This window comes from Melitaea cinxia, chromosome 18, assembly GCF_905220565.1.
Source record: "Melitaea cinxia chromosome 18, ilMelCinx1.1, whole genome shotgun sequence".
NCBI classification, from domain to species: domain Eukaryota; kingdom Metazoa; phylum Arthropoda; class Insecta; order Lepidoptera; family Nymphalidae; genus Melitaea; species Melitaea cinxia.
The window spans coordinates 10,156,309-10,228,397 of record NC_059411.1 but is presented as its reverse complement, the minus strand read 5'-3'; the positions used below and the strand labels follow the sequence as shown (position 1 = coordinate 10,228,397).

General features: G+C 31.6%; 1 long non-coding RNA gene across 1 annotated transcript; it reads left to right on the top strand.

Annotated features, from left to right (window-relative positions):
* The first annotated feature begins 20,820 nt into the window (after positions 1-20,820).
* Positions 20,821-44,030, top strand: LOC123662002. Its single transcript, XR_006744424.1, has 3 exons — positions 20,821-20,832; positions 23,584-23,587; positions 43,949-44,030. It is a non-coding gene; the product is annotated as an uncharacterized LOC123662002 (long non-coding RNA).
* The last annotated feature ends 28,059 nt before the right edge of the window (positions 44,031-72,089 follow it).

The window sequence follows — 72,089 nt, the reverse complement described above, 5'->3', positions numbered from 1 at the left end:
TTAATAGTTACTCATATAATAAGTTATGAAAATAATATAAGTAAGTTTTTAAGTTACATCAAACTTAAGTACAGAAAACTTTACTGGGCTCGTTTATTACATTAGTTAAATAACATACCACATATTTACAAAATATAATTATGAGCCTACGAAATTTAATTTTATATAAAAAACAATCGATATTTTAACCCAAGACTTAAATTTAAATATCCATGAATCGATTCGAACTCAAAACAGCTTGGTACAAGTGTACAAATTTGAATTTACTCTCTAAAAGTACATATACTCGTACCTAAGATAAGTAGCAAAATTTCTTCAATTTTTATTCAGGGTCATATGCAATATTAGCAAGCCTCTATAGCGCATTAAATCAAGTTGTAAAAGTTCCAATTTGGTTTCGAGAATTTCGGATATGATGACGTCACACGGTGACAGCAGATGAAGCAATTAATTAAACATGTACCTAAGATTGTTTACGTAGGCGTATCTCGCATGGAGCTCATAACGTATTAATTGAAATATTATTAATTGTATCCCCCGAACCTGGTAATAATTTAACTATAAGCTTCGCACGCGTTTCTTTATGTAAGAAAACATTTTGTGATTTGGTGTTTTCTTGTTATCTAAGAGTTCTAGTTTATTACGTTTTAATGATTATCTTAACTTCATATATTTTCTAATTTATACTTAATTAATCAATAGTATTTGTATAAATTATCAATGCTTTATTGGATACAAAAGTTTCAATATATGTTCCTTATGTAAACATTTAATTTATAATTGCAAGGTTTTTAAGGTTCCTGAAATAATCGAAAACTTTTTGAACCTTATTAGAAACCAATAACAAAATGAAATAGATTTTAACGCCGTGTAATACAATAACACAAACATTTATCAGAAATTCATTTAGTCGTGGTAAAGAGAACTTTGTCAAGCATATTAAGATATACGTACGCGTGTGATCAATTAGAGTAAAAGGGATAATGAATTATGTATAATATAATTAACTACTGTAATCATGCTCTACCATTAACAATGGAGTAGGATAGTCCTTTATAAATCTTGTTTTTCTTTGTATATTTTTATTGTGTACGAAAAATCAATACTAATGATAATAGAAGTCTCTGTAACGTTATACATAAAAGGTATAATTTAAAAGCATTCTTTGTTAAGATATGATTAATTATATAACATTAATATATTTTATATATTTGGTATTTGTACTAAAATTGCTATATATGTATGTTTATGTGTATGTTTGTGGTGTATGAGGCAGTTAAGTTTACCAAGTGAATAGAATGAGTACATAGGTTAGGAGTAGCATGCGTTCAAATTCAAGATAGCATCGTTGATTTACTGACTTTCAAAATCAACTTAACAGAATATCTTATTCTTGGGGGTACATTGTAAGAAACTGAAAAACCATTATTTGACAGAGATTCTGATATTCTTTTAATATATAAAATTCTCGTGTCATGGTGTTAAACATTGAACTCCTCCGAAACGGCTTGACCGATTTTAATATAATTTTGTGGGCATATCGGGTAGGTCTGAGAATTAGCCAACATCTATTTTTCATACCCCTAAGTTATAAGGGGGAGGGAATTAAGCGGGTTAATAACATATATGGCAAAACAACGTTTGCGGGGTCAGCTAGTAATTAAATAAAGTTGTCAAACCGCAGGGAAAACGTGTGACAAATGTACTAGGTTCAAACCCTTCCTTTTAAACAATGCCCTTGCCCGGTACCTACTGATATTTGCTGGCTGATCATTTCTTATGGTTTTCACATTACATGATTACGTATTTATAGTCAATAAATGTTGTTTTCATTAAAGTTAAACTCAGACAACTAGAATTAATTAATCAAGTATACGATGTTGCTATGTAACAATTTATTAACATTATATTTACAGAAAATATATGTTCGTCTTCTGTAATGAATTAATTATATTGTAACTTTGTGTTGTACTATAATACTAATTTTTTTTTTTTAAGACTAGGTCGGCATACAAGCGCACGGCCTCAAGCGTAATGTTGAGATACTTACGGCCCAACTGGGGCTGTTCCAGATTTTTAACAGGATTATTTATTTTCTATATTTTTTTACTGAAGTAAATAAGCTAAATTATAAATTAAACTTAATTAGTTTTCTGATCTGATATCAGTCATAGTGCAACATTAGCGGAGGTTTGACTAATTTGCTAATTACTTAAATATTAGGATACCAAACATATACATACATATGTATCTACATACTTTCATTGTTGCTTTTATTTCGCAAATAATAATCCAATCCATGTTAGACGAAATTATTGGCAATAGTAATAATTCCGCTTAAGCACCAAGTATTTCTACTTTCTTACTATAATGTTTAAATGCTCTGGTATAAATTGTGACTAAAGAACAAATAAACTTACCTTGGTTATTATTCATCCTTACAAAAAAGTCGTTTTAAGAAACTTCTCCTTATTTTAAGTCGATTATTAACTTTAAAAAATTTTAATAACAGCTATCTAGTAAAAAAAAAACAGTCGATATATAAACAAAAAAAGTCAGTAAAACTAAGTAATCCTATTCGATTACTTTTATAGATGTCGGCACTTTTAATTTATATGACGAAATGTTCATTTTACATTTTATTACTAGATACTTAAACGACTAGTCATTTTGTTATTACCTTTATGTTTAAAGCGCATGTTTTAAAGCTTTTGCACTTCGATATTATCGGCAATACTTCGCTTCGTAGGTTTTTATAGTTTTATATTCTTCGCTCTTAGCGTTACACTGATGAAAATATCTTCGACAGAAGTGAGATGGAGTTTTACTCAATTAATTTTTGAATTATCAACGACTTTGTAATTAAAATTTTACAACGTAATGGTGATAACATAATAATTTGTTGAGGTAAGTTTAATTTCATTTATAATAAGTTTCGCTTTAACCACTATATATTATATTATCACGTATCAGTATCACGGAGTATATTCTCATGGTTTCTTCTAAGCATTCACAAACAAGACTAACCCTCAAACAAGAAGTACACTTCTGTTCCACAAAAGTGATTGACAAAATATGGCACAAACTAGAAAACACGTGCTGTGTAATATTAGGAACTGAAAAATATCAACAAAAACCTGGTTCATATCTCTCATTTACATATAAATAACATCTCGTATGTTCTCGTAAATTGTCCAGGTTTTCGAGAAATATTCGTTTACATAATATTACGTTATTTGTGGGATTAACTTTCCCGATTTTGATTAGTAGACACCGTGTCCATAGCCCAAACTGGACTCCCCATGGACTCTTTGTATCCTCTGTCCTTATTCTCTTCCTTTTTATATATCGACATGCTGAGACTAACTAAAAAATTGCAGACGATAAAGCTCTCCATCGCGATTCACATAATGACCAGCGACTTTTATCCACAACCAAGATACGAAGGGTTATGTTAAAAAACATGGATAATCTAAAATACAAATGGAAAAAATACATTCAATTTCCATGCTGCAAGCTAGCTATGTGCATAATTAGTGGTTTTCCATTACTTATATCGTACTCTTTACAATAACAATTTTTCAAAAAAAAAAAAAAAAGCAATAAACATAATAATAAACGCTTCACACTCAACGGCCCCTAGTAGGATTTTCTCCTGTGTTGGGGGTCCGGAAACACACACAATACAAAAGCACAAATGTCCAGAACACGACAAACATATATGTGGCCAATACAAATTTTTGTAGTGAGCGGGGATTGAACCCGCGACCGCCAGCACAACAGTCAGTGATGTGACCGCTGCGCTAACGCGTCGTCATATCGCGGTAAGTCAGTGACTTTGAGTATTTAAGAACTTATTACGTTTTTTTTTTGTATTTTCGATTGACGAATTTTGTCAAACGATCCCCAGAGTGTGAAACATCCCTTTTTCAATTATCCTTTTGGGTAGAACGAACCTGGTACCTGGATCTCGTACTTGATAACAAAATAGCATTCTACCCTCACGTACACGCAATGATATGCAAGGGGTGTAAAATTGTCTCCCTAAAAGTATTCGTCATATAACTAAAAATGTAGTATACTTCGTTACAATAAAAATCCGTAACTAAGTGTAGTTTTTTTCATTTTTATTAAATGCAGGTATAGATTATAATTATTATGTACAAAAAACTAAAGCCAACTCACTAAACTTTCGTCTTTTCCATTAAATTTTCATTTTACCCTATTTTAAATAATGAGACTAGTTGTATCAAATAAAATTTAAAATGCCACACATAATTGTGTTTGCTCGCAAACGAAAAAAAAACCGACTTCAATTACATCGACAAGAAATACAACGTAGATCGACGAAAAAATAGTCAAGCAATTACGCGTTATTAAAGATTACTCAAAAAGTAGTTATCAGATCTCGATAAAATTTATATGTGACCACATGATAAACATCAGCTTTCGATTAAATTAAAAATTATCAAAATCGGTACACCCAGTAAAAAGTTATTACGGATTTTCGAGAGTTTCCCTCGATTCCTCTGGGATCCCATCATCAGATCCTAGTTTCCTTATCACGGTACCAAACTAGGGATATCCCCTTTCCAACAAAAAAAGAATTATCAAAATCGGTATATCCAGTAGAAAGTTATGCGGTATAATACAACGTAGGTCGACGAAAAAAGCGTCAAGTAAAAACACATTATTAGATATAACTCGAAAAGTAGTTGTTAGATCTCAAATAAATTTAAATGGGACCAATTGGCACACACCACCTTTCGATTAAAACAAAATTTGTCGAAATCGGTCCACACGGGCAAAAGTTCTGATGTAACATACATAAAAAAAAAAAAAAAAAAAAAAAAAAAAAAAAAAAATACAGTCGAATTGAGAACCTCCTCCTTTTTTGGAAGTCGGTTAAAAATTTTAATATATTGACAAAAAAAACCTTTTTACAGTTTTACGAACTATAATTTGTACTTTAAAAATGATATTCCCGTTTTTTTTTTTTTAATAAATAAACAGAAATACTATCAAATTCATTAAAAAAAATATTTCACCATCAGAAAACTGGATTTTCTAAGAGTAGCATGAAATCCGACCGACACGGTCAGTCGGAGACGCAGGTTCGAACCCCGCTGGAGCGGTCAATTTTTGATATGATATTCATAAAATGTTTAGGTACCAAAACCAAAAATTTCAATTTAAAATCACACAAACATGAATGAAAAATGAAGCTTTATTTAAAACCGATATATTTAAAATGTCTACATGTACAGTGTACACCCACACCACATATGCTAATAACGCTTACTCATTATTTTAAAGTACCTGGATGACCGAAATTAGCTCGGTTTTTTGTGGTAAATCATGTTTTTTGGAAATTTTATTAAGTTTAGTATTAAATACGGATTACTTACTGATGAAATTTGCATAATATTTTTCTACCTTATTGACATAATATTAAAAAAAATATGGTTATTGGTTATTAAAAAAAAAAAAAACACGAGTGCAATTAGACAAAAAAAAATGGATTTTTTTTAATTGATCTGGAATCATGAGGATTTGAACCGGGGTCTTATCGTTTTGGGACCGGCCGGTTTCTCATCTGAGCTATTATAACCACCGATTTTTCACCCCCAAAATCCCCAGCATCCTAAATTTAATGAAAATTCTTGGAGCCGTTTCCGAGATTCACATTATCTATAAATAATCTAACATCTATCAAGAATTGCTCGTGCATAGGCTCGTTTAACTAGATAATATTAAATTTTGGAAGCATTCAATGCTTTTTAGCATAAATTATTTTATTACAATGTCCTGTAATAGACAAGCGTACCACATGATGGTAAGTAGTTATCGTGGCCTATAAAGACATCTGCAATATCAGATATATCACAAGCGTTTTGCCAAGCCTACCCCGACCCTCGTCAGGAGCTCTGGCCGACTTACTATTATTACTTATTATTTTGCTGTGATCTTCTGTAAAGTTGAGTTACTGACAAACTGCTCCAGGTTTTGAGCAGGACAGTGGCGTTGCCTGGATTTTTGCCGTCCGGGGCCCGTCTCAAAAGTATATTTTATAGTGTATGTGGTAATTTTTTGTGTCCAGATATTATGAGTATTAAGTTGGTACATTGGACAGTACTGAAATATTGTCATTTTTTCTGGAAGTATAAGATTTATTTATTTATTTCTGTAAGACCAAAAATATAGGCTAAATTTTTCCGGTCCTTTAAAATTCACCGCCCTTTGCTCCATATCATATCATAAATCCACCACTTCTAGGACTACTTCTTGTAGTGTTTCACAGTTAGCTTAATTATTCATTATTAGATTTAGTAGATCATTGGTTAACAATCCGATTTATTTAAAAAGATTACAATATAAAACAATTCAGTATTAGTCAACTTGCCTGTAAATACCGTTCATAATATAAAGATTATTTATTAGCAGTTTCAAAATGAAAATGAAATGCATGCAAAAATCTGACCGTTTTTACTACAATTCTAACAAAATGTATAGCATATTGTCGATATGGTGATAAAGATTAATTTGAATACGCTGTGCGTGTTGATGGTAGATTGTATTAAAGTCTTAACTAATTACTACTAGTGACGTAGAATTGCTACTGCACTTCGACGGCTCTCAACTTCTTCTCGCCTTTCCCTTCATTCTCGGCAAGGTAGAATTTTTTATATTAATTACCATGACAGTCATTTTCATTTTGTCAGAAAAAAATAATTCACAATATGAAAAGACGTAAATGTACCAAACGTATTTGTACCAAATAGTATCGCGAAAGAAAAAAAGACTTAAGACTTAACTTTCAAAACGACCACTGGATAGTTAGAACTATAGCAATTTAAGTAGGTATAACTAAGTAAATCTGTACTTCCAAGTTGCTTTACAAAGTTCCACACATAAAAAGAACCTTAATTGTGGTCAGAATGTCTGGTAAAAAATAAAAATAATGTCGGTACTTGGACTCGATGGTAATTGTTATTCGAGTTCACATTAGGAAAATGTAAGGTCGACTCGGGACCATAAAAGTTATGGGCTTTGTAAAAAGGTATGTTTATGTTTTTCGTTATAGCCATAATAAATAATTAGCAATACAGAGAAGATTCTGTTGTAGACCTGTAATGGGAAACAATATACTACAGAATTTTTGAGACAGCATTGTTTTACCGGGTATGGGTATTTGCGGTTATTAGTTGTTAATAAGATAATACAATACACACCACATAATACGAGCAATAATGAAGGGTAATTAAGGGTTTTCCTAATTACATTAATAAATGAATGGTACAGACTGACGCCTTGTAGCTAATTATTATAATTGTAGCTCATTTTATTTAATTAAGCTTCAATGAAAGCTTTTTACCGTCGCGCTACGTTTTAATCTTTTTCTAAATTTAAAATTTAACTTAAGAAACAATTTTATAGTATTAGCAAAAGTAAGGCCATTTTAGACTACACACGCTTTCTTATCTCTCTAACTACATAAGGAAACGGAAAAATGGATTAAGCTTCACTCCTTCTCCTAAACGGGGAAAGAGGCCTATGCTCAACAGTAGGGTGTTACATGCTGAAACATTTACTATTTAAATAAATTATTTTTCATCTCGAAAATTGTGACAATTTAAAGCTGAATAAACAACAACTTTTGATGCACCTTACCCTTAAAAGGTTGTGTCTAATCGAAAAAAAAGTCTTTAATTTGTAGGTTAGTACGAATACATTAAAAACAGGTAAATTAGTATAGAACGCACATTGGCCTCACGCAATAGCCACTAAACATTGCTACATAGTTCCAGACGGTAGCTTTCATAAATTTTGAATGAACCGGACGCACACATTTGACGCTAGTAGCCCATGTGCGCCTACATGGACATACAGTTTGTAACGCGTTAGTTTTCGTTAGAACGTTGTTCAGACCGGACTTGCTTCGATTTTTCATAAAAAGATGTTACTATAAAAATATATTAAATAGTTTACCAAAATACGCACAAATCAAATTATTAATTTACTGTATGAAAACATAATCTTGTATATTAAGGTAAACATGTAAACTGAAAATTAGATGGTCTCATTTTATCGGTTTTGCAGGTTTTGTATTTTGTATTTATTTATATTTGGAGTTTGTATTGTTTTATCTGCGTAAAGTATTAAAAAAAGTTAAGAAAATTAAAAAAAGAAAATAATGTCCCATATAAATTTCAATTAATATAAGTTTCTCGAGAATTATACAGTATAAAATTAGCTTACCGTTTTCATGATCAATTTATATGATTTTATTTTGATTCTCATTATTCAAATATGATACAAATTTTTTGTCATGCCTACTTTCGTCGGGAAGTTCATTAAAATAAGAACTCGATTAATAGATAAAAGGAATGAAACGATCCGTCTCTACTTTCCGTGATTATTAGACCATGGTTTTATAAACGGTAGCAGGAGACACTGTGTCAATAAAACCATCAGATTACTTCGATGATATATGAAACCTTACCTTAATTCTGTAACACAAATACAATCCAGAGTTTCTTCATCGTAAAACATAGTAAATGTCTACGAAATATACATTTACGAATTTCTAAGCTGACTTACTAAGTGTAGAAAACCAAGACCATAAAGCATACTCTGATTTAACATTTACTTTTTATCTAATTTCACCAAAACCGCTTTACTGTATTAAAACTACATTGTTTTAGATTAGAAGTTCGATTAGAATTTTGAATTTTGTTTTTAGCGACGCGACGGTTGGAGAGAGGGTAAAAGTATTTTTGTGAACAAAAAATGAATAAAACAAGTAGGTAGTTAATAGACTGAGCGTTGGTCGTTTGCTCACACCAATCCATTTCCCTTACTTTTAAGCATTTTTATAGCCATCTTAATCACAAAATAAATACTCCCTAATAAATACGTAATAAATTAGAAGAATTTAAATTTAGATTTATTAAATAATTTAATTGGAGACGGATTTAGGTCATGATATATATCTGTCTTACGAGTTAACAAAAAAACGAGTGTTGTTGTTATAGCACGAGTTTATGTAGTTTTAAGAATGTACAGTTTAATATAGGCTACGTTGAATTTTTCGCTCACTATTATCATTTAAACATCAAACATGTATTTCACTAAATATTTCATATCACTGTAAGCCTAACAGAGCTTTATAGATAATTATTTTTATATGTGGTTTCTGATAATAATAGTATAGAGAATGTATTTTAATGTATTGTGTTAATTTACATTCGTAATAAAAATACAAGAACCATTTTAATAATTACAAACATTGTTGTTTTATACAAATATTTTCATTACAAATGTTAAGTGAGATTTTTATTACTGTAATTAAGCTTAAGACTACGGTTATGTAGTAATCGTTTGACTAAACACGCTTATTATTATAGAAGTCAACAAGGCGATAAAAATAAAAATATCTTTTTATTAAAGTTTTTTTTAATAAAAAATGGTTATATATACCACGCTACGACTGTTAACATCGGAAAACTACCAATAACTGTCACTCAATCTGACAAATAGTAGTTCAAGGCAAAGGAAATCGCAAATGGCGTTAAATCAATAATAAGATATAAGCTATAAATATATAAAATTTTGCCACGTAACACTTGAAGCACATTTCATTCCTGATATATATATATATATATATATATATATATATATATATGATTCTGTAAACTTGCAGATTGCTCTCAGCATAATCTAGGTTCCAGATCAGTAGTAGCACCCGTTACCTACAATAATAATTAATTATAGACAAGTGAAAATTAACGCATTTTTGCTAATGTTGATTTTTATTTCATGAAGTATTTTTGTAATAGTTAGACTATTTATGTAATAAGTGTGTTAAGTAAATTCATAAAATTCCAATTCATAAGAATAATAATGAAATGTACTAAAATATCAAGTAGTGACAATATTAAAATAAGCAGTAAGTAATATAAAATGTTAGACAATCTGACATGCCTCGACATTGCTGATGAATCCTCACTTGACCTCTATGCAAATACTTAAATGATATTGTGCCGTCCTTGAATAATAATCAAATTACTAGTTAACAGAACCCGTTTCTCCTTATAAAAAATGTTATGATTATCAATAAATGGATTCAATAAGTACATATAGCAATGTTGATATTGTTTTCATATGTGAATGTTAACGTGATATATTACAGCTTTATACTATAAAAAATCGTAGTTATAAAAGATAAATTACATTAAACTAAAAAAACTTAAGTATATATATATATATATATATATATATATACACAATATAATAACTAAAAAATATTATTAAAAGAAGTTCTTTTAGACAAGGTTCCGAAGATACTGAATATATCAAAAAATAAATAATAAATTATTGATATTATTGATTGATGCGTTGGTGCAACGGTCACAGCACCGATTTAAAGCTGTTGCACTGGCGGTTGCGGGTTCTATCACCGGACATGACAAACATTTGTATTGCCACACAGGCCACACAGATGATTGCCGTGGTCTAAGTATTCGTGCAGTCCTCTTTAGTCTCCCTACCGTGCCTCAGAGACCACGTAAGCCGTCGGTCCCGGTTCTTATCATGTACATCTGATAGCAATCGTTACTCATAGTAGGGAATATATCCGCCAACCCGCATTTTAGCAGCTTGATGGATTAAGCTCTGATCCTTCTCCTACATGGGAAAAGAGGCCTATGCCCAGTAGTGGGATATTACAGGCTGAAGCGTAGCGTAGGTATAAATTATTGATATCAAACGTAGTCTTACCTACGTTTAACTATCTCTTAAGTAATATGAATGCTAACTTACTTTGGATTTATGAAATTTAATCATTGCGCAGCTAAAAATAAGAGTAAGTTTACATCACCGTAAAGTAACTAACTCTAAGATTAACTCTAGACTTCAAAGTCTGGAGCATCGGCGCATAGTTGCCTGTCTGCCGGTATTTTACAGGAAAGTATGCTCAAGAACTATATAACAATTTGGTTCCACCATCACCTTCCTACCACTGAACGGCAAGACATAGCATGTATCTGCATCGCTACGTGGTTGAAATCCCACGATCTCGCACTAAGCGCTTTGCTTCCTCGTTCCTAATACGCACCACAAACATTTGGAATGCTCTTCCGGCTTCCGTTTTCCCAACAAACTATGACTTCTCACTCACTTCAGCCTAATACTGTCCACTGCTGGACATAGGCCTCCACAAGTTTGCGCCAAAAATGGCGTGAGCTCAGTTTTGCCCATAATCACCACGCTGGGCAGGCGGGTTGGTGACCGCAGGGCTGGCTTTGTCGAACCGAAGACGCTGCTGCCCGTCTTTGGCCTGTGTATTTCAAAGCCAGCATTAAGATGATGATGAGCCCGCCATTAGTAGGCTTTTTAAGTTCCAAGGTGGTAGTGGACTGTGTCATCCCTCAGTCGTCTCTTACGACACCCACGGGAAAAGAGGGGGTGGCTATATTCTAACTACCGTAACCACACAGCAAACCTATGACTTGGGTATCTTTAAATCAAGAGTGAATAGGCATCTTCTAGGCAAGCGCGCACTAGTCTAAATATTAAAAAAAAAACTAATATTTTAAATAGAAATTTTGCTCTAATGAAAAAATAATAATTTTATAACTCTAGATACATAAAATTCAATTTACCTTATTTAATTACATAAAATTTGTAAAAGAAGTCACTGTTTTTGAAATAAACTTCTTTACGCGCGCTTTACTTGGGAAGTAAGCTGGTGAATGCGTGACTAGAGCGATACGAAAAGTGTGATCGGGCGTCTCGAACGGAAGTTGAGAGGGAGATAGATGATGGATATTAGATGGAGCTAAAGGAGTTTTACTTCTCTCGTGTGGTCTAAAGCACACTCGTTTTTTTATTTATTTAAACGCGTTATTTTTATACTCAATTTTTCTGTTTTGAAATATTCTTTTAATGTTGCATATTTATCGAAATAAAAAAGCGTAGATAAATTAATAAACGTTACACTTTTAACAACCTTAAATAGAATAAGAATTTTGTATCATTGTTTCGGGAATACTAACTACATTTATACATACATTATCATCATGAACTTAATACCGAGCGTTTCCAAAGGACAGTCGTTTTAATAGTTGTAGCATACATTATAAGCAGTAAATATTTATTTCAGTGAAGATTCGCTTATATTTATAAGCATTATAACGTGAGCTTAAGTCGTAAATGTTAAATAATAATTAAACATTAATTTTAACGGCTTAAACCGTGGGATGTTTCGGTTTTATGTTATTTCAATCTTGATCCTATATTCGGTTCGGAGTTTGATTTAGATATCAATGTGATGTTAGTAAAGTTACCTAAATGATTTATGGGGTATATATTTGACTAACGTTACCTAAATTCCGTAGATTTATCTATGAGTCGTGACTTTGAAGATTTGTTGCTTCGATAACAGCTACGTTCGGTATGTTACAATTATTTTTTTAATGTACATCTTGTTACATTTTTTTTTTCGGTATTTGGTAATGTTATAGAATATTGAAAGAAAGATGTAACGTCGTAGGTCGTTATCGGTTGAGCTTTATATATAACTTACACGTGATATTCGATCCCCGAACTTGGCATAAATTTGTATTGGCCGTACAGATGTTTGGTCTGAGCGTTTGTAATTGTGTATTGTGTTGTATTTCTGGGTACGTACCCTGTTACACAGGAGTAAATCTTAGTTTAGGCCGTTGAGTAGAAGGTGTTTATGTATTACTAGCGGACCCCAAAAACGTTGTTTTGCCATATATATTATCAACCCCCCTTAATTTATAACTTAATTATGTCACTCCGACAGACAAGTAGCAAAAAAAAACCGAAATTATTACAACTAATTTATTTATTACAATTACAATTTATAATAATTAATATTACATGACAATCGCGTTCGATGTGAGAACAGAAAGTGAGGTAAAAATGCCGTGAATTTGATTCCGTTGTTTGTCGCAACTGCAGGTCACGTTGAGCCGATTCAGCGTTCCCACACTCGTCGTCAGGTTAATGCAATATTTACAAATAATGTAGTCATTTCCCTTATCTTACGTATTCCATGGAGTCAGGATACTTAACAACTTAGCTGTATGAAAAATAGATTTTGGTTGATTCTCAGACCTATCCAAAATGCACACAAAATTTCATAAAAATCAGTCCAGCCGTTTCGGACGAGTATTGTAACTAACATTGTGACACAAGAATTTTACATATAAAATTTTTCACTGAATTTTTTTTCTTCAATCACAATAAAATATAGCGTATGTCATTCCTGAATAGTGTAGCTTTCTGTTAGTGAAAGAATTTTAGTGATCGGATCAGTATTTGCGAAGATTACCCCCTACATACAAACAAAGTTAAAAACTTTGCCTCTTTATAATATCAGTATAGATTTAATAAGATTGAATAAATTGCTTGAACTAATATTCTAAATATGTATAAATGCCATGAAGCCGAGTCAACTTTGCATATTAGACAGAAACTATTTAAAACATAGTATTATTATGAATTTAAATGTCAAAAACTTTTTATTCAAGATATATTGTTTTACTTTTGCTGTTTCAAAAATATTTTTATCACGTTGAAAACCGTATATATCTGACCAAATAGGTAGCCTAACCTAACAATATATGTAACACAAAAGTCAGTTAGAAATACTAAAAAATTATGTAGGTTTATTTAGGACTCAAATATTTTTAAACCGAGAGGAACATAAAATGACCTAAAAATACATACACAGCTGTTTCAATACAAAGAACTGCGAACACGTGATATGCAAATAGTTCATTTAATTCAAGAATTTATAATTTAAATTATATTTTTTTTGCAAGGGTTTTATTAAAGAATGTAAAAAAAATCAAAATATATCTATATACATAAAAATTATGTGTCACGATGTATGTTCCAGATAAACTCCGAAACTACTGAACCAATTTTTATCAAATTTTGTAAGGATCTGTAATTTGGTCCAACTTGAGAGATAGGATAATTTTTATTTCATTGGAACTGGTAGGTGGCGTTGCTGTCGGTATGTAACTCCGAAACTAATTTTTATAAAATTTTGTAAGCATCTCTAATTTGGCCCTACTTGGGAGATAGGGTAGTTTTATATTAATTGAAGCCGGTAGGTGGCACTGCTATCGGTATGTAAGTTATCAAATTCGGTAGGGCAGGACGTCTGCCGGGTCCGCTAGTATTATATATATATTTAAGAAATATGACAGCACAAAGTTCACTGGACCAGTTAGCTACAATATAATCTTTTTTTCTCCTTTTGAAACAATACAATCATATAAAACATTGAGAGGATTTATTATGTAATAGATTGGTCAATCCAACATACCGTCGTACCCTCTTTATTAATAGCGTACATTTGAGAGCTCATTCGACACTGAATTACGCCGTTATGTCACAATTCAAAGATGTTTTCACCTACCTCTAAACGACCATTCACATTTCTCAGAAATTTTCAATTTCAATTTAGATGACTTGAATAGACTAGCGCTTGCTTGCTGAGTAAGGGTTGTATTGCAGAAGGTATCAATATGTTCTGAACTATCCAATGCACCATCTTGAATCCAGTCACAACAGTTAGCCCAAAAAGAGTTAAACAACTATATTTTTTCTTTAAAACTAACTGTGCTCCATGGTTTTAATCGCGTTAATTTTGAGATAAAACGTACGAACTCGATAGCCTAAATAAAAAATTTATATACTCAAATATAAATTTTCGTTGAATGGACTATCCAACACAAAAAAGATATTTTAAAATCGAACCAGTAGTTCCTATGACTAACGCTTTCAAGCAAACAAACTTTTCCACTTTATTATATCTTTAATCTTTAAATTATTTAGATATTTTTTAATTGACCAAATTAATAATACCAGTACATACAATACGACCAGAAAGAAATGACAACCTCACCAACTAAACCAGTTTTGAATTTTTAGTTATCTATTAACTAAATGTAAATTACAATATATTAATTTATAAACATGTCACGTCGAATTTATCAGTCGAACGATTAATGACTTAAATTCAAATATTTATTTCTACTTGGTTAAATCGTAAAACTTTAACTGTTAAATATTTTAAGATATCGCGAGAAATAAGTACCATGATATCATGTAGTCTTGTGTAATAAAAATGTCTTCTTGTTTTTATAAAACAATACGACCCACAGGGATATTGACAGTTACTACTTCGCTCTAATGTCTTTGTTTTGACAGCAACACTAAAAAAAAAGAAATAAAATATACTTATTTTTTTTATTAGTAGTATAGTATAAATTTATCAAATAAAAATAAAAAACATTAAAAAAATTTCAATCCTTATTTTAAAAATGAAGTATTTTTTTATAGCAGGCTCATTTCCTTGTTCATACTTTACTAAAAGAAATAAGATTACAAATATTATCATTTCCGAATAGTATAAACTGACTCATATCTTTTAAAACATACCCAAGCGTATTAATTACAGTACTCAAGGATATTGCAAACCGCAGTAGTTAAATTGTATTATAAGATTGTATTTCTTTATGTAATTTCAAATGTGCAATAAAGTGATAAATAAAAATATATATAATAGGTAAGGAAGGCGTAAGGTATAAAATACAAAAACATATATATTTTTTGGTTACTAAGGTCCACTAATATTTAAATATTTAAGATTATTACTAAGCATAAAGCTTAAAAATGAATCATTTATGCTAATTTTAGTATTAAAATAGCTGTTTATTATATTTTTCATTCTTATTGTGATAGAGTAAAAATAAAGACAATGGTTACTTGATTTTATTACAATGTTTGGTATCCAAGTTACAAGTAAAAAATGACAATGGTTTTCGTTACAGTTTTCTACATCTCTCATAATTCGAAATTTTACAATGGAATGTTGGAAATGTGCACTATTTATTCACAACTTGGATGGAAACACTTTTTAATTAAATTTTACTACTTCTACTGTCCTGATTTTTGGAAGTGTTGTTGAGTAAATTTGCACCATTTCAGTTCATTTTTATGGATGCTTTTGTTGGCGCCCATTGATGATCTTCCACCACTAAATTTGGAGTCTTCAGGGGCCATGGATATCTATTCGTATTTGCTTTGGACTGCTTTACAACTTTTTAACACTTCCTGTCAATCTGGTTTGACAACGTTGCATTTTCCCAGAACAGAGCCACTATTCCTGCGACAAACAAACAATTAACATTGGTACCTCGAACATTTTACCTAACTTGCGGTCACTTTATTTTCAAGACTCCTGAAGTTGTGTTTAGAAATACACTGATCATATCTCACTAAGTAATTATGTGCTTATCTGAACGTCCCATAGTTAGCTATCACAGATCATCAAGGCATAGGTTAAAGGATACGTTTATCTGTTACTATGAATCTCGGACGAGAGAGTTGCTAAGTTACATGCACCCGATATATTACAAGTGATGTAGGGAAAATGTCAATAGCTATTGATTGACACCTCTACGTGCTCCCCAAGACGCGGTTAGCCACAAGAACAAACGACAAGACTAGAAAATAACACACAAATACAAATATTCGCTTTAAACGGAAAATAAAACTAATACGATTGATGTTGATACAATCAAAACATTATTTTCCTATAACAGTACATTGTTTCATATAACAATATAATATATAAAATTTATTGTTACGATAACTAGTAGCGTATCAATGCTGAGAAAAAAATAATAACACCCACACAAACAAAATGAAACAACACAAATTGAAAAAAGAGTATTACAAAAATATTTATTTCACTACAAATATTAAATATCTAAATGTAAATGAAGGTATCACTTTGTGTATCCCTTTTACATCCCTTGTATATCTCGAACCCAAAGTTCTATGAAACTTTCCGCATTTTCTTTGAATACAAATAGAGTGAAAAAAATTATAATTTTTAGATTATAGCCAAGTAATATTAATTGTTATTGTTATTGCAATCTATTTAATTTAGTCAAATGTAGTCCGTAATTTGCTAAATAACCTATTTTATGCCTTGACATTGAATTTGTAGACATTTTACATTATGCGTAACTAATAAATCATTATTAGCAGGATGTAGTTAAATATTATATCTTGTGCTAAGTGACATTTATGAAAGTGTCAAAAGTCGCATTCGTACTCTTTTAAACAACTATTTGTTATTACAGCAAATTGAATATGTGCAACAAAATAGACAGTCGTGAGTGCATCGTAAACAAAGAGTCGGCGACTTGAATGATATAACAATTTACAATGATTAGTCTTGAGAGTCGAGCTAATTATTAACCGGTACTTGGTTCTGCAAGTTTCTTGTAAACTATACCAAGATTCCAGTTAGTAAAAGCCAAGTTAAAATATTTGCCCTCTAACGAGTTGGTGAACCCGTAAATTGGCTTTGATGTAGAATGTGGGACTGATAAGATTATCTAGAGAATAGGAATTCAACTTTTTGGCATTTATTTTCATAAAGTATTAAAAATTTAAAAGAAGATTTAAGACGTATTAAGTTTCAATGAATGAGTTAGCACTTGAGGTGGTTACTAGAATTGGAATGAATATTTAATAATAATTGTGTTTGAAGACAAACGAAGAAAAACCGACTTCAATTATATCGACGAGTAATACAACGTAGGTAGACGAAAAAATAGTTAAGTAAATACACATTATCAAAGATTACTCCAAAAGTTGTAATCAGGGCTCGATGAAATTTAAATGTGACCACATGATATATATCGGCTTTCGATTAAATTAAAAATCATTGAAATCGGTACACCCAGTAAAAAGTTATGCGGATTTTCGAGAGTTTCCCTCAATTTATCTGGGATCCCATCATCAGATCCTGGTTTCCTTATTATGGTACCAAACTAGGGATATCTGCTTTCCAACAAAAAAATAATTATCAAAAGCGGTTCATAAACGACGGCGTTATCCTCGAACGTACATAAAATATATATATATATATACGGTCGAATTGAGTAATCTCCTCCTTTTTTGAAGTCAAGAAAACAGACAAACATACCTATCAGCTATATTAGATCAAATTATAATTATAGACAGATAGGCATGTCTGTAATAGTATGGTTGTAATAAAAAAATGAGAATTTTTTCCAGGGCTCCGTAAAACTTTAATTAAGCTGAATCTCGCACACCTCTTTGCGTTTATTATGCTTGAAATATAAGTACTAAGTCTTTCCTCGTGCATTAATATACAGATATACTTAATCTTATATATAAAATTTTCGTGTCACAATGTTAGTTACCATACTCCTCCGAAACGGCTGGACCGATTTTTATGAAAGGGGACTCCATTCTCTTTTTTCATCTCTTTTCGGCCCAGCGTGAACAGAATTCATACAAAAAAACAAATATACCAAAAATTTTCATATAATCATGATTATTCGTAATTTTCAGTTGTATCTGAACAACGGCGAACGGGAAAGAATCGGCCAACATCTATTTTTCATAACCCTAAGTTATAAGGGGGGAGGGAGATTAAGGGGGTTTATAACATGTATGGCAAAACAACGTTTGCGGGGTCAGTTAGTAATATATAAAATTTAACGTTTCGCGTTCACAGAAAGACGATCTGAGCTATAATTACTGAACTATATATAACCTTATGCAGATATTTATAGTCACAGATAGATAGATATAATAAATATGCGTGTAGATATTCACAGTTTTTTTTTTGTAAATTGTACATAAGTTTTTTATTATTTTATATGCTCGATTTTAGAACTAGCTGTGGTCCCGCGAGACGTGAATTCAGCTAGATGTAATTTTTACTGTAAATGTATGCAAATCTTATTACGAATGTAACTTAAACATTTCAGTTAAAACATATATTTCGTAATAGAAACTTTCATCTTGCCAGAAACACTTTGATGCATTATTCATTTATTTGTGTCTATCATTCTTCGCATTCAGCCAGTAACGATTAAAGCTTAATCCACCACGCTACTCCGCTGAGGGCTGGCGGGTAATTTTCCCACTATGGATAACGATCGCTATCAGATATTTATGATAACAACCAGAACCGAGGGCTTAGTGTGCTCTCCAAGACACGGTGGGGGGACCCACGAGGACAGATATCCAAACAGAAAAGAAATATTTGTACAAATATCTATCAAGAGCGGGAATCGAATTTGCAAACCGTCGGTGTATTAGGCGACTACTCGCACCACTACACCGGATATCAGCTATCTATCAGTCATTCATTGTCTTTTTTTTATAATGGAAAGAAAAAGATAATAGATTCAAAATACATAGAAGACGAAAATGTAGATTTTATAGGAAGATGTTTTAATTTACAAATAAGTTTTTATTAATAATTTAAAATATTGATTTTAACATTGTTCTTTTTTGTTTTTGTAATTAAAAATTTATATTACAAACTACTTTAAGGACCACAAATTGAGAGTCCGAATAACGAACAAAGTTAAAAAAAAAAAACGTCAAACTGTAAACAATAATTTTTGTAAAACTACTATAAATTTATTATTTTGCGTTACCATTGTCTTAATATTTTTTCATTTATAAATATCTACACACATTGTCAATTGACACGTGATGTGTTGGCTCTGACGATTAAATGGAATATAACCTTAAGGACAATCGTACGGATAATCACCATAACAGCTCACAGTACAAACAAAAGGAATTGGTCGCCCCCATTAGCGCAAAATGTTTTTCTTAGTGCTTAGAATTAGTCGCTAAAATATTATTTCTGTTTTAATTATACGTTTCATGTTTAATATTGTTATTGTTATTAAACGGGTTTTTTGTGAAAATATTTTAGTAAAATTTAGTTATTTTAGTACAATCTATATAATTGTTGTAATATGTACTGCAACTGAAATGAAGAACAGAAGCTCTTATACAGCATGTTAATTAGCATCATACATAATATTTTTAATAATAGATAAATAGATGACACGGTGATTATAAACCGTTTCAATCACATTCCCGCTACAAATCACACACACACACACACACACACATTGTACACTCACTTACATACATACATAACTTTCATGCACCTACCTCAATGTCACCTCACATGTCATACTAAGTAGTATAGAAAAACATATTGAATGTTAATGTAGTTATTTGATGTAAAGTTGATGTTGTAATAAAGGTTTTAGTTTTACTGTTATTATATTATTATTGTTTTATGTCACTGTAAGAGCGGAGTCTCCTGGCACTGGCATTAGCATACTTAAAAGGAGGCTCCAATAATTGGTTCTGTTGTAATGAAAAATAGAAGACGAAGACGAAATCTCCATATATATAAATAAATAAAAATAGTGTTGACTGGACGAGATCGTTACTTAACGATAAGACCACCTTTGTATATAAATTATTAAGTACTATTTTTGTATTTTAAATAATTGTTAATTTAAATTCCCTCGAAACAGCGTGCAATAAAGTATTTTCTATTTATCTTCCTAAATAAATGTAAGTAATCAACTAAAGCATTCCCTTTTGTACGGCAGGCCGACTTACACTTGATTAATGAAAATACATACCCGAAGTAAAGTCGATTGCCACGTATCTTTTGTTTAAAAATGACTATTACTACTCGTATGAGGGAATACTACAAAATAAGCGAACAATTACTCAGGACTTGAGCAAAGTAATATAGTCTGCTAGTCGCGGGCAGAATACTAACGAATGATAAATAAAGGAACCTGAAAGGTATCTCGCTTGGGGCGTCTGGGTGACTTATGTCGGGCTCAAAGGCAATACGTATTACAGGTACCAATCTCCCGAACACGCCAACGCTGGCTCGTTAGAGTTTTTGTCTCAGTCTACAACAACAAACGCACCCCACGCATACACACATAAAAACATACACACCAGATACATACACATACCCCAAAACATTCACACGCGAGAGCACACACACGCACTCGTCAATTTTACGGAAACAGCCGAAAGTTTCCTCTTAAACACTTTTAATGACAGCGTTGTTAGGTCAGCGCTTGTAGAGACCGACTCTGCTTCGCCTGTATGCAAATTAAGTTACAAGCAGGCAAGGCGTCGGTCTGCCAGACCGCAGTTAAAAGATTATCGCACTCAATATTCAAACTATTCAAATCATACACATTACTCTAACCAGTCTACCCAGTGATTGAAAGTAAATAATTTCACAAAACAACGATTATTGCGAAATACAAGATATAATTTCCATCTTGTTTTTATGTAATAAGTAATAATTTGTTAATAACTTTCAATAAATATCTATAATTTTTTAATCTATTCCGCATCCGAAAAATAACACTCAATTAATATTCCCGAACCTTATGTGTTCTCATAGCTAACGTAATCTAGTTTCCAACGAGTAGTAACTTCTATCATGAATCGTGTCAGTTGGCGCCTGTATTTCATTTCTATTTTACCTATCACGTGGTATATGAGAATTTATCACCTTTCATAAATCAAGCGTGGAGCATTTGAACTAAAATGAAACATTTACTAAACGTTCCAGTTCACGTGTTCTGTGTGTTTTAATGAGTTTGTGCATGTATCTGTGTGTGTTCGTAACAATATTACTTAAAGACTATAATAAAGACATTTTATAATACGTTTGGTTAAATACCATTTCTTCGAATAAATGAGCCGAATCTCTTTGCCTTCTTTGAACCTTTTTTATACATAATCTTAGGGCTGACTTTAATAATTCCTTTTGCTTTTGACAATCCCGTATATTAAAAAAGGTCAAAAGTAATCATGTACTTAAAATATAAAGTTCCCACATTAAATTCATTAAGACAAGTAAATATTCTTTAAACTATGAATAGGTACATGCTTTGTTATTAAGTAGAAGAATTTAGTCTTACACCGCCACGCTGTTCAACTATGGAGTTTATAGTTTGTATGTATATATCATTATGTATTATTATTTTACATTTATATATGATAGTTGAGTAATTTCATTTGGAATGTTGTAATTTTTTAAAACAGTTATTGTCTTCTCGTAGGTGCAAAAGCTAAAACAAATAGAGTGATGTGAAAGAGATCGCGGATTTGACCCCGTCCATGACAAATATTTGTATAGGCCATAAAAATGAGCATTTGTTTTTCTATTATATATATTTCTGGAGCTCTGAGACAGGATTCGTATTCTACTAGGGGGGCTTTTGAATGTGAATAATTTATTTGTTGTTTTTTGAGTTACGTGATAATTACCACACTTTTACTATTGGTCGCCACTTTAACTATTATTAATTAATTAAATATTAATACATACTTTGTAATTGCTGTGTGGCTATGGCATTAAAGAATATAGCCACGCCCTCTCTTCACGTGGGTGTCGTAAGAGGCGACTAAGGGATAACACAGTTCCACTACCACCTTGGAGTTTAAAAAGCCGACCGGTGGCGGGATAACCATCCAACTGCTGGCTTTGAAATACACAGGCCGAAGACGGCAAAGCCAGCTCTCTGGTCACCAACCCATCTGCCCAGCGTGGTGACTATGGGCAACACACATGAGTTGACGCCATTTTTAGCGCAAACTTATGTAGGCCTACATCCAGCAGTGGACTGCGATAGGCTAAAGTGATGACATACTCTGTAAAATGATGATTCTAAAGTGCTCTAAAAGGTGCTTGATTTGATTTATTGTCTTAACAATGTATGTATTACCTAATAATAACATAAGTGTTTTAAGATAAAATACAAATTAAAAGCAACTCTAAAAGCACTTATGGATGAGCTTGTAAACATTCAGAATTTAAATTATTTCGATAAATTCGCATAAATGATTACATGGGTTATTGAAGAAGCATCTTAAGTAAAATAAATTTATAAATCCTATTTGACAAAATGTTAAACATATTAATTTAAAATCCCAGAGCGAGAAATCTTATTGAAGTTTCCAATTCGTCGCTCCCACTTATTATGGTAATTTGTTTAGAACCAATTTCTCTTATAAGTATTTTAACAATATATTTAATCACTGGATTTATAACAGATTTTTGTGCTCTTGATGTAAAAGTAAATAAGGCAAAAAAAACTTGTATGAGCCTTATTTTTGCCCTGTAAATTTATTTCGTTAAATTTTAACAAAGCTAACCTTGGTCTGGTAATCCTGTATGTGATAATTCATTTAGAAAAATATTTTATTTAATTAATAATCCTCAAGGGTTCTTAAGATGACAAGAAATATATGGTGTCAAGATATGAAATCAATTAATGTCTTTTAATTTTGATAAAAATTAAGATAGTTTGAAATACATTTTAAAATATAATGAATTACATGTTAAAAGTGATCAATTTATAAGTTTCTTTTGTTTTAAACTAGGACACAAGTACTGCGTAGTGTATCTTTTGTTTTTATTATATTATTTTGTTTGAATTTACTTTATATTAAAAATAAGATTCCTTGTAAACATAAGTTTGAATAATTACAACATTATAATTTCGTGGAATTGACATTGTAATTTAGTTATACGTATTATAATTGTGTTTGCAGACAAACGAAGAAAAACCCGCTTTCAATTATATCGACATATAATACGAAATACGACTTAGGTAGACGAAAAAATAGTCAAGTAAATACGCATTATCAAAGATTACTCCAAAAGTTGTAATCAGATCTCAGATCTCGATGAAATTTAAATGTGACCACATGATAAACATCGCCTTTCGATTAAATTAAAAATCATCAAAAACGGTACACCCAGTAAAAAGTTATGCGGATTTTCGAGAGTTTCCCTGGATTTCTCTGGGATCCCATCATCAGATCCTGGTTTCCTTATCATGGTACCAAACTAAGGATATCTCCTTTCAATCAAAAAAAAGAATTATCAAAATCGGTTCATAAACGACAGAGTTATCGCCGAACATACATAATATATATATATATATATATACGGTGGAATTGAGTAACCTCCTCCTTTTTTCGAAGCCGGTATTTATCTATATCTTAATCATTATTTTAAAAATTGTGTTTGTTTTTAAAAACAGAAATATAGATGATATAACAAAATGTTAACATAGATAAAACTCATTTACATTATACCTACATCTTTTACACACATTATAAATGTGAGTATTTACGCATGTGTGGGTATTTGTTACTGTTTTACGCAAAAATTACATAATAAATTTAGACTTAATAAAATTAGAAATTTGGAGATGATATAACTGAAGGTGATCTATCTCCAAATTACGTTACAATCGCAAGCTAAGAGGAATAGCTATAGGAAGAGAGTTAAAAATAAGAAAATACTTAAATACGATATTTCGCTAAAAATCACATTGGTATTAATTTTAAAATCGAATACTAGAAACTACCATTTTAATCTAGAAAAAATATTCTTATTATTGTATTGCAAGAATCAAATTACGGGTGTTGGATATAAGTTTAATTGAATAAAGCAATAGAATGGACTTCCGTTCGCTACCTTCAAAGATATATACTTAAACAATGCAATAATCTCTTCTAAGTATTCTTCGCAAAGTTTATTACAAAAGGATATTACTTCAAACTGTAAGTATGCATTTAATATAAAACAAATGATGTCTGTCGTTTACTGTTTAATTATTTTGAGCAAACAAATATATCTATACAAATAAATAAAATTGGAGTGTCTGTTTGTAATTTTCAAAATAGCCGCTTTTTACTAAATGCATATGTATACAGGATAAAATACCAAAATAATATTTTTACAATTATTGTCTGTTTGTCTGTCTGTTTGTTCCGGCTAATCTCTGAAACGGCTGGATCGATTTTGACGGGACTTCACTGGTAGACAGCTGATGTAGTAAGAAGTGACTTCAGCTATTTCCATTTTAGAAATTTATTTATTTTCTAACACTGAGAACTGAACAATAACTTTTTTGCTAAATTCCACGCGGACGAAGTCGCGGACACCTCTAGTCTTAAATATAAATCACTTAACAAAACATGTTTGCAACAATTGTACAGCAAGTAATAATTTAAGAAACGGCCAATGTTCGTAGTTATTTTATTATTTAAAGCATTCTAATATTCTTCTTTAACTAAATTGTAAAATTTATAGCTTTTATGGTGTCTTTTGTTTCAAGTTCAAAAATAAAATCAAATTATTCCAAGCATAAGACGTAAAATAACATAAAATTATTAGTTACATTTTTACTGTTCGAAAAGACCCGGGTTTCAATACGGTTTTAATAACCCTATGTAAACAAGGGCACAGGGCGTGTTCTGCACGCGGTCGACAGGCTTACAGGGCAAATACGGTAAATGCGAAATAAAAAATACAGTAAAAATATTTATTAAATTACTATCTTTAGAAAAATTACACAAACAATCTGAAAATATCAATATAAGATATCCCAATGTAATATATCCAAATATTTAAAATATGGAAGATTTGTATTTTCGAATGTTTGTAATAAATAAACTTAGCTACTGGAGCGATTTTTAAAACCAGGAGAATGCTACGTCATCATTGAGTGACTATATTTTAACAGAAAGATAAAATTAGAAGTTGCTAATTGAAAAAATTAATCGAAGTTATTTAAACTAAATTATCTTTGTTTTTAAAACATAATTTAAAGAAGGAAATAAAAACTTTAAATAAAATATAAAAAATATAAAAATACAAAGAGAATAGCAACAATAAGAAAAAATTCCAAAAGCTAATTTTAAGCTTGCGGTGTAGCAACAACGTGAAATTGTGAAAGAGGTTTTATTTTTCACTGTATTAAAAAAGGAAGGGCTAGCTTGATAGACAATATCCCAGGATTATAGCTTTACATTTATAATTTTCATAAAAATCGGATTAATGGCATAAGAGTTGAGACTGCTAAAAAGCACTCGTATTATTTATTATTGGTACAGAAGGGCATGCTCTCAATATATTTGTTTCTTATCACGCTACATTGAACTAAAATTAATCCGAAATATGTACCAGGTGAACATAATTATAATGTGTATGGATAATTATTTCACGTAAATCCATACGTTATATGCCTCATTACGATAAAATAAGTCGATAAGCGTTCCATCAAGAGGGTTAACGAGCCTTTTCAAAGCGTGTGCCTTTTTTAATTAAATTGACAGGTGAGCGTATCCAGCGCCTTTTAAAGACCACCGCGAGAGTATCGTCTATCGTAAATTGTGTGCTTCGGTGTTATATCAGCGTTATAAGGTAAAATGAACTCTGATACAGAGAAATTTCTTTCTGTTTACGATTTTTAAATTTTCAAAGCAACAAAAAGATATTATAGTTTATACGTAAAAAACCTTTAATAGTACATGTTTATTATTATGTACCACATTATATGCATAAATGAAAAAATGGTAGATGGTAGCGCTGCTGTATGAAATGGTGCGCCTGTATGAAAATACAGGACGTATATGGATTAAATTCCAAGCCCTACCTACACGGAGAAAAAGGCCTATACCCAGCTGTGGGATGTTACAGGCTAAATCGTGATCGTGGTATTGAGAGGTAAAAATTATATTACCACTGGACTAATTGTTTATTAGTTTTTTTAGCTTTATTTATTAAATGTTTTAGATTTAATTTTTTGAGATTTTGTGTTGAGTTAATGATTCCACGATTATATATATATACTAGTTCACAGAGTTATGAAATAACTAAATTTCTAAAATAAAAGTAGCCTAAGTTACTCCTTATTACATCAGCTATCGACCAATGAAAATCCCGTCAAAATAGGCCCAGACGTTTCCGAGATTAGCCGGAACAAACAGACAGACAGACAGAGAAAAATTGTAAAAAATGTTATTTTGGTATATGTACTGTGTATACATCCATGCATATGCATTTAGTAAAAAGCGGTTATTTTAATATTACAAACAGACAGTCCCATTTTATTTATTTTTATAGATATATGATTGTACATCCGCCATCGGCCGACTCTTCTCAGTAGTGTTTCATAGTTGTTGGTGGTTTATATTACATTGTGTAATTAAAGTACTGTTAAAGTTCACTGTAGGTAATAAAGTTAATTTTGATTTTAAATCGAATATTAATATTATCTCACTATTGTGTAATGTACCTGTTCTTTAAATAAATAAGAACGTTTTATTTAGATAGCTATTTTAAATTTAAAATCGTCCACCGAGTCTCGGTTGAGAACAATTTAATGATACGGTTGGACGGTCACGATCCAAATCTGTTCCGAGAACTTAGTTTTTTTTTTTACACAACGAGATCGGTAAACAAGCGTACGGCTCACCTGATGGTAAGCGATTACCGTAGCCTATAGACGTCTGCAACACCAGAAGCATCGCAAGCGCGTTGCCGACCCTACCCCTGACCCTGCCAAGGAGCTCTGCACCACAAGAATACAACACTTCTTGAAAGCAGTATTATTTAGCTGTGATCTTCTGTAAGGTACTTCTCCAGTCAGGCTGCTCCAGATTTTGAGCAGGATATTTCCTGCTGTGCCCAACCACAGTTGGTGGTTGATTCGTTACTTATTTTAATAGTTTTATTTTAAAATATTTTAGAACTTCTTATATCGGCATCATTTTATTATAGTAACATAATATTTTATTTTAAGTTGTTACTATAGAAAAACATTATTGTTTTAACATTTTATTGTAGGATTAGCTGTACCCGTGACTTCGTTTGCTTGGGAGAGTTTATCTGATATCTAAGATCTTTATCCCTTGATAATAATGAGATAAAAAGTATATATTGTCATGTACTGTGTGGCTACGGTACTAAGGAATATAGCCACCCCCTCTCTTCCCGTGGGTGTCGTAAGAGGCGACTAAGGGATAACAGTTCCACTACCATCTTGAAACTTTAAAAGCCGACTGATGGCGGGATAACCATCAAACTGCTGGCTTTGAAATACACAGGTCGAAGTCGGGCAGCAGCGTCTTCGGTGCGCCAAAGCCAGCCCTGCGGTCACCAAGCCCAGCGTGGTGACTATGGGCAATACACATGAGTTCACGTTATTTTTGGCGTAAACTTGTGGAGGCCTATGTCCAGCAGTGGACTGTATAGGCTGTAATGATGATTGTCATGTAGCCTCTTTTATTTTATTTTAGGATTTTAGTTGTTTATGCTCGCAATTGTTGTATTTAATCGAATTTTTTTAGTAATTTCATATGTATCTGTAATCGCAGTTTTCAGAATTCCGGGATAAAACGTAACCTATATGTTACTCGACAACCTCCTCTATCATTCAGTGAAAATCTGTTATAAATCCAGTTATAGTTCCAGAGACCGACAACAGCCCGCCGATAGCCCGGACAAACAGAAAGCCAAATAGACAAAAAAAAATTAAAATCAGTTTTCGTATCGTGTAAATACTAAAACTATATACCTATATATATGCACTTGAAAAACTTTAAGTTTTATTTATATGCATGTAGATAATTTGAAATGTGAAATTAAGTGGCATGTGGTGATTTCGGCACAAACGATTGGCGATTTATCTCGTCTTTGTCCCGATTATGTCCATGGTCTTTCTAGTATTTTTTTTTGTTTTGTATATGACTAAATTTTAAAAGAGTACCGAGACTTTTTTGTTTTTGTTTTTTTTTTTCTCTCGGCCTACACTAGAGACAATGCTTTATTTTATTGGTTCTAATATTTAATAAAGCCGAGGATATTAGAAAGGTAATGCCTACCGAGAACATTGTGACTAAATTAAAGTTGTTGCATGACACTAGGTACTTATATTAACTAAGTTTGTAATGTTCCTAATGTTTAGATGTAATTTTTTTTGTTGATTGATTGATGTTTGGCTAGCTCGTTGGCGCACTTTCGATACCCACCTGAGTCTGGGTGTAATATAATTTTTGTATTTATATATTTATATATGTATTATTCCTATGTATATTTATCAAAAAAAATATGCTTATAACAGTCGGCTGTTACCTGCAACACAAGCATTAAGTTGCTTACCATAGGAACAGACGACCGGGTGTGTATGTTAAAAAAAACTTTTATTTTTATTATTTTGTTAAGTTTTTAGAAATTATACTTGTTTTGGCGCGTTAGGGATAAATGCGAGATTAAGTTTTTACGATGCACGCGCACACCGTCACAGACAACAGACACTCTGAAGTTAGCTAGTCAACGAGAGAGAAGTTAGCAACGTGAAGTTAGCTAGCCAATGAAGTAAAACTTCTTACGTGCGTACATAAGTACACACAATTTTTTAGGAATGTAATTTTTTTGGAGTCTTTAAGTGTGTGTGTATCACCTTATAGAGAAATAATATTTTTATTTCATTTCAACGATTGACTGTCTACTACCACATTACATTACTGGAAAAATACGTTTAAAATAAGATTTTATGTTTCTAGGCTAAATTAAATTACCTATCTCTTGTATAAAAGAATAATGATATTTTAATCAGAGAAGAGTAATTCTTTACAAAAGCGGATTACATCGAACTAACAAATGATTGACTGTGTTCCTTTAAATAGTTCTTTTTAGCTCGGAAGGTATTCACCAGATCTTTATCAATTGATAAGGGACAACCCTAACCATTCATCCAATCATGGAATATAAACGAAGAAATCGTTCAATTTGGTCGACCCAAAGAAATGGATGTATTTGAATATCAAGGAAAAATACAAACAAACCTTTATTAATACACCCTTAGAAATCGTCTGCGTTCTTTTTTATTATGATACGTAAATCGATAGCCATAATTCTAAAATATTATGTATGGAAATTCCCGAGATTTCTTTCTCGTTTCTTTCGAAACAAGTATTTATAGATAGTTTCGATGATATACAATACCTACATTATGTTACAAAAATAGTCATTATATACTCGTATTTATCTATTCGCCAACCTGCAGTGGACAAGCATGGTGGAATAAGCTTCGAGCCTTCTGATACATAGAAAATTGTGTGAATACGTTACAGGCTGGATCATGATATATTTATATAGTGTTTTATACATATTAATTTTTATCGAATTACGTTTGTATCATCAGTCTTAGTAATTAATTGTTTAATATATTACTAGCGACCCGCCCCGGCTTCGCACGGTTGCAAAAACTATCAGTGTTCCTCTACTATATTATGCATGTATTATACCTATAAACCTTCCTCCCGAAGCACTCTATTTACTAAAGAAAACCGCATCAAAATCCGTTGCGTAGTTTTAAAGATCTAAGCATACAGACAGCGGGAAGCGACTTTGTTTTATACTATGTAATGATATATTATTGTTGTTGTTAGATCAAATTTGAGTATGAATTTATCTAGTGACAAGATAGCATAGACGAGAAGATACGAAGCAGATTGATCGGTGCATTGGAGGTGACACCCTATTAAATAAAAAAAAAAACTATGAACTTGCTTCTTTTTATGTTGACATATTTTAAAAACGCTTAAAAAATCCCGTTAAAGTAAATCTTGAGTAGTTAGTGGTGTATCTAGAGTATAGTAAATGTTAACTATAACTAAGTGACAGAATAATAAAAAAGTTGACCCTATCATTTTATCACTAATGCTCAAACAATTTTTAGCCGACGAAAAAATGAAGGAGCTTATTAAGTCGACGCGAATTTTTTTTATTATGTATGACCAATACACTCTTACAGAGTAGTCCGATTTTGATGATTATTTTTTATTAGATAGGGTACCGGATACCTGGAAATTGGTTCCATATATATATGGAAAAAAATCCTACTAAATTTTTGTCGGCGCTTTATTTTTATTGTTAAAAAGTTTTTATGTCATAATTTATTTTTATAGTTAAGTTAATTTACGGCGTCGATTTAACCGCCTCTTAAACATGTATTTTTCTGGAACAAGTATTGGTGTGATTAAAATAATAATATTTTAACGTTACAAGCCCAAAGTGCCTAAGGATAAACACATACTATTACAGTGATTACAGAAGTCGAAACCACAATCAAGAACTCATCAACACCTATTATGTCAATTATCTTACGAATACAAAACATGGGTACAAAATAAATATGTACTTATAAACTTTTTTATTCTTTTAGAAAGAGCCCCCAGTGTGGATATTAATATGTAGTTAAAATAACTAAATCACGCGATTTTTGGAAATGCTATAGAAAATCAAAAATCCATCATTAAAAACATCTTTTCAGCCTACGGCAGTCCATTGTTGGACATACACCTCCACAAGTTCGCGCCAAAAATGGACAAACTCATATGTTTTGCTAATAGTTTGAAAATTAAAGGCATTATTAGATATTATTCTAACTTATTAATTCTTCGGAGTTGCTTATTGTAAGCTAAGTTTATAAAGTAAGGCTGAATTTATAAAATATTCTAATAATCTTGCTATTTGAAAGAAGTTGTTTAGTTCTTTAGTTGTAAGCTGGTGTAAGCACTAAGCAGCCGTTTCGTTTGTTTAAAGTTATGGGTGTAATAATGTATATAATTATGTATATAAATTTTAAATTGTATTATTTTAATTAAAAAATCATGACATATTCAAATGACGAAAACAATATTTTTTTACGGATACAATATTGAGGATGATTAATTTAAAAGAATGTGAATATTGAAGTTTCCATATCATAATTCCTTTCACGTCGTTCTTTAACTTCTTATGGTACTTATACAAAGCCCTTTAACATTTTGTTCATCAAAAAAACGCTTGTGTGTAGAATACACGTCAAGTGGTTGAACGGAATTGCTCTTGGACTCAGTTGACTTTCTCAAAAGCGTTGCTTGTCGCTTCCATTATTCCTTATTTCTTTCCTGAAAAGTGCATGCTCGTTCAGTACTACGTATGCAGACGAAAACATTTTTTATGCGTTAGCCTTTGTTGTAATCTTGGTTAAAACCAATGTGAGACCAGGTGATGATACTACTATCTAATCTCTCAGTGTAAATCATAGGAAAAATTTGATTACCCGCATTACCAAAAAATAGTCCAATCTATTAAAAATAATTTTTGGGAATAGAACACAGTCATGACGCTGTATATGAGAGTATTAGCAATAAACATCAACCCGTGTGTTACCAAGTTGTCACGCCGAGCATCTGATCATATAAAATAATACACATACAATACAATAATCATACCAATATTCTTACGTAAAAACACATATATTCTTATATTTGAAATTAATACGAGTATCTTTTACTTGAAACGACTTCAACTTCAAGTTTAATTCACTCATTTCTATAATTACCTTGAGTTAGCAACTGGCATATGAATTTGCGGATATGCGGAAGGATGATAGGCGGAAAAAAGAACTATTAGTAGTGCAAGAACTTACAGTTTACTACCAGCTGTGGCACTTGGAACCAATCTCAAGTGAAAATACTATTCTGACAAAACCTAAAGTATCGTTTTGTTTACGTCCCGTTACTAGTGGTCAACAAATATAATTTAATAAAGTGACTGAAGCAAATGACCTTTTAGTAACTCCAAAAGATCCTCGTGAACTTAATCTTTTGATGTGGTTGGTCTAAGCATACCTATCTGGGCATTGTAGGGTGCTGTATAAACATTTCCATGAACTTTCACTAACTTTAAGGTTTTCTTTTATTAAAAAACTTTATAATTTATTTAAACTAACGCTGTATTATTTATATTCTTTATTTTTATCTATATTGATTATCGTACAGTGTATTTTTGGCAAGTACATAAACTACCAAACAGTTTAAAAATTCTTTCTACTTTATTTCAAGGAATTTCGATATTATAAACCTTTATAAATATATAGCGCTTAAAACATCGTTAGCTAGTAAGCTAATTGTTTTTGTACTCAAATTAAGCGATTATTTGATAGGGATATTAATTAATCGTACAACATGTAAGCGATAATTGAACAATAAGTTAAAAGGAACATGCGTTATTGTTCGACCTCGAACGTCATAATTTTATTTATAAGTCACGGATTCAAGTTCAGGTCAAATTTAGAAATGTTAAGGTAAAAGGCAATAAAATAAAAAATATTTCATTTTAACATAATTGCGATTTGTTTGACGTAAGTATGTGGTATTATAATATTAACATAGATTTAATAAAATAGGTGTAATGATATATTTTAAAATTGTGTAACACACATCAGCCTATCGCAGTCCACTGCTGGACATAGGTTTCCACAATTTTGTGCAAAAAATGGCGTAAATTCATGTGTTTTGCCCGTAGTCACTACGCTGGGCAGGCGGGTTGGTGACCGCATGGCTGGCTTTGTCGCACCGAAGACGCTTATTGTGTAACCTGAAATGAAAATCAATGGCGTCAAAATTTTACAAAGACAGCGAAAAACGGTTAAATCATTTTATCTACAGCAGTGTAGGGCTTGTAACTTCCGTTATTTGTAAAAAGAATTTAAATAGAAAAACAATGATTTAGTGTGAATAATTCCATTTGGTACTACAAAGGTTGTCCGAATGCGATGTCAAAGGGGAACATAGTAAATCGACATGTTTCAAAAGAATTTCTGTGAAGAGGATATCCGATATTACTATAAATACCAGATGTCTCATATTAGTAGAGTTCCACTAATATTAATAGAGCTTAATGTACAATAAAATAGGTAACTTGTCTTATACTTTTCACTACTATCTTAAATTACAAACACACTATTATCACAAAACACAATTACACACTATTATCAAAAAATTTGAACAATAAATTTTGATTTTAATCAATATCAAGTTATCGTTTCTTTTTATAATTGCTACGCAAATTTTATATACCTATCCTGAGCCAGATGTCTTATCATTAGTAAAAGAGACGATTTATTTATAATTTGATTTTATTATTTTGCAAAAAAAAAAACATAAATTTTAATGGCCACAAGATAAGCATTTCTATTTACAGAACTTAATTTAATTATTTCAACTCTGATCGCTAGTAATTTGCTTAATCCATATTTCTGTGTTATTATCTGTATACAAATAAATATAATTGGAGTGTCTGTTTGTAATATTAAAATAACCGCTATGGATGTAAATACGGTACATATAACGAAATAACATTTTTTACAGTTTTTGTCTGTCTATCTGTCTATCTGTTTGTTCCGGTTAATCTCTGAAACGGCTGGACCGATTTTGACGGGATTTTCACTGCAGATAGCTGATGTAATAAGGAGTAACTTAGGTTACTATTAACTAGGTTACTTTTATCATAGAAATTTATTTATTATGTAACTCTGCGAACTGCACAATTTTTTTTATTCCACGCGGACGAAGTCGCGGGCACTGACTCTTAAAATGTAATGATAAAAAAAATAATGCTTTGAATTCAATTTCGTGAAATTTTCATACAGTTGAAATAGATATTTTATTGATATTTTTTCTCTAAGAAACTAAAATCTTTACAACTTATATATGGAATCTAAAAATTACAGTAGCAAATGAAATTAGGTAAAATATACACTTATTTGATTTTTATTCCGAATATTGCCTTCAGAGTATTTTTTATTTTTATTTGTGAAGAAGTCAGTTATCCAAGATTGACATATGCAAAGTGGTTTACTTTGTACACGTGTCTGAGTATTACTCTGCATACAAGTCAGGATTTGTCACATGCAGATTTCGAGATGATTTCCTGTCTCAAGCTCAAAATGAATTTTAACAACAATTTTCTGCTCGACTAAATCCACGGCGTTGTAGATTTAAACTTATAACCTTTGCATCATTATCTTAAGCTACGTTATATAATATATATACATATATATACTAAGGAGTAATAAATATTAAAAAATGTAAAAAAAGGCTTAAAATATAGATCATATTTTGTTAATTACTAGCGACCCGCCCCGGCTTCGAACGGTTGCAAAAACTATTAGTGTTCCTCTACTATATTATGCATATATTATACATATAAACCTTTCTCTGGAACCACTCTTTCTACTGAAGAAAACCGCATGAAAATCCGTTGGTTTGATTTAAAGATCTAAGCATACAGACAGCGGGAAGCGACTTTGTTTTATACAATATAATGATTAATAAGAGATTTCTAAAGAGTCCCGTAGATTTAAAGAGGCTTTTGTTTTTTAACGTTTTAATTACGAACAAAATTGTCTAATTAATATGATTTATACGAAATATTTTAGTGCCGTAAGAAAATTAGAAAGTTATTCATATTCTTTTTTCATAAATTAAAAATTCAAAGTATTTATATCTGAAATGAAAATTATTTAACACAGCTATAATATTATATTTATCTAAGGTTTCGTAATATCTGCATTAACGCGATTTTTATATAAAAGTGTAATTTTGTAGTGTTCTTTTTTTTAAAATTGTTTTTCTTTTATGTAAAAACAATTCTAAATTACCTAGTACATATTAAATAAGAAACGAAAAAATACGTTAGGTATTATCATTGAAAATAAGATGGTGTATCAGTGTTTGGTGTACATATAAATGACACAAACCTGGCAAGATAGAAGAAATAATCTACATTAAAAGTAATCATCACTGTATAAAATGTTATAAAGTAAACCCGAGCTTTGTACAATTTTTTAAAATTACGGTTCGGAGCCAAATATGTCACCGGTACCTACTACACCGAGCCAAAAAAATACAAGCCGTTGTCATGTGGTTTTGTAAAAACTAGTGCGTGATAAATTGTCTTTTTTTTTACTTTTTTTAAAACTATATTCTTTCAAAACTCTTTGTGAAATATTGTGTCCAGTAAAATACTTTTTTCATCATCATCAGTAATTTTTTAGGTTGATAATTATTGTATTCGTTTGTATATATGAATTAATTACGTAATCTTTTTAGTGATTTTTAATCATTATTCATTTATTTATTGTTAAGTAGTTAAACTTAGTTATAACACAGGTAGGTACATATATATTATGTGTATACAAACTTCTACGTTTTGGCCGTATCTATAGTTTTTTTAATTTATTACTATCAAACAGTAAACTTAACGGCAACTACTGAAAATCGAGTGCTTAAGTTTATCTATCTGAACTGATTTCGAATTAATATTACTGAATATCATTTCAAGAATATGTTTTAAAAAAAAATTTTTACATAAATTTATCAAAGTTTAAAGATATTGAGGTTTTCTTGGGAATAATTTCGTTCGAGGGAAAGTCGTCAGTGGAAGGGATTACGGCCCTCAGTAATGAGGAACACGACGCATAGAGAGAGAAAGAAGTTGGAACTTGCTTTGACTTTTGACGTTTGACCATGAAAACCGTTCTGGTGTTAGAGATATAAACGCCGATTGTTCGATCCCACTTGGCGTAAATAATTTATACAGATATGTTTTTGGTCTAAGTGTTATACCCTTGTGAATATACCCAATACGAGTATACATCATCTTTGACGCTTAATAGCAATCGTTACTCATCAACAGTTATCAGCAATAGAGAAAAGTAGCGGATTAAGGTTCAACACTTCTCCTGTAGGTACTTTTGCGTTCAGTAGTAAAATAGTAGTACATGCCTACAGACTCTAGTTCAGTTCAATTACGCTTAAATCGAGTTAAAAGATAAACAGTACTCATACATACATACATACATATATACATACATAAGAAGCACAAGTACATACCAATCGAATGTTACCTCAATTATCGACATATAGCTTACTTGGGTGGTCCACTTTTTTACATATAATAAAATTTCTATAGTAAAAAGTAAATTAAATACGATCAAACTGTAATTAATACAACAAATTTAATTTTAGAGTCAAATAAGCTTAAAGCAAATAAATTATATGAGTAACGAAAAATAATTTATACGGAATATACAAATGTACGTACATATAAAATTAGATGGACTGAAATATAAATCTCGTAGCGAGACTCCACATTGCGTGTGGCGTTCTGTCGTTTACTCGCGAGAAATGATTTGTGCTTCCATAAACACGCCCCATACATTTGTGCAAGCCGTTCTTAGCGTATAGACATTCCTCAAATGTAATATTCAAACGCGAGTAATAATAACATAACTATTCTAACGAACGTGTGTGTAATGTGTGTGTTTATAATTGTATTAAAAAAGTGACTGAAAAGATTGAAACAAAACTATGATTTCTTTTTAAATACATGTTCGTGTGCGATTTGTACATGTCGAATTGAATATTTAATATTCTTATCATAAAATTACGCAACATTTTTTTTTGTTGTAAGATTAAAATTTTCTTTTATGTATTTTATTTTTTACGAATCTGGTCATTGTAGTTATAGTATGTATAATTTTTACTAATTACTTAGAATATTCATATATCTGTTGATTTATTGATTTTATAATTACAAGACCATAAAAATTTAATGGCACACTTAATAAAGTTCACATTGTATTCGCTAAGACATCTTTGGCGTTATTCAATTTAAAAAAAAAGTTAAAAGAATAACTTTTACCAAAGGTATGCGTGACCACGCATTCATAACAAAATATCCTTAAAATAAATAAATCGAATTTATGGCCTCAATTTTTTATTATTTTAAAAATAGTTAAAATTGTAACCTTTTATTTATTAAACGTAATATTTCCTGGATAACAGGAAGTTATAATTCGTTAATACGCTGTAATCTGACAGGCACGGCGGGAAGAATTAAATTTATGTGACGAGGAAGATTTACATGTAATTAATACAAAGTTTGTTTTGTTTAATAACCTTGTTTAAAGTTAACAATTTCTTTTTAATCTTCAAAGTATTTGAAAGTACTATAACGACTGATAGGACTTTAAATTTTGACTACATACATATATTATTCAGAGCGACTTTTACAAGCTTTTTAATAAATAATTAAATATAATATTATTATATGTATGTTGTATTTACTTGTATGTTTTTCTGTACATGCTATAATACAAATATTGTTAATGCAAATTTATTTTGTAGTATTCTTTACAATTTTTTTTTTATAACCACAGTGAAAATGTTTCACTTAACATATTAAATTTAATTGTTTATATTTTCATTCTTTCTTTAATTTTTCGTTGTTTTACTTCATTATTATTGTATTGTTTTAGTTATATGCTTTATGTTGTCTATCATTGGACATAAATTAAACTAAGTTCAATTTTACACTGGTTTTCATTATTATTTGTTGAGATAAATTCGGAATTTTGCTAGCTTTAATATGTAATTCGTTGTTATAAAGCCACATTATTCACATTTTAATTATCGTCAACAAAGCATGCAAAATTTATATTTTATTACATATTAAATAATTCATCTAAAAGGTATAATAGTTATATACATTACTAGTCGCCCGCGGATATGTTTGCATTGAATTTTTTTTAAATAAAAAGTACCCTGTGTTACTTCTTATACCTCCAAGAATATGTGTACAGTTTCGTGATGATCGGTTAAGTAGCTTTCGCGTGAAAGCATAACAAACAAACTTACAAAACAAACAGTCAGTCAGTCAATTCATCCTATTGTAGTCCACTGCTGGACATATGCTAGCATATCCCGGTTTTCCGCAATCCTCATCCAGCCTACACCGGCAATCTTACGTAGATCGTCGATAACAACGGGCCGGAGGACGTCCCACACTGCGTTTGCTAAGACGCAGTTTCCACTCCAGGACACGTCTGCTTCAACGGCCATCGGTCCTGCAACATGAATGACCAGCTCACTGCCACTTCAACTTACTAATTCTGTGGGCTATTTCGGTTACTTTTGTTCTCTCGGAGATAGTCTCATTTCTAATCCTATCTTTGGGAGAAATCCCAAGCATAGCCCGATCCATAGTACGTTAAGCTACTTTAAGCTTGTGGACCAGTCCCTTCGTCAGTGTCCACGTCTCGGCTCCATGTGTTAACACAGGCAGGAGCATTGCTCGAAGACTTTTGTCTTCAACTTACATTCACATTTATTCGATTAAATTAGAGATTCAGAATGTTAAATAAATAATTATCTACGTTCCACTTATTATTTAGTTAAAACTTTAAAAGCTAATAAAATAATCTTTAAGTAGCCCTCATAAATTAGTCAAATTTTTATTTAGTATTAAGCTCAGTAATAAATTATACAACATAATGTAGAATGTAAATTAATATTACTACCTCATTAGAGGTAAAAAAAAATGTGACGCATTTCTTTTTTGTTATTAAAAACTGTAATAGTATTCGTTTTTTATTTAAAAATCATTAGTGACTCATTTCCTTATTCAATTCATGGTAGAATTTTCAATCACGCTGAAATAGAATAATGATGAAATAGAAAACAAACATTAGTTTTGAATGCTGCAAACATCAATATCTTTGAATCTTTTATGAAGGTTTATTTTCGGCCCTTTGATTATGATAAAATATTTAATTAAATTTTCAAAGGACCAAAATAAACCTATATTGATAGTATACTAAATATAATTAAATAACTATTCTTTCAAATCATTGTTCTATTTTCGATAACAACATGGTGTAAACAAACGCCGCTGTAAATTTCCTAAATATTATACACGTTTAATCGTTTTGTTTTCGAGTTTAAAAATAGATGAATTTTTTTTTCGCAAGTCCCTTTCAATAATTTACTACCGATGTTTCTAGACTTTTCTAATTAATTTATTCATATGTAAATTCATTTTTCATATGAAAAAACGAGATTTACACAGAACGCTTATAAGTACGAGTATATGCGATTGTTAGCAATTTTGATTGTACGTTTATATTTGACTAGCTGCGTCTCGCTGTTTCACCCGTGTAGTTTCCGATATCGTGGAAATATTACGAATTAATGTATATCAAGCAATTTTTTTTATATGAGTACTTTATGCTATGATGTTTTCTTTCATTTCAAATTTATCAAGTTTTTTATTGATATATATGTATTTGTGTTTGTGTATGTATATGTATGTGTATGTATATGTATATGTGTATATCAAAAACACATCAGAACTATATACGATAGTTTTCATTAATAAAAGTTAATTTAATCCTCGTTTTGTGTACGTCTGAAATAAATGTCATGGTTTTTGGGGTATGACAACAAACTTGGTTAGTTTTTTAGAAATCATCTGCACTACGAATATATTAATACATACATAAAAAAATAGTGCTATAAGTAAAAATGGTGTGTATAGTAAATAACACAAAAGTAATATAAATAAATAATTTGTGTAAAACGTGTCATGTCAACTGTATAATTTTATTGATGTAAGTAATAATTTTATATCGGTATATTTTGTCGTAGTTTTAGAAATAGAACACGAATAATTAATTGAAAAGCTATGGAAGTCAAATATTTATAAAATATTTTCTAATAAATTAGACCTTGATGACGGTTTCACGGCTCTTTAGATTTTAAGACTTTTGTAACAATATCTACTGTAATCATTTTTGATATGATATTCAAAAATGTTTAGAATTCCTAATGTGTGGGTAACACAAAAATAAAATCGTACATATCTACTGTAATGTTTTATGTAGAATTCCATTGCAAATCATATCATAATATTTTATGACTCGTATTAGATACAATAGATGCTTGATGAAAGAATTATTTAAATCAGTCATGTGTTAATCACTATAAGTTAGGGTTAATTGAAGGGTAAATCGGTTTTCATGGAAAAACTTAATGCATCGAAAAACACCACTTGAGAGACTCTACCCCGAACTTAAAATAAGATTAACAAATGCTGAATGTTGCTAGCCAGCGGACCCTTTTTAACCGACTTCAAAAAAGGAGGAGGTTTATCAATTCGGCGGTATAATATATATGTATTTTAATGTATGTTCGGGGACAACTACGTCGTTTATGAACCGATTTTGAGAATTCTTTTTTATTGGAAAGTAGATATCCCAGGTGTGGTACCATGATAAGAAAACTAGGATCTGATGATGGAATCCAAGAGAAATCGAGGGAAAAGCCTTGAAAATCCGCATAACTTTTTACCGGGTGTACCGATTTTGATGATTTTTAATTTAATCGAAAGCCGGTGTTTATCATGTGGTCACATTTAAATTGCATCGAGATCTGATTACAATTTTTGGAGTAATGTTTGATAATGCGTATTTACTTGACTATTTTTTGTCTGCCTACGTTGTATTACTTGTCGATGTAATTGAAGTCGGTTTTTTTCGTTTCCCAGCAAATACAATTATTATACTCAATGTCGAATAACTTAATATTTACAAACGATTAATTTTTGTCAAATAGTCAATTGGCAATCTATAAAAGCAATTTATAATAATTCTATAACCACTAACAAAAAAAGTAAGAAAAAATATATTTGAATTTGACACTTGATTTAAATTTCTATACTTACTTTTAAAGCGATTTATATTCACAGCTAATATTTCAATTGCATCACATGTAATGCCATATTCTAAAGCCCATAAATGGCTTTACTGAACTAGGTTTTATAACGTAATATAAAAAGTTTAATAAAACGTAATGTAAAAAAAAAAATATTAAATCGATAGAAATAAAACTTTGTACGTAATTTGCTTAATATCCAGGTAAATACAGTCTAATTTTTACTCGGACATTCCTACAGAACTGGTAGTTACACAAGTGAAATAGCGTGGCACAGTTATTGCAAAGTATACTCTTTAACTATTTAATTTTAATATTAACATACAATTAAATCTAAAGTAGGTACGACCAGGAACATTACGTATTCATAGCTTAATAATAACCGCAGCCTAATATTAATCCACGCATAATTTTGGTAATTTCTCAGCTGCATATGAATATAAGCGCGATTGTTCATAGTGCTTTTCACCTTTTAGTAAGGTTAAGTATTATTTGTTATTATAAATAACAATATAAAAAATTATTAAACTGATTATTAAACTGAGGTAGGGCACAGCAGGAATTTCCTGCTCAAAATATGGAGCAGCCCGACTGGGGTAGTACCTCGACCTTACAGAAGACCACAGCTAAATAATACTGTTTTCATGCAGTATTGTGTTCCTGTTGGTGAGTAAGGTGACCAGAGCTCCTGGGGAGGATTGAGTATAGGGTCGGCAACGCGCTTGCGATGCTTCTGGTGTTGCAGGCGTCTATAAGCTACGGTAATCTCTTACCATCAGGTGAGCCGTACGCTTGTTTGCCGAACTAGTGATATTAAAAAAAAAAACAAAATTATGATTTTTTTATCATTATACATATTATAATGAACTACAAATTATGTCCGCGTGTATTGGTTCCAAGAATGCTGGCAACTTTTCCCCGTTGAATCGCAAGAAATGTATCAACCCCTTTGTCACCTTTTTTTTTTTTTTTTTTTTATACGTGTGGAAAATCCATCATGGATACCCTCCAGCGCGGGGGCGCCAGAGGGTTATGTCAGACTCCTACTGACTAAAAACCACCACGTGTTAGCAGTCATCCGCCTGGGTGGGGCGAGAGGGGTCGCATTCGCCACCTCGCCTCAGAGGTAGGCCCAGACAAAGCTTCCGGGCCCCGGCATGATGGTGGGGTGGCCTCGCTCACAACAAGGCCACCCCCAGACGTATGGGGTCGTGTCGTCCGGCCGGCCGAAGTCCCCCGACTATCGGCCGCCGACCCCACTATTACGAGGGGGGGAGGAGGTGGGCAAACCGCCTTCTCCTTGCCCCCGTACGTCTGCGCCGGAGTGGGCCAGCAGAGGCGTCTTCCTCTCTGGCCCGCTCCGCGGTCTCCTTCTGCGTCATTACCTCTTCGCAGAAGGAGACCACCGCCTGCCACGATCTCTCGCTGTCAAGCATGGCCTTTACGACACTCGGTAGCGAGAGATCCCGTCCGATAACCGCTGAAAGCGTGCGCCGCTGGGGTTCCCAAGTGGCGCACGCCTCCAGCGTGTGGAGCGCCGTATCTTCTGGCGCTCCACACTCGTGGCAGGCTGGAGTCGCCTCCCGTCTCGCGATTTGGTGCAGGTACTTACCGAAGCACCCATGTCCGGAAAGCACCTGCACCAGACGGAAGGTCAGCGGCCCGAACCGCCGCCTCACCCACTTCCGGAGGACCGGCTTCACTGCGTCCACCGTCCACTGCCCGGGGACTGGCGAAGCCAAGTCCTCCGTCCACCGCCGCAACAGGGTGTCCTGCGCCAGCCTCTGCATGCGTGCGAGCTCCTCCCACGTAGGAGACTCCCCCCCGGATCTCCTCGCCGCCACAAAATGATATGTTTCGGCGAGGATCTCCGCCTACAGTTCCCAGGGGGGATCGCCGGCCAGCACGCACGCCGCCGTCCAGGACACCGTCCGGTAATCGCGTATCGCCCTCGTCGCGATGACCCGCTGCGGCCGTCGCAGCTGAATTTTGTTGGCGCGACCGAGGGCGTCCGCCCAGATGGGTGCCCCGTACATGGCCATACTCCGGATGACCCCGGAGTACAGCCGACGGCAATGGGCACTCGGACCACCCATGTTCGGCAGCAGCCTTCCCAGTGAGGCGGCGGCTTTCACGACTCTTGGGGCTAGCTCTGCAAAATGAGCCCCAAAAGCCCACCTCCCGTCCAGGGTGAGACCCAGGCACCTCATCTGGGTCCCCGCCCGGACCGAAACCCCATCCACAGTCACCCGCGTACCTGGACGGGGTCCCCCTCGAGGCCAGCCCCTTTGTCACCTACAACGACCCTATACCTGCATGTCATGGTCTACATTGATTTGTAGACACTAAGGATTTTAATAATTAAATTTAAGAAGTGATAACTACTATGTAAGAACTTGTTATGCGCCTATTTTCGGATATATAAGTAATTTTACACTATCAGTTCTTTTGGTACAGAGAAATTTAAGGAATGTTACAATATGGTTTATAGATTGAAATATATTAAGTATAAATATTAATGGCTGCAAGACTCTGTGAATGATCTAGTATATAAATAAAACGTTTTCTGAAATTAACCGCGAATATTGGCTAGTGCTATTGACATCCCAAATTGACATCCCAAATTGACAACTCGAAGCGTCTAAGGTCAGCGTCAAATCAATAATAATGTAATGAAGCCGAGGAGTAAGAAACTCATCGTATTTTGAATTAAGTATTTTTATTTTAGGAAATTTTAATTCAATTTAAATAAACTTTAACTTTAAAACGACTATTTGTTACAAATAGTCGTTCCGAGTCCGCCTCAGAGTTGTTAAGATTCGTTCGTCCGATTCCCGCCTATGGATGTAATTTATGCATTAAAAAGTATTATTTCAGACAACTGTTTACTTTAATGCTACTTTATGCCTACATTAGGAACAGTCAACTGATTAATACGATTCAAAAGAATAGCACTGTTATAAGAAACACTTACCGATTTGACTTGTATTAGGTTAAGGAAAGTGAAATCGGTTGAACAGTATACTGAAAGTATTTGCGAGTAAGAACAATATTCTATTCTTGGTTTTAGTATAACAATACATTAGGCTGTAAATGTGGAACACTTGCAAAACGTTAGTTTACTCGTATTATTGTTAAACTTATATGAGCTGTTTCTATTTTGGCTAATACATCTAAAATATGTTTCGAAATTATTACTTGTGTTTTGCTCACAACTTCACTAAATTATTCGGCTGTACGTATTCATTGATGTCAATAATCCAGTTACTAGGCGCCCTTTCACATCGTTGTATCGATGATTTACGTTTTATATGTTATTTTATAACATAAACGTAAGTCTACGTACATATAGAGTCAGTATATGGTTTTTCGCCTCAAGGTTGCTTGGAAGATTGCTTTTTAGCGATAATATTGTACCAGTTTACGAAATCTCTTGCTTAAAATCTTGAGCAGCCCGATTTGGGAAGTACCTCAACGTTATAAAAAAACTCATCTCTAAGTAATATTGCTGTGATGAGTATGGTAATCAGAACTCTTAGGGATCTGCTGTGTGTGCAGGTTAAGGTCGGCAAAGCGCTTATGACATATTTTTAAAGACGTTGTTAAGCTACCGTAATCGCATATATAACTATCCTATGATGCAATCCTGTCTTAGAATGCAATAAAATCATAAGACGTACACATTGTAATCAACTTCAACCTCACGTATTAAATAATCATTAACGTAGAATTTACATTTTATGATTCATTATTTATATAAACACAAATGCGATATCAGTGTCCGATGCAATTTAAAACCTATATTATAAGTTAATTTTAATCAACATTTCAAATACCATACAATTATGGGAAATACGAGAGATAAATTCAAGTGAAACTTGTAAGCGGAACTCTTTCCTCATTAATTTTTTATACCGACCACCTGCAGTGGCGCCGATGTTATTGCATGTTTGTTTGTCATCCTCTGTAATACAAATATACTTTTTTACTACTTAAATACTAAGAATCTGCGCTTATACATTTTATTTAGGAATTCTTGCGCGTTTGAAAAATCAACTTATCAAACCAATTATAAGATAATTTTAAAATGAATAACTACAATAATTATTATGCATGAGAAACTTAGAAGCTCTTTGCATAAATCAGAACAAGTTCATTACAGCATTTTTTTACAATCGACCAAATCTACAATATATTTTTTACGATCGACCAAATCAATGCTGTAACGCTTTTGTTATTGTTTATATTCTAAAGCGAAATAAATATTATATAACACAATTATAAAATCATAATACCAAAGAAAAAGAGCTCAGAAATGCCTTTTAAATGATGATTCAGGGTAAAAAACGGCAGTAAAATTAAGCATTTATGTATACTAATATATACTAGTGGTCGCCCAGTGGTCGAAAGTCGACCATAATTTATTTAAATTATAAGTTAGAACATTAATAAAACACATTGTCAAGGACTATACTTCTATAATATTAAAGAAAAGATTATATATTCGTGTGTGTCAAATACATGGTAGAGTGTGTAATGTTTTTTTATGGTTTTAATGTATTTTTTATGGATAATTTAAAAGTAATTAGTATTCTGCAATTCTTCTCTATATAAACTTTAAGTGTGCCAAATTTCATACTCCTCCGTCCTCGCAATTTTCGTAAAAAGGGGTACAAAGTTTTTGCTTTACGTATTAATATATAGATATTTTAAAGAAGATTCTACAACTTTCTCAAAATATTGTAGATGTCTTATTAAATATTCTTTTCTTTTTCTGAGCATTTCTTTGCATTTTATGAGAATATTTACCATACTAATGTATATTTTTTTACACCATGAAAAGTAGAGATTTCAACGAACAAAAAGCCGACCGAATTAAAAAAAAAAACTGATATTTTGACGTGAGAATTTTCGATTGAAAATTAGGGTACTTTTTCGATATTCAGGTAAAAGTAAGGTGAAAAAATAAATATTTTAAATCAAAAAATTACACCGTATTTGGCACATAAAAAGGTCATAAAAAGGTTTCACCAAATTTTGTAAAAAAAAAATGTAAAAGAAAAATTAAAAAACCAATAACTTGGTTTTTTTGAATTTTTCACATCTATTTAAGATTTTGTGACAAAAGTGTGGTAAAAAAGTTGTAGATTTTTTTATTATAATACCTACCACTTTGTCATTTAACTTTTTTCTATAGGACTTGTAGGTTAGCCGGAAATCGAGATAAACCCTTTTTTACCCTTAAACCACCTACCTTGCCACTTCCCGACCTCAGATCGCTCGTAATTTATTTTTCCTTTCATTTTCATTGCATTCTCTTCCTTTTATAATGGGTTTCATCTTACTATATTTTTTTTTACTTTTTACCATTTTCAAAGGCATAAGCATTGGTCTATATAGTAATGAAAGAATTTTATTATTTATACGCTTCGTATTTTCTCTTCGTGGTTATTTAAGTGTTATAAATTCTTAATGCGCAAGTACAACGAAAGTCCTACAATAAACATAACCCCATTTTCTTGTTATTATGTTTATTTTGAATGTTTAGATGTAAACAATACGAGAGTTCTTAAGTTATAAAACCTATCGCAGTCCACTGCTGGACACAGGCCTAACCAAGTTCGCGACAAACTTTCCGGTTCTTTGCAGTCTTATATATATATATATATTTAAGACTGCAAAGAACCGGATTATATTTATATGTATGTTACTTCAGAACTTTTCACTGGGTGTACCGATTTCGATAAAAAAAAAATTTAATCGAAAGGTGGTGCGTTTCATTTGGTTTCATTTAAATTTATTTGAGTTCTATCTAATAATGCGATTTTACTTGACTATTTTTTCGTCGACCTACTTTGTATTATACTGCATAACTTTTTACAAGGTGTACCGATTTTGATGATTTTTAATTTAATCAAGAGCTGATGTTTATCATGTGGTCACATTTAAATTTGATCGAGATCTAATTACAACTTTATACACGCGACAACGCGTATTTACTTGACTACTTTTTCGTCTACCTACGTTGTATTACTTGTCGATGTAATTGAAGTCGTTTAGTTTTTTTTTTTTCGTTTGCGAGTAAACACAATTATAGTTTATAATATGTCAATCCTTTTTCATTACCGACATTATTAATAATAATGTAAAAAATACCCGACCGTCAATCATGTTGACGTTGTTTCAAAATTAAAGCAGCCATATATAATAATTAATTAATTTACAAAAACAAATGCAGTAATAAATTTTTTAGTTATGGATGCCAGTAGAGCAAGCAATTACCTATAAAATGATATATAACTTATGTAGAGTAATTGTGAGGCTTTTTCCGAAAATGGAGGCAAACATCTTAACCTTAACGTATTAATATACATATATGATGATAGCCAAGAAATATATTGGCTGTAGATGACTTCTAAATCAGTAAAATCATTTATTGTACTAAATATGTAAATAATTTTGCGGACTACTACGGGCTGTATATTTCTATCTGACACTCGCAATACATATGTATCACCATTTTTGGAATATAATAAATATATAAAACCTTACGGGCTTATCGACTAAACCACAAAGAAAGCATTAGTATTCGCAAAACAAAAATGTTATTTTATCCGCTTATGTAACATTTTTATAGAAGATGTGTTCTGTACGTTTTAAATATCCTCCATCATTTGAATATTTAAATATTATCAAGATAAGATGAACAACTTAACCGTGAAGTGCTAAGTGAAAGAAGCTAGCTTTAAAGTTTTTAAAATCGATTTTAGAAATTCCCATACGAATCGCAATCCTAAGACGTTACTTCATAGAGAGTAGTCGAATACATTCAAAGATTATTTGTACCCTATAGTACCCAGTAAATCTGCACTATAATAGTTTAGAAAATAATCTGGAGGGTTTTTTTATATTCCGTTCTAGATCGTTCTCTATTCACGCGCATCATTCCAAAACTTCTGAACAAATTTGAAACGAAACTTGTCCCATGATTTTGGTCAATATTTTGAATTAGGACATTTATTGTTCTTGTTGCTTTTCATCCTAAATTTAGTACGGTTCCCTTAGGAAAGCGGATGCAAATCGTAATCATAAATAATGTCAGGTTTTTAGCACGATACGATTGAGCCTATAACATCCCAATTCTGGGCATGGGCCTCTTTTTGCGTGTAGGATTGGAACTTACTCCACTGCCGGTTTGCGGATATTACTCGTATTTTCAATAAATATTTTTAATTTTTTTAAACATATTACCGCGAACAAAGTCATGGCTATAACTTGGCCATACAAATAAATAAAATTGGAGTGTCTGTTTGAAATAATAACATAATCACTTTTTACTAAATGCATATGAATGTATACACGGTACATATAACAAAATAACATTTTTTACAATTTTGTCTGTCTGTCTGACTGTTTGTTCCGGCTAATCTCTGAAACGGCTGAACCGATTTTGACGAGACTTTCGCTGGCAGATAGGTGATGTAATAAGGACTGACTTAGACTACTTTTATTTTAGGAATTTATTTATTTTATAATTCTACGAACTGAAAAATAACTTTTTCGTTAAATTCCACGCGGACAAAGTCACGGGCACAGCTAATATTAAATAAATGTTAAACGTAGCAATTTATTTTGACACATTTAATTCCGCGGTTAAGCCTCAAGACAGCAGATTTATAATAAACGAACAAAGCGCGTGACTTCGTTAACTTAGACTACAATTTTATGGGTATACACTGGGGATAGTGGGGGATAACGATAACACTTTCATTTTCGGGATAAATGTATCTTATACGTCAAGACGTCAAGACGCACCGCCGTAGTATTATTTTTTAACTTTAAATGTTAGTAATAGTTTATTTAATGCGTGATGGAACGCCGCCTTCATTTTATATGCACGGGGTCAATTGACATTTTTATTTTAGTTTATTTAATAAAATAATATATATTTTCACCGACATTGAACGCATCATCATATATATTAATACGCTAAGGTTAAGATGTTTGCCTCCCATTTTAGAAAAAAAATCTCACAATTTCTCCACTCTTGCTTGCTCTACCGGTATCCAGAACAAAAAAAAATATTATTTATTGCTTTTGTCTTAATAAATGAATTCACTATTAAAATTATACATTGAGACAATACAGCAATGCTGCCATGACAGCCGGTATTTTTTTTTTCAATTTTAAATCAACTCACGTACTTTTTTGCAATTTTGTAATGTGATAATTATTATACTTATAAAGTGTGAATTATTCGCACGGGTGTAGCTAGTAAATACTAATGCCTTAAATTTCTGAGTAATTAAAACACAAGCAATTATTACACAGTTAGTTTAAAGCTTCCTATATTCATCTTCTTCTTTCTTATTCCTATGTGTATTTGACAGGTAATTTTTAAACAGTGGCAGTGATTGCTAAAAGCGAAACACAATATTCCGTTTAAATTTTTTAAACTTGGGACAGCAATAATGTGCGTGAACAGCACTTAAAAATCTAAAAAATGTGTTGAAACCTAATAGAAAAGATTTTCAAAAGAGTAACTGCGGAGTTTGTTGCCGATTCGTCTCTGCAGAATCTACATTCCGAATCGGTGGTAACTTTACTTTTACAAAAATAATAAACACCCTAAAATTTTAATTTGTAAAAGGGCGATTCGATGGTGCTTTTGGGGCCTATTTGAATAAGGTTATTTTTGATTTTGATTTTATAATAATACCTATAACTACATAAGCTCAGGGGTGTATACTACTCAACCTAAAAAATATTAGATATGAAAATCTACAAATGTCTTGAGTTATTGATGTCATGAAACATCGTAGACAATCTGAACGTTTTATATTTCACATTCTTTATATCTCTGAAAATTGTCCTAAATGATAACAATTACGTCACAGATTTAAAAATAGGAAATTATAGTAGTACAAGAAATAAATAGCATTTTATTTATGTCTTTTTAGTCAGACAAATTACGTAATCGGTTGAATTTATTAAAACAGTTTACATCATGTGGTTGATTAAGTAATTTTTTAGGGTCAAGAGAACTGATAGCAAGCCCGGAGAAAGATCTCACTCTGCTCAAAGCAACGTAAGCCTGACCTTTAGCAAATAGGTGACTGCTTAAGTCAACAACTATTAGTTTTAATATAATGAAATTATTATTAAAATTTTATTGTTTGTATTTGGTATTATGTATTTGTTATGGATTTTATTAATGTAATTGTAAATTGGTGTGACATTTATTAATTTTTATTTATAATTTTAATTGTATGTTTTTTTTAACCATTGTATTTTATTAGAAAGGCTACACCCCGAAGTTGATCGTCGCCTAGGAGGCGAGTTTGGCATGGCATAGGCGTGGGAAAGAGCAAAGTCCACATTTTTTAAACTTTAATATTGTATTTCTTTATTAGTATTACGGTAATAATAATCATGATATACCTTTTTAAAATCATTGTATTGTGCCCTTCAATTTGATACCCATATTGTAGTATTCGAGAAAAAAATTTTTTTTTCATTAACTACGATGGCTTCGCGCAGCCGCCATGTTTGATTTTTTTTTAATGTCACCTATCTAAGAACACTTGGGCAGCTAAGACGAACCTAACGATACCTCAATTATGTAAATCCGTTCAGTGGTTCTGGAAATATGAGGTAGTAAAGAATATTACATACAAACATACATACATACATACAAGATACGCGCGAAAAACATAACCCTTCCTTGGCAGTCGGGTAAAAATAGCCACATTTAACACTAATTTTTAATTTTATTTTATTAATAAATTATGAAACGATATTTACAATATACCAAATAGTAAATTATGCGCAGCATTCATATATTATAAACTAGCTTTTGTCCGCGGCTTCGCTCGCTTTGATTTTTTTTTTAATAAAAAGTATCCTATGTTACTTCTAATACCTTCAAAAGTATGTGTACAAAGTTTTATGATGATCGGTTAAGTAGTTTTCGCGTGAAAGCGTAACAAACAAACTTACATTTAGATTTATAATATTAGTAGGGAAGTAGGTATATGTTATTTTCCAAATATTTGTACTATGTTGTATTTGAACGTTTCTAGATAATTGCCATGAAGTATTTCCATTAAATTTCATTTTATAACCTCGCTAAGTTCGCTGTGCTTGGCATTCGTTTGTTAAATTAATTAGATAAAATATTGTTTGCAAGGTTTTTGAACTAAGGAAGAAACATTCTTGAGATACACAAAAGTATTCATTTAATATTCAATTTCAAGCAATGATTTCCTTAAGAGTCGGTAAATATTTAAATACAAGTGTTTTGTAAATACATTTAAGGTACATTGTTCTGAAGGAATATTACTGTGAATTTTATTATATGTAATTGTACGTGTATTTTCAATTTTGTAATATCGATACGTATATGAGTGCAATAACATTTGTTTTGATGATAACTGTAATATTATTTATAATAAAAGCAAATATTTTACATGAACAACTTAATGGTTTCCATTGGTTTCACCTATTATTCATCTATTAATATGTGAAACAAGTCAAGTTATCAGGAGGTAATGTATGCTTTAATACGTGTCGTAAACTACCATATCAATCAAAACTCAAACCAAGCAAAAACCGTAAGAAACACCTAGTAGTATATGTGTCAGACAAGTATTATGTATTATATATTTTATGCAAAAATCAAATATAAACTTAATATTTTGATGTTTGTATTAAAATTAATGTTTATAATATGTCCACTTATTGTTTATTCATGTATGCTGTCCCTCTATTCCATTATTAAATGTTTACTATTTAATGGAACGCTTGGGCCGACTTGGAAAATGGTCACTTGACATCGTCACATTTATTATTCTTCACCATTATAATAAACCCAAAACGGTGTAGTTTACGAGGGGTGTGACACACATAGTAACTTTTTGTTCAAGTAAAATTCACATTTTAAAAAATCGTCTTAGAATAAAGTCCAAAATTATACCTTTGTGCCATTTGTAGACAAAATATTTGATTATTTGGATAACAAATATATATATAACAAATATAATAACAAATATATATATATATATATATATATTAATCTCGTATTCTCTCTTGTCGCATAGTCTGTCTTGTCTGTGTTTTGACATAGGCTCCCCAAGCTTGCGCCAAATTTGGATCAAACCTAAATACTTCTTATTTGAAGGTGTACGGTATACGAACATCAGATTTATGCCCTGAAATATGTCCGATGATGATGATGATATTTATCGAATATGAAATATAAAGCAAATTACGTGTTAATAAATTTTGACAACCAACATACATTCCTAAACAACTATAATAATAGTTGTGTTATCTAATTTAAAATTAATTCTACGATTGGTACTTCTTTTCTATTCTCTGTAAAATAAAATTAAATAATACAACAAATTTTTCACACTTCATAGCTTACAGCTTTTGTCGCAAAGGATTGTTCACAAGAAGATTACAGTATAAAAACCTAGTTTTTAAATTAAGACACTGTCTCACCGAAGACTTTCAACATGATACAGAAATATTCATTCCTTATAAAAATTCATTATTATGTCGAGTTAACATTGTATAACTTATTTTACTTGTAAGGTAACCTTAATTTCTTGTTTCTTTCTTAATTTTCCTATTCACTCTTATGAAGCCTTACGAAAAAATTATATCAACTGTAACATTATTATCAATTATCATTTCAAAAAACAAGACTCGGGCTACATTTCGAAAAGTCTTACAATTTTAAAATATTCTTATCTTTGTTCTTACAAAGTTTCTTGTATATACAAATAAAAATATATAGATGCATGTAAATAATTGAACATATTTTAACTTACTTGTAAATCTAGTTTCAACTGCACTGATTCGCGAATACAATTTTTATAATAAAATATTCGTACCTAAGGCCTACATATTATTCTTACCTAATAATTCGTACCTAACGGGACTCTATTACTGTACCTGTTTGACTCTATTGGTGAGTGTCTTGGTGAGATTTCTATTCGTCTAAGACAGATCTTCTGAAAAGACAGAAAATTACATACGTATTATTTACGTAAGCCGCAAAAAATAGTTCAGAAAAAAAATATCCACCAATTAAGTTAGAGAGTACATTTACTATATTATACTGAAATTTAAATATTTATTTTTATGATAACTATACAATTTTATATTAATAACACAGAGTAGCTTTTAAGTTAAATAGCTACATACGCAATAACGCTTTACAATAGAATGTTAGGAACTGAGCAGACTGGTCTGTTTATGTATTTAAATATTAATCTATTATTTTATTCTGTTTATAAGCATCGTATGATTTCATCTAAAATTGCAGCAACTGTAAAATAGACAACTTTCGTAGCTGCAACAGGCATGAGTAGGTCCCAAAATTTGTAGACAATTGCGGCATCTTTCCTATGTAAAAATGTTGTGACAGCTTAGGTGACAAAAAGCCGTTTGAGGTTAGCGAACAGTGACTGAGTAGACTATAGACGCCTGCAATACGACGAACATTATAAGTGCGTCGCAAGCTTGTGTTCCGACCCTCCCCAAGAGCTCAGCCTTCCTTACACACCAAAGACACAAAGCAGTATTTTATAGCAGTAATATTTAATTATTATCTTCTGTAAGGTTGAGGTGCTTCCCTAGCTATTCCAGATTTTCCTCTAAAAATTGTAACAATATTAAAATAGCCAACTTCCGTGGCTGCAACTGACAACTCTTAAAGAAACTTGTAGACAATTGACGGGTGCATAAACTCTCTTAGGCTCTTTCTTACACGCAACATTTTATTGCTTAAAATATACATTTAATTAAAAAACTTCTAACGATTCGATGGATGACATTTCCTTTTTACAATAATGTAAATGTAATTACGATATTGGAAAATTATTATTTTTAGTTAAAATAAGAGAGTTAATGGTATTATGATAACTGTCATTTATACTGACATAACATACAATCAATATATTTTCAATTTATGATATTGATAATTTACAACAATCAAGCTCACGCAAAGGGTGTAAATGGCATTGTAATACAACAAAAAACGTTTGTTTACAAGAAAAACCGGTAAAAAGTGAATAATTATCTATGTAGCGTTTTTTCAATAACAACAATTTATTCCTTTTTATATTGAACAATAGGTTCAATAGTTGAAAGAAAGGCATAAGCAGTAATATGAAAGTCAAGTTTTTGAACCTTCTTCCATTGTTCAATACGCCCTTTAGATTTTTCAATTAAATGAAAGGACAATGGAAATGGTTATATATATTTTTACGTTAATATGATAACAATGCAAAATGTATTGTTCAAATAGAACGGGATTTAGGGATCCACACCCAAGGAGAATCAGGTTCTCTTTTATTTGGGATATATCAGTAGTATTAGACTGACAAATTTATGGGAGGATATTTATTATTTTGCTTGAAGTTAAAAATGACACTAAAACAAACTAAAAATGTATTGGCCAACAACTTAATTTGCTTTGTAAAACAGTTTATTATTTCACTCACACGTTCGTTGTCACATTTTATTGTTATTTACATTACTTTATTCTAAAATTTTCTATCGCTAGTCTCTATGTCTCGGAGTATAGAGTCGTCACAAAATAATAGGCCCGTTTGGACATATGTCATCGGGACGTAAATAGCGAGGTAACCATACAACTCGGTATTCGATACTCACGATAAATCGATTCAAGTTTGTATGAGTATTTGATCGATTTGATTATGTAATGTAAAGTGCGTTTGATTCAAATTTTGATCAGAAATTTAACTTAAACTTTAATATTGTCGGTAATTTGAAATAATATAATGGTACTAAAGGTCAATTTGTCTTTATTTTATATTTTTGTATTGTTTACTATTGTTTGCATGAATTTTAATCATTATAATGAAACAATTTTTTCGGATGTTATCGAGGTTTATTAGCCAAATCAAAATTTTATATTAACGTACGTATGTTTTAAAAACACTTTATGCTGTTAATATTTCTTTTATTGTTTCTTACAGTTTCGAACCGAATTACGTTCTAGGGTATTTGTCAAATATCCAAACGGGCTTCTTATTTTGTGACGACTGCAATATAATAAAAATACAATTTTAATATTCATTATAAAATAACATACTACTGATACAGATAAAGGTATGGGAAAATGCTTTATTATTTGAAGGATTTTGCAATACAAACAATTCATTTGTTTTTTTTTTATGATTATAAAGTTATTTAGTTTTTAATTTAACATGGATATTATCACCCAATATTCACAAAATGTATTGACTGTAGTTGTTTTTTCGCGCAAATGAAGAAAGACACGTAATACAACATAGGTAGTCGAAAGTATAATCGATTAAATACACATTATTAGGTATAACTCAAAAACTACTCGTCTCATCTCAGTGAAAAGAATCATCTTAATTGGTAGACTCAGAAAAAAATTGTATGGTAAAACACAAAAAAAAATACAGTAGAATTGAGAACATTTTCCTTTTTTTTTTAATTCGGTTAGAATAAATATACTTTACTAAACTAATAAGTTTTTTTTTTATAACATCACACACGGTCGTCTGTTCCTGTTCCTGTGTTTAGATAACAGCCGACTAATATGGCTAAATATTTTTTATTGATAAATATACATAGAAATAATACACACACTTATATATTATATACTAGCTGACCCCGCAAACGTTCTTTTACCATAATGTTATTAACCCCCTTATTCCCTTCTTATAACTTAGGGTATGAAAAATAGATGTTGGCCGATTCTCAGACCTACCCGATATGCACACAAAACTTTATAAATATCTGTCCAGCCGCTTCGGAAGAGTATGTTAAATAAGAATGTGACACAAGAAATTTATAAATAAGATAAATACAAATATTACACCCAGACTCAGTCGAGATTGAACCCACAATCCCCGGAGCACTACAAACGGCGCCAACTGGCTAGTCAATCGCTAAACCATTTTTAAATAAGGAAAACGCTTTAATCCAAATTCCGATTAAATGCCTATTGTTAACCTAATCCTAAAAGCATAAGGTGGATATATTTATTATGTTTACACGTGTTATTGCGTAATATCATACCTCCGATGTGATGTTCAAATCAAAATTAATTATTGAATTCGATTACACGTACGCTTTAAGCTTCTACATGAACATTGGTTATATAAAGCGAAATATCTGTTATTTCTAATTAATAAGGTTTAGATAGGTATATTTATATATATTATAATTTGGAGATATTAGAAAAAAATGTGCTGTGTGGCTACGGCACTAAAGAATTTAGCCACCCCCTCTCTTCCCGTGGGTGTCGTAAGAGGCGACTAAGGGATAACAAGGTTCCACAACCACCTTGGAACTTAAGAAGCCGACCGATGGCGGGATAACCATCCAACTGCTGGCTTTGAAATACATAGGCCGAAGACGGGCAGCAGCGTCTTCGGTGCGACAAAGCCAGTAATGCGGTCACCAACCCGCCTGCCCAGCGTGGTGACTATGGGCAAAACACATGAGTTCACGTTATTTTTGGCGTAAACTTGTGGAGGCCTATGTCCAGCAGTGGACTGTATAGGCTGTAATGATAATAATGATGAGAAAACAATATCTGTATTAAAATGTGATTTTTGGAGCTTTTTTGTATTTTAAAAATGAGGTTTTGTAGATATAATTCTTCACCTTAAACTATTTATATTGCTATACACTTCGCGCGTTGCTACGCTTTTTCTTTTTGGTCGTACCAACTCAGAAACCTTTGTGGGCTCATACACAATACTTTGCTGAAGATCGTGACATGATCAAATAGCATAGCTTACGATTCTATAAAGGACATACAGACAAACATTCATTTTTATATATATCGATAAAAACATATTTATCGGTTTTAACTAGTAGGCAAAGAGAGAGTGAATAGGTATTTCTAGACAGGAGTACTCGGACCTTTTATCGAAAAAGATAGTCGTTAAGCGTAAATCTATTTAGGATAAAAAAGGGAAAAAAGCAGATTCCTTTTGTGACGATTGAATCGGTTGAGGTTTCGCAAAAATCAACTTCGAAGGATGAAAGGAAGGAACGTAATTTAATCCGTAAAAAATCGGGGATTGCTGCTCCTTCTGAGCATTACGCTGAGTGGAAATCAAACAGCCTGCAGCCATTCCAGTGCTGGGCGAAGGCTTTATGTCCGTGTAGGACAAAAGTTCAGAACTTATTGTATAATGCCCCACTACCAGGTAGCTGGTCATCCAGACTAGAAACATATATTTTTTATTGCAAATATCTGTCTTAAGTGCGAAATAAACTAGCGACCTTTAGCAGGAAGGCAATTTTTCTACACCACTACATTGAAATGTCAAGAATTATACATTTTTATGGTAAAAATTGTGTAATACAGGTCCTTGGTGATCCAAGGTCAGATATCATATTTAATAAAACATCATTCACTTTCCAATTAATCAATGTTATTTAAATACTCGTAATCCATTAGTGTGTGATAAAGTACCCTTAGAGCTATTAGCGTATGACGCGCTTCGCTACTTCATCGATGTCTTACGAAGCTTGTTTAATTGGTTCGCGTTAAGTATGCTCCTAAAATTTGTTTTAATGTTTTTGATCGGAACTAATGTTTTTGGATAAAGGCGCAGTAAAATACGTTCAAACACACACACACACACACAAACAAAATACACACAGTTGTATACTTGTGGTTTTGTGTATTTTGTGAATTAGGTTATCTTATATATAAAGTTCTCGTGTCACATGCTAGTTACAATACTCCTCCAAAACGGCTGGGCTGATTTTTATGAAATTTGTGTGCATATTGGGTAGGTCTGAGAATCGGTCAACATCTATTTTTCATACTCCTAAGTTATAAAGGAGGGGGGGGGGGGATTATAGAGATTAATAATATATATGGCAGAACAATGTTTGCGGGGTCAGCTAGTGTCATATAAAGATAAACTTTTGTATTGCTTTTAACAAATGTAAATTTATGTCATTTTCATCGTTTATCATCATGATAGTTTCTTGTGCAAAATTTGACTTACTAAACTTGTTGGTCGAATACTGTGATTCGAAATAAAAAACAAACGACTATATAATATATATATCTTATATATATATATATATGAGTCGATAATAATAAATCGTTCTATTTCAAATTCTAATGACTATAGGCAAAAAAGCACAGTTCTATGTTTCGTTAAATAGGTATATGTATTCTTTATAAGCAATTTCGACGTTTTTATAGATATACCTAAGTTTGATTTGAAATGTGGATTTTACTGCAAAGAACCGGTATGAAACTTAGTAGGTGCTTTATTAACCGACTCAAAAAAGGAGGAGGTTCTCAATTCGATTGTATTTTTTTAAATGTATGTTACCTCAGAACTTTTGAGTGGGTGGACCGATTTGGACAGGTGGATGATTTTTGTGGTGCCTGCCTTTTAAATTTAATTGAGGTCTAACAAGCATTTCTTAAGTTATATGTAATAATGGCACCCGATCACATTTTTTGTAACGATCTCAACACGCATTCACCAGCTTACTCCCAAGTCAAGCATGCGTAAAGAAGTTTTACTTCAAAAACGCAACAGCAACAGTGACTATGAAATGATAAAGACAAACACGGGATAACCACATGCCACCTGCTCACTATATTTTAACTATATCTTACAATAGACATAGTTGTTGTTCATGTTCGAACCCTATCCAATCTCATACCTTTTCATCATTACGGTATTCATGGATGTTATAATAAGCTTTACTACATTAAGCATGCTTAGCATATTTTTTAAATTTCAATAAAGGCAGAGAACCGCAGCCGGAATCTTATTATATATTAAATTAGACCGTTATAAGGAACGACTATTTTATCTGAGACGGTATTTAGAAAATGTTAAATGTGGTCGTTCCTGAGTATACGTCATTTGAGGCATGTCAAACACTACGACTAACAAAAAACGCCTATTTTCCGTATGTACGTTATATTTTCATATATATGCTGCAATGCAAAAGTTACAATCCTATTTTATGAATATACTAGCAGCTGTCCACGCGACTCCGTCCGCATATTTTTAAAAATAATTATTGTTCAGTTCGCAGAGTTACAAAATAAATAAATTCCTAAAACAAAAGTAGCCTATGTTACTCCTTATTACATCAGCTATCTGCCAGTAAAAGTCCCGTCAAGTAGTCGGTCCAGTAGTTTCAGAGATAAAAAATGTTATTGTGATATATATTATGTACCGTGTATCGTATCGTGTATCCATAAGAATTTAGTAAAAAGCGGTTATTTTAATATTAGAAACAGACTCTCCAATTTTATTTATTTGTATAGATAACGGAAAACCTTTCGCTACAGAATGATAATTACATTAATCGCATGGCCCGTACTACTAGTAAGTAAATACTCCACGTTCCCCAATATGTTAGGCTTTTTGTCGTTTGTCAAAAAACAAAAGGCTAGACCTTACGAGAGGACTGAACTCGCGACCGCTTCACACCGATCACTGCGCAAGCTCATAGTTAAAGCGCTAAACTCCATTAAATTTGTTGCTATAATATAGCGTCGTGAAATATATTATAGAAGTAGGGTAAAACCGGGATAGATGCCTCACTTTTTGAAATACCCACTTAATTTTAAAAATATGATTTTTATACGAATAATTTTTATTAATGTAGCTAGCTCAATCCTTTATGTTGAATTATGACTATTTTTTTTCAACGTAGCCAATGCAGATTAAGCAGAAATTAGCTTTTCGTGAACCCTTTTTTTTGAGGATAGTTGCCTACCTATATGGATAGTTGCCCCGCCATGAAAATAGTGAGTAGGATAGATGCCCTTTAAACCGTGTAAACGAAAAACCCAAACCAAATGTTAGGTAGTTCTACTCCTAAAACATCGAATGTCTCCAAGAAATATGGGCCATAGTAATGAAAAAAAAATTGTGTTTTTTTATATCTTTTAATTGTTTTTTTTTTTTTTTTTAATCTTTATTTTTTAAAGGAGTTTGATCACGAAGTGATCATGTCACCCCTATGTGAGCTACTATACAATTAATTTCTAAAATAATCTACAAATATCGACGTCTTAAACCTATTAATACTAATCTGTATAGCATCCTTGCCTCTCCAGACGTTGGAAAGGCAAGAATACTATTCCATATGCCAGTATCAAAAGTATTTACATTAATTCTTACAAGAAATTCTGCCCTTTCTGCTTCGTTCCGGACGCATTCAGCCATTATATGCAGCACATCTTCTATTTTATCGCATTCTAAACAAGCTGGTGATGTAGATTTGCCCATTAATGCAGCAAAGCTGTTTAACGGAATATGTCCGGATCGCAGCCTGAAGGCAGTTACAGTTTCGGATCTGCTCATATTGGCACCAAGAAACCAAGGATGGTTGCATAAGGTTGGTTGTATGGTTCTATACCATATACCTTTACTTTTTGATCTTTCGTCGAAGTATTCCTGCCAAAATTTTATTACAATTGCTTTCAACTTAATTAAAATATCGGAATAGAGAGGTAAACACTGATAAGGTATACCATCAATCCCTGCTTCCCTAGCCAATTTATCAACCTTTTCGTTTCCCGCAATGCCAATATGAGAAGGTATCCACTGCAACGTAACATTTTTATTGTTTGTGTGGAGCTCGGTTATAGTCTCTATAATGTCATAAGCAATTGGAACACCCCGGAAACCAGGATAACCACAGTGAGAAATATGTTGAAGCGCACTCCTCGAATCGGTAAAAACTACAAAATCTCTATAATCAACACTCTTAATATATGACACAGCCTCCGCAATGGCAATTAATTCGACATGCATAATGGAAATATTACAATCTATTTTAAATTTAACGGAGGATGCGTTTTGTGGATCAAACACTGCTGCTCCAACATCGCTTTGGTTTTTAGATCCATCAGTAAACAAATAATAGTGATTTGGAAAGTTTTGCTGTATTGAATCATTACAAATAGTTCTTAATATTTCAAAGTCATATATTTTTTTGGTTTTTTTATTTGTTCTATGGTTGGTTGTATTATTTTACATAGGTCAAAATTTGTCATCCATGTTTGTAAATTAAACATATCTAAATTACTACTAGCTTTAACATAATTTTCTTTAAGACATTCGTGGATTGTTATTAATAAAGGCTTTTTCTTATTTCTCCAATAAAGACTTTGGCAAGCATATTTTAATTCTTCTACTAGCCTAATAATTTCACTATTTGCGGTTGATTTACATTTTAGCCAAAACTTACCTGCCAAATAATATCTACGAAATAAAAGTGGTTCAATGTGTAGTTCAGACTCCATGACATGGACTGCCGTACTTTTGATAAATCCTCCTATGATACGTAAAAACTGATTTTGTATTAAATTTAATTTTTTTAAATGTATCTGCGCACTGTTATCATATAGGAAACAACAATAATCTAACTTACTTCGGACCAAAGATGTATAAAGTCGTCTTAAATGACGTGGATGTATGCCCCATTGTGAACCTGCTAGAATTTTAAAAATATTAATATATTTTACAGTTTTACTACTTATTTCGTTTATGTGCTTGGACCACCTTAAAGATTTATCAAGCCAAAGTCCTAGATATTTGTAATGATCTACTATTTCTAATGATATTCCATTAATTTTTAATTCGATATTGCAAGATTTGTTACTAGTTTTAAAAATGATAACTTTGCTTTTAATTGGTGAAATTTCTAGGCCTACTTTTGACATAGTATCTGAAACTAGATTTAGAGATATTTGTATTCTTTCAGCAGCTTGTAATACATTTTCATGTGATGCATAGAAAAGGAAATCATCAGCATATTGAGAAATATGCACGTTATTTGCGCTTTTAGATATACAGGCAGTTACAATATTGAATAGTAATGGCGAAAGAGGGTCACCCTGTGCTAATCCACGACTAGTACTTCTACAAACTTGTTTTTCATTTGTTTGAATTTTAAGGATTCTATCTCTCAGAAAGTTTTCTAAATATTTGCAGATTTTTGTGCCTACCCCTAGTCTATCCAAAGTATGTAATAAACTATTTACATCAACGTTATTATACGCGTTGTCTATATCGATGAAACAGCATACCGTACTATATTTTTCTGTAAACCCTAACTGTATTCTGGAGACTAAAGAGGCAAGATTATGTTGAGTTGAATGGCATTTTCTGAAACCTGTAATAGTCTCAGGTAAAATATGGTTTCTCTCAATGAACCATTCTAATCTATTAAGTAGAACGGTGTGAAAAACCTTACAAACGCATGAGATCATTGAAATTGGTCTCAGCGAGGAAATATTTTGTGTATCACGTCCGGGTTTTGGTATTGGTATTATACTGATATCTTGCCATTGGATGGGTACAAATGACTTAACGAGGAACTTGTTGTAGAGAGAAAGCAACAAAACTTTACCATTCAACGGCAAATTCTTAATCATTGAATACGATATGTTGTCACATCCAGGAGAGGTGTCCTTCACTTTAATGCTTTTTTCTAATTCATGTAGAGTTATAACTGATTCTAATTTGATATTACTGGATGAAAATGATTGTTTGTGAGTGGATACGTAATCTGGTGCTAAGTTTTTTAACAATTCATTGGCCTTTCCTACATCAATATAATTACCGTATGCTTTGTAGCCCTTTATCGACTTCAGTTTATTATAAACCTCTGTTTGAGTTGATGATTCATTTAAAGAAGAACACATAGCCTGCCATGACTGTGATCTGAATTTGCGCATTAACTTTTGAGAAGTACGTATTTTAGTCCGTAAGTAAGTCAAATTATTGGGAGTTGGATTACGGCGAAATTGCGACAGTGCTAAACGGCGTTCTGCTACACATTTTGAAAGAATTTGATTCCAATAAGGGCGAGGCAAGAAATTACTTGTAGGATTTGTACAAATTTTAACAAATGGAATATGAATATCAGCAGCAATGTTCATGTAGTCTATAAAATTGTTGTAATCGTGTTGTAAATCGTTGGATATAATGAAGTCAGAATATAAGGTTTGAAGTAACTCGGTATAAGAATTCCAATCCGCTTTCTTAAAATTCCTACGAGCTATACATTTCGGTTCTGCTTTTACATGTGCATTAATTTTTATAACACAATGATCACTTCCTAAGGTTTCATTCAACACCCTCCAATCGAATCTGAGAGCGATATCCGTTGAAGCAAACGAAATATCAGGTGATGACTGTTGTATCACACCGTTTACAAGTTTAATTCTCGTTATATCCCCGTTATTAAGTATAACAAAACTATTATCGGACATTAACGCATCCATAATTTGCTTCCCTCTAGCATCTATTTTATTAGACCAGTTTGTGTGGTGACCATTAAAGTCACCAAGCAATAATGTTTTACTCCTTGAAGACGCGAATAAATGCTCCCAGTCAAGTTGGCAGGTGTTGACCGAAGGTGGACAATAAAGAGATATTATGTTTTCTATTACATCGCAATTAAATAGCTTAACTAATAAAATTTCTATACCTGTATTACGGTTATGAATATTACGTACTTGTGATTTTATTGATTTGTGCGTTAAAATTGCGACCCCACCATATGAATCATACCTGTCTTTCCGATATATGTTATAATGGCTTATTTTCAGAGCACTCTCCGGTTCCAACCATGTTTCACTCAGCACCGCAACGTGGATATTTTCTTGAACTAAAAGATTTTCTAACAAAACTAACTTAGGTTTGAGACTTTGACAGTTCCACTGCATCAAATTAATTTTAATTTTTTTTTTTTATTTCAGTCATTTTCACGTTGTAAATAATCAAGTAACAGTTTTAATATTGGCCACTCTGATACATTTTCTACTACCGTAATTATAATCCATTCAATACAACACTTAAATACCGCTACAACCTTAGATTGCATCGTTGCTCTTCTTAAGAATATAATTTCTTTCAATCTTCTTAATAATTCTCCAATATTAAAATCATTTGCTGTGTGATCATTTGGATTTCCCGTTGGGGATATTTTTTCATGACAAAGATTACCTTCCATACTTTCGTTATCTGACTGAGCGTTATTATTAAAAACAAATTGTGGATGTATGTCTTTTGAATATATATTTTTAGATTGTTTTGACGTTTTGATTATTTTTTTCTTTTTGGTGACGCCTGCATAGGTTGATGTGCTACTATTTTGGGTTGGATAATCTTGACAATTTAAGTTTTCCGTTTGAGATAGTAGAGGTTCGCCTTCTCGACTTCTTTCTTGTTCTTCGTTTCTTTCTTCATTTTCTTTTCTTTCCTCTTCTTGATCATATACCTCGGGTGGTACATAAGTTTCAAGAGCTTTTCGGTAGGTACAATTAAATTCAGACATTAAACTTCTTATTTTCTTCTCTTTTAAGAATTTAGGGCATACTTTTGACAATGCCATGTGATTACCGAAACAGTTGACACATTTAAATATTGTATTTTCACAATTTTCGTGATTTTTTGAACATTTCGGGCACACTATCTTCAAAGAAGGACATCTAACTTTACGATGTCCAAATTTCCAACAACGAGAGCACTGTGTCACTGGAAATTCGTAATTTTCTACTTTGACTCTCAATTCTTCAACATATACATATGCAGGAATGAAAGCCCCTTTAAAGCACAACCTTACAGTTTCGCTGGGTATCCACCCCGGTTCTGTCAGATTCCTTCGACTGAGACGATAAGCGGAAATTAATTGAGCTGGTAAGTCACATCTAATTTTTTCAAAAATTTTTTCATTCGTTAAATCTAAGTCTACATCTCTTATAATTCCATAAGAAAAATTTCTTTCTAACGCCTTCTGGATTCGCCAATTTTTATCTTTGAAATATTGACATTCTTCGATTTTTTGTGCGCTTATTTCGCTAATTATATCTATTCTGACTTTAAATGGATTTAAATATTTTACCCTAATAATATCCGAAATGTTTTGTTCTTTAAAAATTCTAGCCAAAGAAAACTGTTTAGGTAATTTTTCTTTACTTGAAATGTAAACTTCAATTTTTTCGCTTTCTTTTAATTTTTTCTCTTTTCCCTGTCCTACGGCTGTCCACTCACTTTCACTTTCTTCTCTCATTCTTTTCTGCGTCTTATCTACATCTGCTTGCTCCTCAAACATCTCACCGTCACTTAATTATTCAATAATCGACATATTATTCACTAATGATGTTCATAAGCAAAGCGGTCGAGGATGACCTCGACCGCCGCAACTTCGTAAACAATAGGCCGATCGGTCGTCCGACGATGTAAACACATAAAAAATATGAACGCCACCTTCTCGTACGAATGCCGCATCGAGACTGTTTTAATTGTTATAATTAGAATATAATTTTTATATCACACAGATTACTATACCTAATTAAATTCTTAAGTTTCAACATGATATATATATATATATATATATATATATATATATATATATATATATATATATATATATATTATATATATATTCAACAAAAGTATAAATTCTTAATTGTTGGTCTAAAATATTCATATCAAGTGTCAACATGCACATTGCACAATCATACTTTCTCATCGAAAGCTGTAACTGACTGTAAGGTTTTCTATAGTCCAAGAACATATTCGAGGTCGCATTTCTTCCTTTCTTTTATATTTTCATGGCATAGTTCTGCTAAAATCAGTAAAACATCCAAACATAAATATTCGTAAATACATAAAAAATATAACAGACACAAAAAAAATTATACATATAAACTTACTCTGTATATGGTGAATGAAGGGATAGATAAAGGGCACCTATACCTCAAAAAATCAGGGCAACTATCCTTTGTGATTGGGATAGATGCCCACGTATTTTTTAAATAAATTATAAACAAAATAGCATCTATTTACAACTATATGCAGACTCAATGACCCAGTATCTAGACGTGATAAAAAATATAACGGAATTTATTACTATTTATAAAATTATACAACCTTAAATACTAACCTTTAAAACTTTGACGTGTTTGTAAATTTCGCCACGGAGACAATTACACACACGATCCAAACGCGTCCTTGCCACACGAATATCTGTGGATATCTGAGGTATGGGGTGACTTCGACTCCTACTTATGCGATTAATTTTTATTTGTGAGTTCGGGATGTTAGGTTTTTAGAACATGAGGCATCTATCCTACTGCGGCATCTCTCCCGGTTTTACCATATAGGTGCCATAACATAATGTTAAACCTAATATATAAAACTCTCGTGTCGCGGTGTTTGTAGTTAAACTCCTCCGAAACGACTTGACCGATTCTCATGAAATTTTGTATGCATATTGGGAAGGTTTGAGAATCAAACAACATCTATTTTTCATCGCCCTAAATGTTAAGGGTGTTTCATCCCTAATTTTTTTTTTAATTTTTAGATAAGTTATTTATATTTTATTATTTTATGATACAACATTAAAAAATACATACAACCCTAAATTTCCAACCCTCTACGATCAACCCCTATTTTTAAATAGCGTTTAGCGGTAAGACAACGTTTGCCGAGTCAGCTAGTTTTACAATATATTTTGATTAACAGGCAAAAACTAATAATTGACTAGTATTTTCGTCGCATATTATATATATATATATATATATATATATATATATATATATTCATAACCATAAAAAATATTCAAAAACACTTAGTTACACACAGTTAATTTAATTTGTATACTGGCTATCTTTTAATCCGACTGCCAAATGAGGTATTAATATGGTAATAGTATTGAATCCTGTTTTATGATATAATTATATATTATCTCGTTTTGACAGAATATGTTTTGCAAAGTTACGTGTATAATTTTATTATAGTATTTTTATTGAATATGTTGCTCATTTTAGTAACAATATTTCCTAATTATTAATTATAATTTAGTTAAAACTAGTTTACCCAGCAAACTTCGTATCGCAATTTGTTTTTATAAAAAATTGACTTTTTTAAATATTTTTAGCAAACACCCAAAAAAATATTTAATTTGGAGTAGGGTTTGGAACTCATGTAAAAATTTATGAGTAAAGATTTATGAGTTATCAAAACACAGTTACAGAAAAACAAAATACGCTATTTCTAATTTAGATTACAGATTTTTAGGTAATAACTGTTCAGTTCTCTTAGTTTTATAACAGTACATGCAAAGTATGGATACGAAATGTAACAGTATAGAAAATTATATATATGTATTGTTCTACACATTATAAAAAGAAATAAAATTTCCGCCAGAATATCCTAAGAAAATCATAGCTTTAATTTATAAGCGTTATGGCTTATACAAAACATTGAATGATTATACAGTTCTAAATAATAAATTGTTATAATAAATTAAATAGATAGAGAAAAATAATAATAAAAAAAACAAGTTTTAGACAAAAAATGAGATGTCTACAGGTCATAGAAAACGGTACACCACGGTTGAACGTGATGGAGTTTTACCTGTTAGTTTCGGTCATTTAACTCTCGTTGTGATGTCAGCGTCAAATGCGTGTCCGTTTGAGACCGTGCACAAAAAATCTATACAACATAAAACAAAATTTTATACTTGAACGGTTCTTAGACGTGATGTGATGTGTTGTGTACCTACAACAAAACATTAATGTTGAAGGTAATGTAAACTAATTATTTCTTCATTCTCTAAGCTTATAGGATCGACACTGAAATATATATCTATACTAATGTTATAAAGCTGCAGACTGTTTGTTTACTTAAATGCGCTAATCCCAAGATTTGCTGGTTTTTTCCTTTTAAAAAATAGTTTTGGTGTTACATAATCCATTAACCGAGAAAGGTTATAGTTTACATGATATACAAATTAACGTAGTAGAAATCGCGCGGCACACCTAATATAGTTACAATTGATTGAGGTGTTACATAATAATATGGTATGGTTTATTGCACAATACGTTATGAAATTGTTCAAAAGCTTATAAAGACTTAATGTTATGAGCATTCTAAGACTTTAAGCATTCTATATCACCTTACACGTTAAGGTGTGCACAAAATTGATCAAATTCATGTCTTCTATGTACATGAAATGCGATACCTCAGCAGACGACGAAGAGCTTACATTTCTAACGCGTTTTTTTTTTTGATTCATCACCTGAGGGAGTGAAATAGTGGTTTAAAGTTTCTTACAAAATCTATGATTTTGGAGTTAGAAGCAAGAAAAGCTTCTTTTTTAGGCTACTGATAAAAAATATATATATTAGAATATGTAATAAATTTATATGCAAACAAAGTCGCGACAAATAAAGATAAAAAAATATTTATTCAAAAATATTATTAATTACTTTGCATGTATGCCGTTTTTTCAACGCCCAAAATTACACAAAGGCTTATAGATAGTCGATAGATATATAGAGCAAATAAAAAATTTAGTTGAGTGGAACCCACTCCGGATAGAGTAAAAATTTAAAAGTGTACCACTTTTTCATTGAACAACACCCACTGAATAGTGAAACCGCAAACGTGTTCAATTGTAGGATCAGCCAGATTGTAGTTTACACAAAACAAAACGTTACAAACAGAGGACGCTCTCAATTTGACAGATTTTTTTATTAATGTACGTCATCAATACTTCAGAACTTTTTAATAGGTCTAGGTATTTGAGGTATCCCTAATAATGTGATGTTCTAATTACATTACTCGTCGTCTACGATACTTTCTTGAACTTGAAAAAATGCAGTTTTACTTTGTGTGATAATGGAGTAGTATTCGATCTCCGGGTAATGTCTTATTTGTTTTACCTATTATTTACCAGTACTGTCAAGACACAAACACGACATCTTAATGCAAAGAGCTTGTATTGGCAAATGCAACTGCCCGGAAACCGATGCTATGCTCGACGAAACCTAAATTTTTAGTATAAATTATCTTGATATGCCTCTGAATGTATCTTATTATATTTGACCAGTTATTTTTCTTAAGGTAGCGTTTCTTGTAACGTAATCACTGTATTTCCTGTCGTCATTTTAGAGACGGCGTGTTATTCTTTACTAATAGAATAAAGCATGAAATTTTGTTTGTTTATAAGGAGCAGATAATTTTGGTTTCCACCGGTGAGATTTAATAAAATTACATCTTACGATAGATAATCATTTTTAATGTAAGATTTTTAGTAGTCGGGTAGTTTATATAATTGCGGGTGAAACCGAGGAGAATATCTTTTATCTATCCTCTCGTAGGCAATTTAGCGACGAACTTACTTTGTTTTTAATAATATTTCTTTTCTACCAAATTATAAAATTAACACGAATTAAATATGTAAAATATCGTACAGAGCCGACCTAATATTTAAGTAAATACTAATCTAAGGTCAAAATTATTGCACAATTCATATCACAGTGTCATAGCATCCTCCTTGGTATGACGGAATGTAAGTGGCATGACTTGCATTTAAAGCTCGCCTTATTGGAACATTTTACTAAAAGAAAAACTTAGTATTAATTTAAACGCCAAATGAACATCATTAATCATACGACAAACGTTGATTTGATATTTCGGCAAATTAAATATTTTTGTGTCATTATAATTATATAAAAAATGGTATTGCCTAATTGACGTCACAATACTCTATAACAGGGGTGAGCAAACCGCGACCCGCGGGCCGCATGCGGCCCGTATAGAGATTTTATGCGGCCCGCCATGCCAGAGGTTTTCAAATTTTCAAAACTGTAAATTTGATTATAAGGCACACTAAGATTCAATACTTGTACCATCAAATCTTATTATTTTCCATTATCTATGCTTTTAGCCCGATTATTAAATTTTCAAAATTTTGCGGCCCTCTAGTAAAAAAGGTTGCTCACCCCTGCTCTATGACGTTCAAAAACTGTCTGAAACATAACACTAATAAGACAAACTGTATGTTTCTTATAAATTACAAAATAATTAATCCGTAACATTAAATCTTCAAAAACACTACTTTAACGACCGGAGCCTAATTTGTGCGTGTAAACATTAGAATAGAAACAAAAAAAAACCTAATTGGTAAGTCAACAATACACTAAACAAGCAGCTTACATGCATGAGAAACGAAAAACTTTGTTAAATACATTCATTAAATGTTTACGAAACTATGAAATAACAGATGAAACTTTTACTAACAAATTATTATTTGTAAACTTTGAATATTGAAATAGTACGTCAAGATTTAATTGCATATATTTCCCACAACATATTTTACTAATCTTCGTTGTTATTGCCACTAAAAATATAGTTGATAAACTATCTGTATCGATCTAGGACTCGTCTTGTACTGTATCTTTACACTTGACAATTTCGGACAATAAATACACAGCACAACAATATAGGAAGTTTATTAACAATTTTAACCTAAAGCCGAGATGCCACCCAGTCATTAACAATAACTAAGACTTTATATTACATCGCCAAGAATAATAAGCACAACGGAGAATGAACAGCTGCGCACCGCAATCATAAGCACATGCGTAATAACAAATCGTTGTTAGCAATCACTCAAACAATGTCTCTATAAATGAATGAATCGTCAACATATGTACGCTCGTAACTTCTGAACGACTACTCAAAATAAGATAATTCGTTTTTTTTTTTATATGAAAGAAAAATAGTTATTTTACAAATTATAGTACACGTTTTGTAACGAATTCCTAATTCTCTTATATATCTTTGATGTTTTAGATAGAAAACCTGAAACTTTATACGAATCAGTAAGACTTTAATTAACTTAATCCTTTGTTTCAATGACTCTTGGTAATAAGAAATCCAATCGGATAAAACGCTTTGCTAAGTTGAAATGGGTCGATAATTAAAATTAGGACTTTTCATCAAATACGTACAATGAATACATGCATGCGATTAACTTTAAAACGGTTGTACCAAATCGGGTTATTTCTTTTCTTTTGTGTTCGTTAGTGATTGATTTTTTTTTTTCATAAAATATCTCGTCCTGAGACAAAGATAGTTGTTGTGTAAAAAAAACCGCACACACATAATTATGGTAATTCGACGTTCAAAGTTTGTTAACGGATAAAATTATTATAAATCAATTGATTACTAATTTTATTAGCCTCTAGCTATAAAAAAATAATTCTATAGAAAGCTCCATCAAAGCTTATTCGAAATAATTTAAGTTTGATTAGGACAAGATTATCAATAACTGTCAATCTTTGATTTTTATTTATTGCGAAATTCTCAAGTGGGCTTTAATGTATTTACGAAGTGTGTACGTGATGATTCACCGTTTGTTGGTTTTGGTGTGGCTTCGGAACGGACGCAGAGGTACTTTTTATGCGTTTTCAATCAACTGCTGACTTATTTCCGTCACGAACCCATGTCAGGAATCACTATTGTGTTGGTTTTTACAGAGCAACTATTGAGTGATATGTTGTTTTGACGATTACTTTTTAATGCGTACATAATTGTTTTTTTTTTTCGAATTCTTCAAGTTTAAATTTAATTAAAGTCGCCTTTTTTTGTTTTCTAGAAAACACAATTATTATTGAGACAATTATGGGATTACGTAAAAACAGCGATAAACAGCACGATAATTAGTATTGAAACTGGAATTTAATGGTTGGATATTTTTAATTCCTTTTTAGTACTTTTTTTACTGTAATATTTTTACAAAATATTGTCAATGTTGCAAAGCATTCAAATCTAATTTATATTCTACAGCTATCACAAAAAAAAAATGTAAATTATTATTTACGGCTGATGCTAACATTATCTATGGGAAAATAAACTAAAAAATTCAAATGACACGAGATTAATCGTTGGCATTATTTTATGCATACATACTAAATTTAAAAGTTTTATGATTTATGTTTACAAAGATTCTTTATATTTATAGTAATGTATTTTCGTGCAAGCTTATTCTTTATTTAAACTTACCTACTTCTATTTATCTTCTAAAGCCCTTAAGGAAATAAGTATTAAAAAATTCTTTCTTGATTT